This window comes from Ammospiza caudacuta, chromosome 5, assembly GCF_027887145.1.
Source record: "Ammospiza caudacuta isolate bAmmCau1 chromosome 5, bAmmCau1.pri, whole genome shotgun sequence".
Lineage (NCBI taxonomy): Eukaryota > Metazoa > Chordata > Aves > Passeriformes > Passerellidae > Ammospiza > Ammospiza caudacuta.
The window spans coordinates 33,416,565-33,486,834 of record NC_080597.1 but is presented as its reverse complement, the minus strand read 5'-3'; the positions used below and the strand labels follow the sequence as shown (position 1 = coordinate 33,486,834).

The following is a 70,270-nucleotide window of genomic DNA, read 5'->3' as shown; positions in this document are numbered from 1 at the left end:
GGGGATCAGCGGGGTGCTGTGGGAACCGGCCTGCCCTGCAAGCGTCCACCAAGGGCTACCATTCAAGACAGCACCGTGGGTTCATGGCGAGCCAGCGAGCTCGCCTCTAATGTATGCCCTAATGAGTCAGCGGAGGGTGTTCTGCCTGCCTGAATGTCTTTAGTGTGGCAAAGCGGAGTGGACATTCCCATACAATAGTGGGCTTAAATTCAGCCTCTCACCGATGTCTAATTCATGGGCGGAACGGCTTTTGTCGTACCTATAGAAGAGAAGTACAGTAGGTCATTGCTCCAACTAATTGGAGTTGACAATCCCATATCTATCCATATCTCAGAGCCATTTGCACACAGTTGGAAAGGGAGGCATTTCGTCTTCGCTCATGTGGTCAGCCACCGGGAAGGGAAAATAATGTATGGATGGGTTTCTGCTTCAGGCAGCCACAGATTAGCAACAAAAGCTAACATAACCTGGCAATGGCTTTTTCACTTACTTAATGGCAGGTAGAGCAGTAAGGGTTATCTTTCTTACCTTCATTCTCCAGCTTTTAAATGATGCTTCCTTTTCCCTACCCATGCTTTGATATCTCTGCAGGGCACCCTTTCATGACTGTCGGTCGCCCCACAGCACAGAGATCCATCGTGCACAAGTCTTCTGGGTGCCACCATAACCTCAAGGGTGAGAACTGAACACAAAACACCCCTGCTCTGCAAACAGCAGTTTCACAACTTGCTAAAGGCTGCTTGCTGGACCAGTAGTAGGGGTAAGGCTGGTCCCTGACTCCAGAATGATAAAGTCCATCCAAGGTGTGTCGTGTTTGACTCTTTTCGAGCATGGCATGAACTTCTGCTACACTCAACACTTTATCCACTGCCTCGTTCAGACACAGCAGTTGTATTTGAGTGTACACAGAGAGTATTAATGCTTCCAATTTAATCTGGCACAGAATACCTGAAGAAGAAAACTTCCCAGATTCTGTGAGGAAGCCACATGGGCACTTTGGAGTGATGTGGCAGTTACAATTGGATCCTCCTCTTTCTTCAGTAGACCATTTTCTCCTCAAAAGCATCAGCCACAGATCTAGGTCCTGTCCCCTCCCCACCTATGGCAGTGTTTGGGAAGAATTAACAGTGGTTTGAGACAACTTGGGGAATTGAAAAAAAAGAATAAATTTTTTTTTTAGAATAAATGCTTGGATTTGTCCACTTGTCATGGTAAAACCTCCAGACTTGCTCAGTGCAATCCTCAACCCTGTTAACAGTATATGATGAAATAATTTAACTAAATTACTAGCCTTTTCCACTTACTACAGGCTCATTCCACATGGGATCCAAAATGTAGAACATGGTAAAATTGCCTGGTTGGTACTTCATGCTGGGACTGAAAGAGACTGCAACACCACCAGGCTGGAGACAAATAAACTTTACACATCAATCCTCTTGACTTAGAGGTCATTTAGTTGTTCTTGATTTGACATGGAAGTTTTGTAAGACGCTATAGAGCTGGGAAGCAGAATAAAGCCACACAATATATAAAAAAGGATGAGATAAATTGCCACTTTATTTTTCTAAATATGTTCACTAAGGATATTAATTTACTTATGAGGAAAAGTTTTACTATGTTTTTGATTTTAAAAAATAATGATCTGCTGGAAGTGTGGGAAATGTGTTTTAAAAAACCCAGTAAATGGAGCACACGTCAGTAAAGACAGCTCAATTTCGTTACGGTGGTGTGATCACAAAAACATTTTCTACCATGCAACTTTTAATTAGTCTCGCAAAAAATTATTCTGCTTCACTTATACAGAGTACAGTAAATGGCTACATAAATGCATGAGGAATGAAATAAATATGCTTTGTTCAAATGTGGTGAAATAAGATAAGAGAAAGAAGTTTCTTTCTGTTTCCCTTTGTATTTATCATGAGGCAAATCAATGTTTCTCCATGAAATACAGTAATTATGATAAAAAATAAACCAAAGTGAACTTCTTCACTTCACACTTCAACAATCTTCCAGCCATACAGATGCATTCATGCATGTATGGCTGTCATTTCCAATCCAGACAATTTTTGATAAGCTTTAGCTATTCTGAGGTGCTGCCAGTTTGAGTGACAACCTTGATACCTGCAACTAAATGGTTAATCTGTTCACTATTGTGAATGTAATCAGTGCTCTCAGACACAGTGAAGTCCCACATTTTTCTGATGTCTCCAATAAAGTGGTTGTTGGTAAATAATATAGACTATATGTACATATAATGTCCAGCACATAAATACATATTAATATGCATGGTACTGTCTGCACACATTCTGTGGTGTCACATATATGTATACACAGACATAGGAATATTAACAACACAAAATATGAAAAGCAAAACATATTAAAAAAAAAAGGTTTGCCTGTGCTATAAAAAAAAAAAAAAAAAAAGATTAAGTGATGCTTTTCAATACAGCAGCATTTCAGATGTGCAGCTCAGGTCTGAGTCATGTGTGCTCTATGACTGTTTGGTATAATTCAGCATCCAGCTCCCATGGACCTCAGGAGCATTCTGCCCTTGAAAGCACAGTCATTACTTCCATCCTGCTGCTATTTAAACAACTAGAGGATGATGTGTACTTCCAAACGTGAATAAGGCAAAACCAGTGAAGGCAAAGGTTATGTAGGCAAAGGGTATTCAGCTTCCCTCATTGCTAAAGACATTACAGCTCCAAGCAATGTGCTGAGCTTGCACCTTTTAGTCCATTATCTGAGGTTGGAGTCAACTTGGCTCATCAAAAAAGTTGTCTTTTTCATTTGTATAGGCAATTATATATTCATATGTTTGCTCAGCACCAGAAACACTGGTCTGCAGTATTTTCCATCTATACTTAGCTTAGTGACGTTGACTACTCATGGAAAAAAATCCAATTTCATGCAAATTTTCAAAATAAACTCCCTGAAATTCTTACGTGACCCATAAAGAAACCATATTGTATGAATAGTGTTTGAATAGAGGAATGGGGTTTCTTTACACATAGCCTCAAAGCTACCTCACAAAACACAGGTTCTTAAGTCTGGTAAATGTTGCCCTCCAAACACTACAGAGCTTTATAATAAAGATCTTTGCCCACATAGCCTGTGGGAAAGCCCCTCCCCAGGCTGAAATTCAGATAGTTATTAAATGGTGATAAAGTATCATGGCATTCATGTTTCCAGACACTCTTATGGAGGGGTAAAGTGTCTGCCAGGGTGTTCCAGTGGGAGCTGGTGTGCGGATGCCGGGACAGGAGCAGTGTCACCCGTGGCCACAATCACACCTCACCTCAGACAGACCAGTCCAGGGACAGTGGGAATTGCCATCCACTTCACTCTACTGGGAATTATCTGATCAAACACTTAATGTAAAGTCATAGCTCCATTAAAATTCTTGGTGTCTCAACACGGCACTATTGTGAATCAAGCTTAAACAAGACTACTCAGCATTGGACTTTGTGCCTGTTTTTAAATAAATCTTTAATTGTATCATTTAATCCTCCAGATCTCCTTTCCCTGAGATAAAACATGATAAGAGCTTCTTCCTGAGCATTTAAAGTAAAACCCCACAAAACCACAGATGAGCTGATGTGTTTTATGTTCAATGCACAGATGTAAATCCATTAAGTGTCACAGGAATGAGCTAGCCCTTTCCCCCTTATAATTACCTATCTTTTACAGCCTGTCAAAACAAGTACTCACTTGCCTTACGTGAAGTGTCACAGGAAAGGAGCACCAATATCAGTTCATTGCAACCACAACTGATCAAAAAACTTCAAGAATTGTTTCAAAAGTGCATCATTTGCCAGAAAATACTCAACATTGTGTGTAAGGCTATGCTACATTTTTGCTTGCTGTGCAGCAAAATAAAATGGGTACAAAAGTTTAATGTCAAAGCTAGTGTTTATTATACAAAATCCATATCAAATGCATCTGTTTATTAAGTGCAGTTGGCAAAGCTATTATTAAGGTTTCAATGTTTTCCATTTAAGTTCCTCTGTCTTTGCTGCTTATAACTCTTTAATTGTTTGTATAAACATTTACAGGAGGCAGATCTCTAGAAAAGCTTCCCTGGAAGCAGGAAATACCTGCTTCAAGCTGATATGTTTCAAGAAAATTTCAGAAGGTCATTTCCAAGAATGATGCTTGGGAAAAACATAGGTTCCTTTCCCTCTACTTAAAAAAAAAAAAAAAAAAAAAAAAAAAAAAAAAAAAAGGAAAAAAGAAAAAAATGTTTCTTCTGGAAAAAAAGTTTTAGAGCAAAGACAAGTGTTGCAGCAAATAGTCTTTGTTAAGGGTGCACCTTTTGCTGTGCCTGTGAGATGTGGCCATGGTGTAACCCTTGAACATACCCTAATCCTCCAAACCATCCCAGCTTGCACGCAGTGGCTGGAGAGAGCCAGCTCAGACACCACAACAAGTCTGCTGGCAGAGAAGCAGGCTTTTTCCAATTGTTTTCATTACCCAAACCAGCTAAGTGTCTCTATCCTGCATTGCAGTAAACAATGCAATCAGAGCAGGATCTTCCCTTTGCTGACCTGGTCAGCACCTATCGGTGCAAGTGTGCTGCTCACTGCACTCCTGGGCACCAGAGTGGATCCCTGCTGGACACCTCTGGGTCAGTCCTACTGCAAGAACACACTCTGCTTCACCACCTGGGCCTTCCCATTACCTGCAAACAGAGATGACACTGCCCTGGAGAAGGAGGGCACCAAATGGATGTGAATGCCTCTAAGAGACTGGGCTATGCTGCTGAGGCCGCTCACTTGAGGCCAAGTGCAGAAAAGAACCCAAAGAGAGCAGTGTGGCAGTAGGGCCAGGTTATCTGGGGCGTGCAAGGAGCATCAGGAATTGTCAGGGCACTGTTAGAAGCACTAAAATTGCTCACAGTGTCTCTCCAGGCTCTTGGCCCAAGCAGGGAAGCTCAGGGCACATCAGCTGCCTCCTTAGAAACACCTGCTGGGCAAAGGAAAGCCAGCCCTCATCCTCTGTGCACTTTGGAGAAAACCTAACAGTTGTATAATTGATCTCACAGAGCACTCAGCAAAACAAAAGCAGGAATGCCAAACTAAATGACAACTTGCAGCTTTACAGGAAGCAGTTGTGTCAAGGGAACACCAACACATCCATGGACTCCTGATTAAAAAGGAACCAGATAGAGCTGGTCTCTGTGAGCTGTCATTGACATGAGGCAGTGAAAACGTCACTGGCCAAAACTCCAACTTACTGAGCTCTCAGACAACTCTCAAAAAAGGGCATTTCTGTGATTCCACACTGCACCCAGCACATACAGCTGGGCACTGCCCCAACAAGTATGAAAGTCAGGGCAGTGGTAATTTGGGGAGGGTTGGCATGTAACCAGTGTAAACAGCTATGGCCATGGTCTCTCTCCTGGAGTTGTAACAGATGATGTGTGTTGAACCATGGGATTTTGAGTTATGAGCATACTGCAGTCTTTTGTGCTGTCTGCCTTGGCCATTTGGTCCTAATTAAGTGACCATGCTCACAGTTAATTCCTGGTTCCTACACTCCTTCCTTCTCTCTGACCCCAAACTGGCTGCATTAAGGCTTCTCCTCCACTCTGCTCCACGGGGAAGGTTGTACACACACATTTGCCTTTACAGCGGACCCTTGGCAGTCCCTCACCCAGAGAGGCCCTAACAAAGGAACACCAGTTTAGCAGAGAGGCAGAAGCCACTGGAAGCCACTGGTCTCAGATGCAGGGCAGTGAGTGCTGCCTCCAAGATGAGATGTGGCCTTGGGCTCAGGTTCAAGTCAAACACGAACCGCAGACATCACCTCCAGCACATTTCCAGAGCACAGGAGGCTGAGGATTTTGTCTGTCTGCAGATCCTTCCACTCTGGCCCAGCTGCCTAAGGACAGCACTGACTTTCCTGGGAGGGGGCAAATAACCTAGTAGACTTTGCAGAGGCTCCAACTCCAAATCACTCTTCCCTCTGGTTATCAGAAGAGTGGATGTATCTGGCCAAATGAATAGAACCACAGCACACTAAAGCCTCACTAATGGAAGGAGGTCCGGACATATTCATCCCTGCAGCTGCCAGTCAGTCTTGATGACTCAGGATGGTTTCTTTGGGACCTGGGCTCCTATTTCTCTGCCTCATCTCTCCAGAATATTGCTTGGGCTCAGACATAGTTTTCTAACAAATTCAAGAATCCTAGATTTAGCTGGTCCTTTTAACCCAGCATCATTTATGCCTCTGACTTTCTCCTATCCAGCTAGTTTCCTTCTCTCTCTGAAATGGTGAGGGAATCTGTACAATACCAGCAATACTCTGTTGACCTATGTGCCTGTTGCCTAATAACTCCTTTTTCTCCTCCCTCCCCACAAGATTTAGTGTTAAAAATGGCAGCAGATGAGGTCCTCTGTCATGGCAGAGCTTGCCACCTTACACAGAGAGCCTCCAACACCAGCCAGACTTTCTGAGCTCTGATCTGATAGATTTCTCAAAACCCCAACCCTTAAACACACTTTTGTGACTTGGAGCCAGCTATTAATATCTATTAAGATGTTTGTGTGAAAGCTTGGTTTCCAAACTCCTTCTGCACAATACTTGATCTCCTTCTTTCTGACACACACAAGTACACCATTTTATTATTTGTACAGATCACTTTGTTTTCCTCAGTATATAATTTCAGTTCCAATTCATTAATGTCAAAGCATAAAAGAAGCAACCGCACATAAAGCAACAAAAGTTTGCTAAACCCAGAAGATAACAGCTGATAATTAAGGAAGTCCCATTATTTCTTGGCAAAGGAGACTGTGTTTTCAGAGACACATTCTTAAAGGGCCTCTCTTTAGTGTAGCTGCATAATTTGCATGAACACTATTTGCACAGAAAAATAAAGGTATTCAATATGGATAAAAGGAGCCTTCAATGTGCCCATAATTTCTGTACAATACCCATCCCATGCCCCTTCTTGTTGGCACAGCCTGGCCTTGTGACAGGTTCACAGAAGAGCCACTCTGGCAGATCTTTGATGGTGTGGACAAAAAATCTGGGCTTTTGTTAGCACATACCTGCCCCCCATCTCCACCCTTAGTGTCATTTTATACTGATATCATTGCAGAAAAAAGACACTGTACTGATCTGAAACTGTGCATAAATCCTCTACCCAAGAAGAAACCCTTCCTTTCCATCTTCCCAGGCTCACCTCTGCCTCCTGCCCTGGGAGTCCTTCACACCATGGTCTCCTGCTTACTGCGCAAGTCCATCCCAAACAGACTTTTGCATTTTGTTTGTGTTCCCTCACATTAGAGTTGCAGACAGTGCCAGGCATGCAGGGCCAATGGAAAGTGTCCTGCTTTTTGTGGTTCCCCTGTGTCCTTCCCTTTGGCTGTTTCCAAGTGCTGTTCAGCAAGACTGAGCCACAGCCTTACACTGAGATGAAAGTCTGTCAGCATGTGGAAAAAGGCATGTTGCTTGGATGAAGCCTGAAAAAGGCTCGCCAGTTTCTAGTACTTGGATCCTGTATATCCACCCCTGTAGCACAGTGGCTTTGCTTCTGTTGAGACTCTCAGAGAGAAATTACAGCCCCCTGTTCTTCACAAGTCTGATGTCACTACCTCCCAGGTCCCAGTCACAACCTGTGGTGAAGATCTGTGGTGGATGGTCATGGCCTCACATGGAGATTTGATCAAAGATGGTCTAATTCAAGTGACAATCAGAAGAGAGGAAAGGTGTTTCACTGGTAGACATTTCTGAAAAAATACTGCTTGAAGCAAAACTGTTTTACTCTGGCAAAGGCCCATAAAGTCAGGACTGTACCTCACATGAGGTATAGCCCTGCCAACAGTCCACACAATACTGCTACAGCACTTCCCAAGTCACCAAGAGCTGATAAATGACACAAATTTTTCTGCATGTAGAGAATATCTTGCATTACTTATTGAAAAAGATTTTTAGACAAGATACGCTCTACTGACAAATTGTGGGCAAGATCTGATTTTTCATTCCAGTGTGATATCAAATGGAAAATCTTCCATTATGCCTATTCCTGAAGGAAAAATAGATGTTCTTCATGTCAATACATGGCCTGAGTCCTAGGTCCTGTTCATGTTTTACCAACATTACTATAACAGGAAAACTCCCCAAGGGTGCACAGAGCTTCAAAATCCTCCCAGGTGCACAAGAGTCATAACCACTCCATCCCAAGAAGTTAGAGCAGAGAGCTTGTCAGGAATTGGCTACTTAGCCTACTTAACACTGCCAACCCTAGACTGAGGGGTCACCTAACAGGTTCAAGGACCAGACTTGGCCTGGCAGTCTGTCAAGGAGGAAGGAGGGTGGTGTGTCTTGACCTGGGACAGGTTGTATGGGGAGAGCAACAGGATCTTACAGGGCTTTGTCAGTTCTGAACCCAGCAGAAGCAGAAGTTCATCTGCCACAGAGCAGGGCTAATTCCCTGCTGCTACACTGGATCCTTTTTGATGTAAACCTGTCCTTTGAAGGTGCTGTCTTCTGATGGAGCTTCCATTTTGTTAAGTCAGCTTTGCCCATTTGCAGTTCAGGGCTGTGCTTTCATGGCTGCTTTAAGTTCTTTGACTGCAGCTGGTGCCCATGACATGGTGATGGCGAAGCTGATGCTCTTACTGCCCTGTGGACATGACTGTGGGGTATCAGAAGTAGTTTGCCTGATGTGGAATAAGAGTGCAGTGGAGGAAACCCCCACTGACAGTGGCATATCACTGGGAAAATACACTAAATGTACAGCCTAGAAGTGGCACATGGGGCAGCTCTGAAAATTTCCTTAATAAGTGTTTATGGCAGGCAGAAACAGGTTATGGCAGGGAGTTCCGGTCCCAGCAAACCTGGCTGAATCAGGAAGGAGTTCTGGGCTGCTGAGGTTTCTCTCAGCAGTGTGGTGTTACAGGGGCCCTCTCAGCCTGGTTTTATGGCAACACAGTGATGTCAATGAGCAATTGCACCTACACAGACAGCACCATCTAACCAGCCCCTCCACTAGAAACCCTGCTGCCCTTGAATGTCCAGCTGCTTGATGTGTTTCCTTAGGAACACAGAGCAGGCACTTGTGTTAAATTCCCACCCCTGAGCTGTAGGAGAAAATCCTATCCATCCACCCAGGAGCTAAGGTTTGGATTAATCTATTACAACAACTCTTTCCTGTTCATTTCCTGTTGAGGAACAGCCTAAACACCCTGACCCAAAGGCAGAAAAGAATGCAAATTATTGCTTCCCCTATTACATGGGAAATACAAAGAGGACAAAAGGTGAACTTCACCCCTGTGCTGAGGGTCTGAAGATCACCATAAGAAGACTGTCTCTGAGTCAGAATGATTCAGGCAACAAGGTAAACAGCAAATTCCTCATAAGGGCCAAAGAAAAACATCAGCTATTTAATTTCCTGATTATTTGACTTACTCAGTTAACTACATCAGATGCAGACACGCATTCAGTGCTTTCAGTACCTTCCTACCCTACCACTGCACAAAATTGCTGCAGACCCAGTCTCCAGCTGATGAGATCACTGACGTGATTCATGGAACAACTGGGAAAGTCAAGCACTGTCACTCTCTGACTTCTACACTGGGATCCATGACCCTGGGAAATGCTTGTTTTTTGTAACAACAGGGTTAGAATATTTACTCATCTGAACAACAGAGTGTATTAAAAGAGAAATATAAATGCTCCTATTTTTTGGTACACAAAAAGTTTTCCCAACATAGGAGACACTGTGGTCAAAATTGGTTTCATATGTAAAAATAACTACTGCTATTTACAGATAACATACCAAACCTGTTATATCGCCATTCGCAGATATACATGTTTATCTTTGTCAGAACAGTGCAAAAACTGCTCTTACAGTATGATTTTATTTGAGATACTCACTCTAAGCTCATTGCATTCTGCCACATTATACACGGTGTCATGTGAAATCAGCTGTTCTATATTGCAAATGGCATGAAAAATTATATACATATATACCATTTCCCATTGTGTTAATATTTTTCCGTCATAGTCAAAACATTGACTTCCTTACAAAAAAAAATCTTATAAGTTAGTTGCTCTTTCAGCCGGCCTATAGTGAATCCTGCTACCAGAAAAATAATTAGCATTATTTTGCTGTTGTTTGTGTTGTCCATCCACTACACAGTAAAAGAAAATCACACTTATTTCTAATGGCCATGGGAATGCACGTTTAGATATCTTCACGAGAAGTTCCACCTCAATATGAGGAAGAATTTCTTCATGTTGAAGGTGGCAGAGCACTGGAACAGGCTGCCCAGGGAGGTCATGGATTGTCCATTCTGGAGACATTCCAAATCCACCTGGACACGTTCCTGTGTCAGCTGCTGCAGGTGACCCTGCCTTGGCAGGAGGGTGGACTGGATGATCTTCACAGGTCCCTTCCAACCCTCACAGTCCTGTGGTTCTGTGACTGCACTTGTGGTACATGCCAGTGAACAGGAATTACAATTCCATCCACAGCTCCACTCCGACACATTCCTGGTGTGTAAGGACAGTCTGGACCTGGAGGAGATGGCTTGTTGCATCAACAGCTTTAAACGTGCAGATTTGAGGAGGTGAGAATGGTTTTGCCTTCAATACCAGGGCACTAGAGTCACTTGTGGAAGGTGAAGTGCACAAAACCCGTGACAGTTCTGTTACTGAGAGGTCAAGTTTCCTGGATGTGTGTTTCCCACATTCAGCACCCAACACACTGAAGACCAGGGGAATATGCTGTATGCAGGAACAGAAACACACATTGCGGCATGTGAGGAATTTATACATGGAAGAGTAGAAGATATTAGGGAGGATGTGACAAACTGCGAAATGGTACAGGCGGTGGTTCAACATATCTGCCTGTCGAGGGTTAAGACATAAATTAGCACTGATGTGTCACGACCGTCTCTATACCCAAAGAGAAAAAAGACACTGACAGGGAATTCGCACCTAATGTGCTCTATAAACTCTGACATTTTCCATCCTTGCGTGTGGAATCACGGAAAGGGTCTGGATTGTGGATTGTTTTTCGCGGACGGACGGACGGACGGACGTCGCCAGGCTGTGGCCGCCCGCGGGGCTCGCCGCCACTCCGGGAGAGGCTGTCAGAGCGCTGCCGCCGGTGCCACGGCCGCCGGTGCCGGGCGGGCGCTGCCCCCTCGTGGGGACCGGCCCGTAGAGAGCAGGGCGGAGCGGCACGCCGTGCGGGGCGGGCACGGCCAAAGGGGGCGCGCGGCTCTGTCCGCGGCCACGGGCACGGGTACGCGCACCGGGCACGGGGCACAGCGCGCGGGTACGCGCATCGGGCACGCGCACGGCACGCGGGCTCACATCCCCGCACCGCCCGCAGCCGCGCGACCACGGCGCGCCTCGCGGCAACAGCGATCGGTTGCGACGGGGGTGGGGGTAAACTGAGCGGCCAATGAGAGAGGCCCGCGGCACAGGCGAGCCAATGGGCAGCCGCGCCTGAGGTTCGGCGCGTCGGGGCCCGGCAGCCAATGGGAGCGCGGCGCGGGTGAGAGGTCGGAGGTGGGAGCGCGGCGCCCCCGGAACGGGAAGCGGAGCCGGCTCCCAGCGCCTCCCGCTGTCCCGCGCCGCGCACGAGGGGTTCCCGCGCCGCGCACGAGGGGTTCCCGCGCGGGCCCGCGCCGCTCCCGCCATGGTGAGCGGAAGCGAGGAGGGGCGGGAGCCGGGCATCTACCGGCCCCGGGCAGCGGGGCGGCAACCGGGAGGCCCGGGAGCCCAGAGGGGCGGGAACCGGGCGCTGGGAGGGGCGGGAGGCGCTCCGTTACCGGCCCCGGGCGGGGCGGAGCGGGGGGCGGACGGGCGGCGCTGACCGTGTGCTTGCCCCGCCAGAGCCTGCCCCTGAACCCGAAGCCGTTCCTGAACGGGCTGACGGGGAAGCCGGTGATGGTGAAGCTGAAGTGGGGCATGGAGTACAAGGGCTACCTGGTCTCCGTGGACGGCTACATGAACATGCAGGTGAGGGCCCCGGCGCTGGGGGTGCCCGAGCTGGGGGTGCCCATCCCCGGGCCCGGCTGGATGGGGTGGAAGGGGTCGGCGCACCTCTGGGCAGCCCGGGCTGCGGGAGGGGTCGGTGCCGTGGCGGGGCTCGCACTGAGCTGAGGGTGGTGCCCGAGTCGGGACCTTTCCCGCCGCTTTTATTGCTGCCATTCTGACTTTTTTATCATTTTCCTTTCAAGCTTGCAAACACAGAGGAGTACATAGACGGTGCGCTGTCTGGACACCTGGGTGAAGTGTTGATAAGGTAATTGGGATATTTATTTATGGTGGAGGAAGGCTCTAAGTCGCCTCACCACTTGCATGCAAGCTTATACTTGTGGATGTTGTGTTTCTTGCCAAATTAAGATGCCTAGTGTAGCTGTTAGAGGAAGGCAATGAATGTGTCTTATATTAAAGTCCCTTCTGAGAGGAGAAAAAATGAATTTTTGAATATATTTAAAGAAGTATTTACTATCCCCTTTGTGGTGACTGAATACTTTTATTTTCCACATTATTGTATATCTGGGAGTCCTTGGGCGTTGTAAACTAGTGCACTGCAGCTGGAAACTTCTCATATGCTTTGAAGTTAAATTTGACTGTAATTGTTAACCCTAAAGTAAATTTTTTTTTTTGTGCATCATTATCAAACAGTTATTACATTTATGAAGTTGCACAATTAAATGTACTATGTGGAAAAGGTGTACAAGGTCAAGAGCAGCATTTTGTTCTGTAGAATTTGAATGTTGCCGGGCTACTTTCAAGCAGAAAAATGTTTAAAGCATGTTTTATGTGGGGAAAATCATAATGTTTATAGCTAAGGGAACTCTTGGTTCTGTTTACAGATGCAATAACGTTTTGTACATCAGAGGTGTGGAAGAAGAGGAAGAAGATGGAGAAATGAGAGAATAGGTGTTTTGTATTTCTGGAAATAAACCTTGTTTTTCCTTTTCTGTTTTTCATACTTTTGTAGTAAGATGTTTATTTCCATTGTGTTTTGGTATGGGGAAAACAAACCCTTTTAAAGGTCTTTAATGTTTTATTGGTGTCTGAAAAACTAATGCTGGAGGAACAACAGGTAATTGTTTCAATGTAAAGTTGAAAATATTGAAATGAGAAGTGAGTATTTAAAAAATACCAGTTATCTTCCCATCTGAAGTACCGGAAGAATTGGCAGTATCTGCATTTTAGAGTTTGTATGTCATGACTATTTAAATACATTTCGTCTTTAAAACTGTTTATAAAATTTTTTGAATTAGCTGGGAAGATTTCACTGCAAGTGAGGTGTGGAGATCTGTTAGACCCCAGTTTCTCTCAGAAATATTCTCCTGCTTGGAGTCAGGAAGCTTGAAGTGTGGCTGTCTGGTCATTAAGGAAGGACAAACGTGTGTCACCTTAGCAGCCACACAGAAAAAACCTCCTGGCAGCTGCAGAGCTCCACAGACTTGAGTGGCATTACTAGAGCTGGGACAGGACTGCAGAATGGGAGTGTGCTCTGTGAGTCTCTGCTGAGGAATGGAAAGGGTGCTGTGGTCCTCCTCAGCGTGTTGTGGAGAGGAGATGTTCTGTCTAAAAGCTGCACAGGCTGTGGCTGCAGTGGGTGCAGGGGGAGTGCAGCTCTGCAGCCCTGCTGCTGGGATCACACATCTGTCAGACACGGCTGCAGTGGGCAGGGCTGGCTGCCCGGGGCTGTGCTAGGGTAGAACACTGCTTATGAGAACTGTGGCAGGAACACCAGCCTTCATAGATCCTGTCAGCATAGATCCTGCAGAGAAATACCTCCCTGTTTCATGTTGAAGTCATCCCTGGAGCTATCCGTGTGTTCCTTTAATGTTGACATATGTAAGTTTCCATAAAGAGTGAAAAATTATTTTGGATGTACTTGTGCAGGTGTTTCATTGCTCAAACCAGACCCTTTCTGGCAGTGTGGAGGCTTCACAGCTCTGCTGAAGTTCCCTGCAGTCCCATTGGGAAGGGGAAAAAAGCTTTTTAAGCTAAAATCAGTACTATCACAAGGATAATTGAGTACTTCAAAATTGGCAACGAGCCTAGGAAGCCTCAGAACAGCTAGATGTGTTCTGAGTGGTTGCAGGAATGAGACAGAAAAGCATCTCAGCTGGTTTGTGATGCAGCACGTCCTGCTCAGGACTGCATGGTGCGGAATAGTGCCCTTCCCTGTCTGTGCTGCCACTGACAGTCACAGTGCTGCCAGTACTGAGGAGGGACAGCTGTCACTGTCACCTTGCTGTCCAAGTCAGTTCCTTCTTTGCAATGGGCTGGCACTGATCTGAAAGCTGCTCCTCCTCATGGGGGAGTGGGACTGCAGTGAGTTTGTCTTGTGCTGTCTGAGCACTGGATCAGCAGACTGGGCCATCACTGTGGCACCACCAAGCTTCAGTTCTTCTGGGTAACTGGCAAGACCAAGCTTAAGCTGAACCCCTTCTGTGTGCAGAGATGGATGTGATTGTTCCTCAGGTGTATCTGTGGAAGGATGTCTGGAGTTGTGCTGTACAGCCAGAGTGCTTAATTCTTTTCCTGAGGGTAAAGAAAATGTCTTGGCCTTGCAGAGAGAGCTGCCTCCTGTAATCCACAGCACTGCCTCTGATTCCCTTCCTGCAGGGTGAGAATTCATCAATGCAGGACACCAGTGGTAGTTGGTGAAATGCTGATTTTTGTGCTAGGAAGAATCTTCACACAAGGAAAGTCCTGTAGCAGTTTAAAATTAGTAGAAACCTTTGTAAGAAAATGAAAAAACAAGCCAAAGCACAAAAGAAGCAAGGGAGCATTTTTTGCATAATGGCCTTAATGTGGCAGATATTTCCTAACTTAAAAATGAGCTATTGATATTCCAGGACAGACAGCTTGTACCCATCATCAGGAAAGCAGTCACATTGGTTTTGCTGGGAGCTGCTGAGCTGCAAAATTAATAAAAGTAGATAGACACAGCTGGTGAATATCTAGATTTAAAAAAACAAAAAAAAAACCAACCAAAAAACAAACTGAAAATCTCCAGTAAGGTGAATAATAGGAAAGACAAGTGGACTTACATTTTGGAAAAGCAAGAACTCAGAACCAAGAAAGCAAAGATGTTCTCATGTAATGTCTCCCTCTTTCAGACAAATAAGCTGCTTTATTGCTTTATGGAGTCTTGAGTTTTCATCCTCAACAAAAGTGTGATCCATTCATATAGCTCAATATTCTTTTGAGATGCTTTGTTATGCCTGCTTTTTGACAGTTACATTCCTTAGACTTCAAATTCAGACCATTTTACTTTTGCATAGCACCAGGCATCAAACAATTTAACTAAATAATACCTTGGTGGATAAGTTGATAACTAATCTTAGCTAAGCTCCAAAAATGACGGCATCTGTTTCTCTTTGCTACCATCAAGTGTTCCATTCAGTTCAGTGGAAGAACCCATGCAGGTAAAGTCAGACAACAACTTAAACATGTGCTTAACTTAGATCCTTGTCCTAAATGATGTGGAAAGCATTGCAATGCAAGTGAAGATAAGGTGCTCTGAATATGTCAGAGTAATTTGAGCTGGTCCTTACTTGTATGGAGTAAGCCCCATGAATACAGGTTTTTTTCATCTCTAGAGCAAGTCCAAAAGGCAAAAGAACTGGAAACATTCACTTAGGTGTGTATTAAAGACAAAAATAAAAGGGCTTGTGATTTTTACATGTTAAATACAAGGTACATAAAGTAACTAAAAAGAAAAAATTGCTTTCATGTGATTAAGTTGTTCTGATTGTTTATAGGATAAAAGAAATCAGAGATAAAGTAGCAGGACACTCAGGAAAAGACTATGCCCTGCAAAACCACTTATTAAATACGGTGAAAAGCTGGTCAAGAAGAGCCCAGAAACAGTGAGGCATGACACGTACCATGTGTAGTTTCGAGCTTATTTTTGTGTTTCTTATTTGGGTATTAGGTTGTTTGCTGTTTATTTTTTAAGTGGAAACTTTCCCATCCCTAGGAGTATGCAAAAACAAGAGTACACAACCTACCTGAGAAGATGCTGAATCCTTAATATTCCTTAGAGAAATGGTGCTGCACACTCCAGTTCTGTGTTGTGCAGGTCACAACACAGAAAGCTCATCTGAGCAATTGCAATGTTTCCATGGTTTGAGAGATGCAAGGTTCTTCTACACAGAAAAAAAAATAAAACACAGAATTCACTTTTACTTTTGTAAAACTATGCAAGAAGTATTTATAAATGTGATGTTAGCTCAATCCAGCATGAGGGAAGTCAAAGGTATACGTACCTTTGATTTGCAATTTAGTTTGGCTCTATTCCACATTTGCAAGTCACTTTCATCCAAATGATGCATTTTCTGTGTTTGATCTTGAGGGTTTACTGACCTCTGCTGCTTTTGTAAATAGGGAAATATCAATCAGCAAATTTCACTAGTAATTTAACTTGTGTCAAGGCATGCATAGTGTCCCCTTTCAGGACATTTCATCATGCTATCTGTATTATTGGAAAGGTCTGGTTAGTGGATAAAAAAAGCTAATCTACAAATTTAAGGACAATGTAGCCAACATTTGATTTGGACTTATATCTAACTTTGGGGGTTTTGTTTTTAATTACAAGTTGTTTACAAGAACAGCTACATTCTAATGTAACTCTGACAGTGTATTTAAAAATGTGTCCTTGAGGAATAAGCATATAATATTCTCATGTAAATCACCAGCAAGAAGAGATGAAATCTCTCAAATCAATAACCCGATACTCAAATTTTTTTATCTCTACTTTTCCTGGGATTTTTTTCTCCCATTGAAAATGCCCCATTTAAAAATTATTTTCAAAAAGAACTTTCACTGGAACTTTAAGGTGATTTAAAAGCTCTAAATTTAAGAAATGTAGGCAGGGTTCCTTTAGCACTCTAGAGTCCTCTGTTTACATCCAGTGAATTCTGCCAAGATTTTCAAAATACAGCCGAGTATTCAGAATCTGTACTATTTGAATCAAACTAGAATTTCCTGAGGATGCAACCTAAAAACCATTCCTGCACTTACCTGTCTGGGCAGTATTATTAAAAATAGGTGAGGTACAGCATGTCAGAAACCAGACTGCAGTGGATTGACCTTTTTTCATATGCGGATCTATTACAGAGAAAATTCTTCTCCAGAAAAGAACCAGGGCACATAGAAATACACAAGCACATCTGTAAATTTTCTGCAAACAGAATAAAAGTCTTAGAACAAAATACACTCCTAGCTTATGAAGCATAAAATCTTCACAGATTCTCAGGTTTTAAATCAGAATCTGACCTTGAATCTCAGAGAAGCCTAGAGCACAAAACTGATCTTTTCTTTTAAAGTGTAACAGCACAGCTCACAGGTGTGTTGATCTTTCCTTTTTCTCCCCTCCACTGCAGCATGCTGTGTTTCATTCCTGACACAACAGCCCTCAGCCCACCACCCCTGCTTAGGCCTCCCCACCATGGGATGTCCTTCTGTGCTTGTGATGGTGCTGTTGCCAGGTTCCTCTTTGATTTCTGCTTTCAAACGTATTGTGATGCTGCTGGGGAGTGCCACAGTCAGCAGCAGGAACTCCTGGGAGTGGTAAAGCACCCTCTACCAGCTCTCCTGTCAGTCTTCTGCATGCCTACGTGGGAGCTCAGGAGGAAGACAAAGGTTCTGTCGTGTTGCAGCATTACACCAGGGGAGAAGAATCACGAGGTAACACCCAATTTTACTACAGTTTTACTCAATTTTCAGGTTTCATATTAAATACAAGTTACTGTGCTTTAGATGCAAATCTTGCCTCATCTGCAAACAACTTCGCCAGAAAGGTTCATTCCAAGAGCCAACATACCCAACTGTTTCTGCTGGGCAGGAATATGTGTATGCACATAGACGTGTTACCAGCATTTAAAATCTATTCTCTTTCTAAAAGAAAAGAAGGTGTATAAAGAAGATTCCCACCCCAGGAGAAGTGTTTGAGGGCCCTCTTGTTTAGAAAGACACTCCATTTTCCAGCTGGGGAATACTGGATTCCTTAAGACGTTGTGAATATGTGAAGAGAGAAGAAAACCAAAAAATCCGTGTTGGGAGGAAATATTTGCTCCCTGTTTCTCCCATCCCCCGTTCTGCAGGGGGCAGCAGAATCGCACAAACATTTCGTTATTGGAATCGGGTGAATTAATATCTTTCTGGATAAATGAATGTCTGCCTGAACATCTGGCGCGATGGGAGGTGTTGCGGTCCCTCGGGGGTTGTTGCTGGGATGCGGGCAGGGTTGTTGGCGCGGGCAAAACGATGGATTAACTGGAGAGGTGATGGACGCCGGGGAGGGGGCAGGTGGGCAAACAAACGCTCCCAAATCAGAGGCTCCTATTTTCTTGGCAAAGGGAAATCTCCAGGCGGTGCTGTGAGGACTCAGGGACCGGGGAAGCCCCAGCTGGAAAACCCGGAGCTTGGGAGCTGCTCACGAACCAGCGCGATGCACGGGTGCTGTCCGTGTTATCCTGGACCGAATCCCGCAGAGCAGGATGGCAGGGCAGACCGGGCCGGGCAGGGCCGGGGGCGGGAGGGCCGCTCGGCCGCGCCCCCCGGGACTTTGAGCCCGGCAGCCCCGGCGGTGTCACCGGGCGGCCGCGGGCATGGCGGGGCGGCAGCGACACCGGCTGCTGCTGGAGAACGCGGAGCAGCTGGTGCTGGTGTGCGGCCGGCGGGAGCCGTACCTGCGGCGGGACGGCGCCCACACGCTGGCCCTGCTGCGGGCCGCCAGCCTGGTGGTGGGGCTGTGAGTGCTCCCGGGGCTCCGCTGGGAGCGGGGCTGGCGGGAGGGCATCCCCCAGCGCGGTCCGGGATTCACGGGACGGCCTCGACCTCCATGGGAGAGCAGTCCCAAAGGGCTGCGGCTTCCCGGGGCGGGAGCCAGGTGCAGGCGATAGCAGTGGGATTTGAGTGCCCTGCGGATAGACGCTGTGTGCTCGCTGATCCGCAGGAGGAAAGCAGTGTTACCTAGCAGGAATTAGAGCGGAACAGTACCAAGGTGTCATCCAGAGGGATCTAAGGAGAGGACAAGCGTTATGGCAAACAGCTTGAAACGAATGGCATCAGCCCAGTGTTTGCTGTGCGTCTGTAACACGGGCGAACCACCTCCACATGTGCATCTTCAGTGCATCTCCTGAAGGTCCTGCCCCTCTTGTTCCAGGAGCTCTGTCGTCGAGCAGTTGACTTTTGAACAGGCTCACACGCTCTTTGGTCACTGTCTGTGTGTTGCAGGGATGGCTGTATCAAAGCTGTGGGCCAGGCAGATGTCATTCGCAATGAGTTTTCAGAAGCAACGTTTGAAAGGATAATTGACTGCTCTGGGAAGTGCGTGTTGCCAGGTAGGTGTATTTTTGTGATACAAAGAATAGCACTGCCAGCAGGTCAAGGCACATGATCCTGGTACTCAGCGCTGGTGAGACACATCTGGAGTGCTGTGTCCACTTCTGGGCTCCGCAGTACGAGAGAGACATGGAGCTGCTGGAGTGGGTAATCTGCAAAGATTATGAAGGGTTTGAAGCACCTCTCTTACGAGGAGAGACTGAGAGAGTTTGGTCTGTTCAGCCTCAAGAAGAGACAACTGAAAGGGGACCTCATCAAAATCTGTAAGTATCTGAAATGGGGGATGGCCACAGGAGGTTTCCAGGCTCTGCTCGGTGGTGCCAAGCAATAGGACAAGAGGCAATGGGCAGAAACTGATGCACAGGAAGGTCCACCTGAACACGAGGAAAAACTTTACTGTGCAGGTGACTGAGCACTGGAACAGGGTGCCCAGAGAGGTAGTGGAGTCTCCCTCACTGGAGATATTCAAGGGTTCTTTCGGGCTTCATGGTGGAGCTCTGTCTCCTCTTGTTTTGTCTGTAGATCTGTTCCTCTGTATCGTAGATCCCCACAGGTAGCTGACCCACAGAAGGACTCTTCAGATTCACTGCTCTTTTCTGTGCTCTCTTAGCCCATCAGCCATTTGGCCACAGGGTTCAGTCTATCCATCCTGCCTGCAGTTGTGTGAAGGCAAAAGGGATTTAAGTCACAAATTCTGCAGCTTTGCCTGATAAAAAATCCCCAAAAGATGGGCAAGTCTATTGCACATTAAACTCTCCAAGTGGTGTTAGTACATGAGCTGTCAGATCTGTTTCTCTTACAGTGGCCTTGCCATTCAGCAGTGTCAGTTTCAGAGCTTGTAGAAAAGGCTCCCACTGTAACAAATGTTGCTAGACAAAGTCTAGTGTGCTAAGCCCAGCCTAAGCAGTCTGCCTTTTTTTAAAGAGTACAGGCTTAAAGTCTAATGAACTCTTTCAAAGTTTGCTATTAATCCTTTCTTCCACAGTTTGAAAACTTTATCAAAATACCATGACAAACTCAGCAACTGATGCACTTACCTAGAGCCCTTTTGCCTAAGGTGTCAGCCATAAAAAAAAAGAAAGAAAATTAATAGCCTCTGAAGAAAATCCTAGATATTTGGCTGGTTGGATTTTTGCTTCTCTAACCAATAGAGACTTTTTAGGGGAGCTTCTGCTGTCTATTTAATTTGCTTGCATGTTCATAACATTTTCTCTTACACAGTGAAGTAACTCAAGTGTACATTTGCATTGTTTTCTTTAGGCCTGGTAGATGCACATACACATCCAGTGTGGGCTGGTGATAGGGTTCATGAGTTTGCAATGAAGGTAACAGCATAAAATTACACAGATGGATTTTTCTTCCTCTTTTTTTTTTTATTGTATAACTGTTTCTACTTCCTAGTGACTCTCATCTTTCTTTTACAGAAAAATACATAATTTCTGTCAGATAATCTACCTGAGGGAGGAGGGATGATTTTTGAATACTGATAGGCTGAGAGAGGAGTGTACCTGCAGCCTTTGCAGCCACTATTGATATATTTTTACATTAATTGAATCAATACAGGAGTGCCATCTTCTATTACTGTCTATGTCTTGATTTTTGCCTTCCTTTTTCTTTTCCACATAAATGAATTTTGAGCTAGAGATTGGTTTTCCCCTTGGACTTAGGGGAAGGCAAATCTTTGGAATAATTCTTTTTATGCTGCTTTGTGGTGGTGTTCACAGGGGTCCTAGGACGAGGGAAGAGACAAGAATCTTGACTCTGTGTTTCAGAAGGCTGATTTATTATTTTATTATATATATTATGTTAAAGGAAAATTATATATTAAAACTAGAATAGAGAATAGAGAAAGGATTCACCAGAAGGCTAGCAAGGGATAGAAACGAATGGAATGATAATAAAATCTTGTGACTGACCAGAGAGTCCAAGACAGCTGGTCTGCGATTGGCCATTAATTAAAAACAACCACATGAGACTAATCAAAGATGCACTTGTAGCAGGAGATAATTATTGTTTACATTTGTTTCGGAGGCCTCTCAGCTTCTCAAGAGAAAATATCCTAACAAAAGGACTTTTCATAAAATGTGTCTGTGACACCGCTTCTTACAACATTTTTTCACATAAGTGAAAGGGAGAGAGAAGAAAAGGGGGAGGGAGGAAGAATTAAGGGGAATTTTCTTCTCCTCTCTTTGTCTCTCTCACTGCAAAGAGACCTCAAGGCACTTTGCAGTATCTCTTGGATGGAGAACACACTTGTTTGCTGCTAATTGTACGGGGTGGTTTTTGTTTCTTGTCTTTAACCCAAGCTGGCAGGTGCGTCCTACATGGAGATCCACCAGGCTGGGGGCGGGATCCACTTCACGGTGGAGCACACTCGGGAGGCCACGGAGGCCGAGCTGCTGGCGGGGCTGCAGCAGCGCCTGGGCCGCATGCTCCGCGCGGGATCCACGCTGGTGGAGTGCAAGAGCGGCTACGGCCTGGACCTGGGCACCGAGCTCAAAATGCTGCGGGTGATCGAGCGCGCGCGGAGATCCACCGACATCGGCATCTCCTCGACCTACTGCGGAGCCCACGCCGTGCCCAGGTGATGGACTTCTCCTCCTCTTCTCAGGCACTGCTGCTTTGCTCTGGAAACTGGCTTCTTCTGCCTCGCTCCTCAAAAACAACGTGCTTGAAAAACAACAGCCAATGTTTATTTATAGGAATCTCTCCTGGATTTCAGGGCAGCATTATTTAGTGACTCCTAAGTGCCGGCATAGGCTTAGCTCAGAAACCCTGTCTCCAGCTGATGCTCACACTGAACATTACACAGAAAGTTCTTCTGCTTGCATTTGCTGCCATCCTTCAAGCTTGGTCTCTGTCATGAGATTTTATTTTAGCCAAATAACAACAGAAAATACCGTATTTAATCTTTATATAGCTCCATAAATGAAGTTTAATTATGCTTCCATGCAATGAAGACTTGCATGCATCTTATAGCTGTGAGATGAAAATTAAGCTGTGTTTAATCAATTATTCTGATGGTTCAAGTAGACATGTCATAAAAATACTTTCTCACTTCTGATTTTGATTTCACTATGATGAAAATAACATCTTAATGTTATCAGATTTCAGTGTATGAAGGAGCTAATGAGGAGATTTAGCTGGATATTTTGACATACTAAGTGTTAGGCTGCTGCAAGACAAGGCATGTGAGATGGAGGCAGGCTTCTTATGTGGCAGTATTCGAGAGATGTTTGTTAAAAGAAAAAAAAGTGTACTCCAAAAAGAAAAATCCCCAACCTTTTCTAACATTCAAGAAAACATGACCTAGAAAATATTTTTAGCAATCTGATTCTTGTGTGTTTGGAGGAGGATGGTATATTATCTTTTGTCAATCTAACTATGGAAAATGAATCCTGCATCATCTTCAGATTCTTAACTGGGAGATGGTTAAAAATAAAGTAACCAAAATTGGCTGAAGGCAGTAACTGCTTCTTTCAGGAAGTTCTACTAAAATTTAGAGGACTTAATGGTAAAATAAAATAGACCTTCCACCCCAAACTATATCTATATATATTTCTTAGCCCTTTCTCCTTCCCCTAAAAAGCCTTGGCAGAATCTCAGTCAAAAACCTGATAAATAGTCTTTCCCACCAACATGCTTTGAGCATTTCTGTAAACCAATGAAATAATTTCCAGTGTTTTTACAAACATACTAATTCTCATGTGTTAGGAAGACAGTTATGCTTTCTCATTCTTTGCACATTTCTGTCCCCACTGATGCACATCAAGCATAACAAAATGTAGTAGTAGTAAGGATACTGTAATTTAAGTAAGGAGAAAAGGTAGTTGGGAGTTTGAGGAAATTTCCTGAAGGAAATACTGAGTTATCTGTATTTTCCAGTTTAGGAAAAATTTTTTAAACCATCTCTTCTCTTTTCAATCAAATGTTTGTGTCTAGACTATTTTGCTTGAATTTTATGCTAGCCCTCAAACTTAGACTCTGGTTTGGGTTGTCATTTTGACCAGGAGGAAATCTGCAGTTCTTCCTTGGTCCCTCCAGTCATCATTTTGAGTCAAACTCATGATATGGAAATGTCTGATTTTAAAAAATCATTCTTTTTTATTGTGAAGTGATTATTGGGCCATTTTCCACTTTATCAAGAAATTTTCCAAGTGTTTCCCTGAGCAGAATTCTTCTGCATTAAAACAACAGCAGTTTTGTTTTGCGTTTTGGGTCATTATGTCCCTCAAAAAGTGAAACCATTTCTTAGTGTTTCCCTCTGTTTTGGCTTGGCTCTGGCCCTTATCTTTCAGCCCAAATTCCCCCAAAGGCTGGTGAGTAGACAGAGAAAAGGGAGAAGCCTTGGCAGGGTCAGAGGCTGAGCAACCCTGATGCCTGTTATGGCCTTGTTTATAAATTCAGCCAGAATTTGGCTTCTTGAGTTGATTCCATTGCAAGGCTCCCAACTCAGCCTCGTGTGGCACTCCACAGTGCCAGTGTGTGCCTGCCTTGCAGTGCCTGAAGCGAGCATTCAGGTTGTCAGGAATTTAGCTGCTGTACATCCCTTGTCCTTAGACATTAAAATTGGAAAATGCTAACTCACCTGCATGTTTTGGGATTATTTGCTCTTTCTGAGGCATTTAGTGATCTCTCCTGGGTTATTTTTATGTAACAGAGGATTTATAAATGGTTCTGACTTTTGCGAATCAAACCTTGGGAAGCCCCTCTGATTAGAAACAGTTTTCTGTCCATCACTCTGAGTGATATAAAAGGAGGAGAGGTGAATTAAAAATAATGACTTATACTGCATATCCCCTTTGAGCTTTGATATTTGCATAGAAGTATTGTATGAATACCATTTAACCCATTTAAATACTCACATATTTTAAATAGTTATATTTTAGGATACAGTATAAAGAGGTCAGAACATATGAATAGGAAAGCAGAAAAAATTGGTTCAAAGTACCCCATATCTTTGTTAGCATCCAAGATGCCAAACTTTTTAAAAACACTCAGTAATACAATTTCATTTTCTTTGAATGGAAAGTAACTTATGTTGGAGAATACATGAATTACCATGGGGCTTAATTTTTTAATTTGAATTTTTTTGAGGGATTCATATTTACATAATTTCCTAAGTAATTCAGTAATTGCATGTATGGCTAGAGTGTGTGCCAGACTTCAAGGATGTTACTCACAGGGCTCTGTAACATTTTCTTTTTGTTAGAGGGAAAACTGCTGCTGAAGCCACAGATGACATTATCAATAACCACCTTCCCAAACTGAAAGAACTCAAACTAAGTGGTGAAATACATGTTAACAATATAGATGTCTTCTGTGAGAAGGGAGTCTTTGATCTGGAGTCTACAAGGAGAATACTTCAAGCTGGAAAAGATATAGGGTTACAGATTAACTTCCATGGTGACGAACTGCATCCGATGAAATCTGCTGAGGTACGTCTTGCTTAACATTAACATTCATTTTGGCTCCTGTGGGAGCCCAATCTGTGAAGGAATTGGAGTTTTCAAAACTGAGGTTGTGTTTTTTAAGACTTTATGAAATGACCATCTGATAGAAGCAGGTGCCAGGGAGAGCAGTCCATGTGCAGCTTTGCAGGTGAGGACGTGGGAGGAGGCCTTGACCTCTGGGACTAATGTGCACTGGCTAACCAAACATTGACTTTGCTTATCTTCCACATGGGATACACATTGGGAAGGTGGATATCCATGCACCCAAGAATGACAAAAACATGGTTTCTATGCAACTTGAAAAATATTTTCTTGTTAAATGTGATGTTAGAAACAACAAGCCAAATTGCAGTGAGCACACTCAGCGGTCTCATTACTCAGATATCAGTTTATCTGAGCACGCTCAGAGAGGTGGTTTAGTCAAGACTAGGCTCCCAAATATCTTGATAAAGAAAGTCCCTTTGGCACCATGTTTCACCATCATTTAAATATTGACTCCTTCTTCTGAGGTCTGCCCAAGCTGTATATAAAAAAAAACCCAACTAAACCAAACCAAAAACTTGGTTGATCATAAAAGCCTATTTGACTTACCCATTGAAGGCAGCATTCAGTTTTGTGAACTATTTTCTGATGGATCATTTATGAACAGGAGTTGATAATGTTTTCATCCATGGCTCTCAAATAGTTTATGTTTTAGGCTGGTAAAAACACCACTGAAGGTGTGCTTCTACTCTGTGGGTGGATAAAGTGATCAACTTTTCCTGCAGTAAATTAACAAATATTTTGTCTCTGTATTCTGATTGTTTTTCAAGCATTCTTTACTGTGTCTCTTCTGGTATATTTTGCTTTAATAGTGAATTGTCTTTTCCAGTTGTTTAGAAACAGCTTTTTAAACTGAATTAATTGAGAACAGTGAGTAATTTGCTTGAATATTCCCTTAGCTTGGAGCTGAGCTGGGAGCCCGGGCCATCAGCCACCTGGAAGAAGTCAGTGATGAAGGTATTGTGGCAATGGCAAGAGCCAAGTGTGCTGCTGTCCTTCTGCCAACAACAGCCTACATGCTAAGGTAAGGCCTAGAGTGAAGGGAAACTTCTGTAACTGCAAATGCCTGTGTGTGGTTTGAGGGAGTTTTAATCCAAAAGCAGAAGGGTGTTTCTATGCCTTAATACAGGGAGCTGAATGAGCCTCCCTCCTTATGTCTTATTTCTGCTAGAAATCCTCAAAACTCTGTGAGATTGCTGAAAAGTCTCACAGTAGATTCAGAGTGGCTTTATGGCAACTATGGCTAAAAATTCCTACGGAGTGTATTTCCAAGTGCCCCCCTACAAACACCTACACAGATTAATCCAAGGACTGAACAATTTTGAAGTGGCTCTTCCAGATATTGAAGTTATTGGTAATATCTTTTGCATTATAATTGCTAAGTGAAAGGATCTCTAATGTATGCAGACTAAACTCACAGACTCAAAAATTGGGAAGGGGCTATTGCATCGCATGTGCCACTGCTCATATTTTGGAGCCTGTCTTTGAAGCTATAAGAACTAGAAAAAAATATTTTTTAGAAGTGAAGACTTTCATCTTGTAAATTCTTAGATGGCTAAGATCTGGCTAAATACCAGAACTTCAGTGGTCTGGAGCCTGATGGTTGACACTGGCTGGTGCCACATGCAGTTACTGCACAAGCCGTGGCTCACACTTCCCATTTATGTTTTCCATAGGATAATAGGTAGGTATGCAAGAGGAGGATTTGGGCTTTTACCTCCATAAGGATCAGTGTAACTGAATGCATGAATGTAGCCATACTGAGAGATGACTTTTGCCCTTGTAAATCATTGTATGATAACTAAGCAAATTGTACTGATCAGTTTATTTTTCCCACTAGACTGAAGCAACCTCAAGCTAGAAAAATGTTGGAAGAAGGTGTTATAGTTGCTCTTGGCAGTGACTTTAATCCTAATGCATACTGTTTTTCAATGGTAAGATAATCCTAATACTGAAACCATAGAATTATGAAATTTCTTACTAGTACAACTTGTGTGTAGGTCTTGTACACTTTGTGGCTTCATGTGCACAAGGAGAGCTGCCTGCCCCATGCAGACAGCTGTCTGTGTGTGTGTGTATTGGTAGTTTTTGCCAGAAATTCTTGAACCAGAATGGGTTCCATCCTTCATTTGCACTGAGAGGCCTATTTAAAATGCTCTCAAAGCTACTGATTTTAGAGTTCTCATTTTGGATTTGGCAAAATTTATGTTGTACAAAACAGCTCCTTCTGTTGCGCAAGGAAAAAGGAGAGTGCTTAGGGATTTGAAGCATAAACAGCTTTGTGTTGCTGGAAACTCCCATTGTGCCCTTCCTTGCCTAGCCTATGGTGATGCACCTGGCCTGTGTGAACATGAAGATGTCAATGAATGAAGCACTGGCAGCTGCCACCATTAATGCAGCTTATGCTCTGGGCAAATCAGACACACATGGCTCCTTGGAGGTCGGCAAGCAGGGGGATCTTCTTATCATAAACTCATCAAGGTTTGTTCTTCCACTGGCATTAGAAATGTGCTTTAACCTTAGTTATCTTCACTGAATAAAGGGACACTGGTAGCATTTCAGACCCACTTTCATTTTCCTTAATTACTCCAGTGGAAAATAAAGCCTAAGACTTTTGGGCTGTTATTACAAGTAATCCGTGCCTAACTACAAATCACCTAGAGATAATATGTGTTTATTTTGTGGAATAAATTCTCTACTGATAGACTCACTGTATTCATGCAGTAAGAGACAACGTGTAGATATGGAATAGTGTTTTCCCATTTTCAAGCAAACCTTATAAAATTGCTGGGTATGCTGGGCATGTGACCTGCTCTTATGCAAGTTCATATATTCTTAAACATCTTGTCTTTTTAGGTGGGAGCACTTGATTTACCAGTTTGGTGGACATGACTCATTGATCAACTACGTTATAGTTAAAGGAAAAGTCATCTATGAAAATGAGAGGTGTGAGGCAATGGGCAGTTACTGAGAGAAGGCAGTAGTTCAGTGAGCTACTAAAATCAAATTAGGATGGAGTATTTCAAAGCAACAGACAAATCAGATTTGTATTTACTGGTAAATTGTTTGCCTGCTCACCTTACTCTTATTCAAATAAACCTTACTAAGCATTACCCATTTGGTGCATCTCCATGTCCATTGTCCTTCTATCCAGCACACTAAATAATTTCTAATTGTATCCATCTTAAATAAGACAGTTTCAAAATATGTTTTCCTATATAATTAATATATATTATAATATTTGAAAATAACCCAAACAAACTGGCAATGAATAAACAGAGTTTGGATCCAGGTGAGATTTACTGGGGAAGGTGATGCTAAGTAACCTGTGACAGAGGACCAGGGGCTCAGGCATGTACATTTGGGATGGCCCTTGGCTGTGTAGGCAGAAGATCACATGCAGTGTCATACAGATGTTCCAGAAAAGACATAATTTTATTTATTCTAGGTTGAATCTGAAATAACATGAGATCCACTTGTTTGTGGAAGTTTGAATATGATTCTGGTAAATTAAGTATGATAACTTTTACCCAAAGCTGTGTTGAAACTTAGGAGCCTAACTTTTCAAAAGTGCTCTTTCATTTATCTTTCAACTGCTGCTTCCCCCACCCCTGCTTATAACATCATTTAGGAATGCAGTATGTGGAAAAAGGATGATGATACAGCTCTGGATAATTTAAGCTTTTGCAGTATTTAAGCAGAGGATCTGGGGTAGGAGGGTCTCTGAATACCCATGGACTAAGTATTTTCTTCAAATTTTCAAATGGATGGTGGCTGCAGAAGCAAAAGGGATTTACTTTCTGAAGTAAAGAATGAAAGTGCACCTGACAAGCATGAAGAACTTCACATCAAAAATAGTTATTGATATAAGCAAGTGACATAACCTGTGATACAGAGCAGAGTGCTTTAGTAAACCAGACCCTTGAGGAAGGACAATGGTCTCATTCTGATTAGCAGGTATTTGAAACCATCATGAACATGCATGAGCATTATTTTGACCTCCTGATCTCCCCGAGCCTTGGACACATCTGTTAGCACCCAAAATCTGCAAGCCATCCTCTGTAGTGTCTTTCTTCGTGCTTTATTTGATCCAGGCTAGCCAACCAAATCAGATTTTAAAACAATGTAATAGCATTCCTGCCACCTGACGTGTTTTCCTGCAAGCAGATGTTGTACCAGATGTGGATGTGGAACTTTGTTTTTATGAAGCTTGAAAGAACATCCCAAGTATGTGATTGCACAGTCCATTCTGCCCAAGACAACCTTCATAAATAATGTTTATACAGGGATTTGGGAAGGCTATCAGGGAAGGAGCACAGGCATTTCTCAAATGCAGGGTGCAGGCAGAGTGGTGCCTCTCAGCCCTGCACAGGCACAGTGCAAAACCTGAGTCCAGTGTGCTGCAGTGTGTGCCGGGGATCCCTTGGTCCCACAGCCAAAAGCAGGGGTGAGTGGGAAGCAGGGCCCAGAATCTCTTCTCTGAATGCTCAAGGCATTGGCTTGGGCATTTGGCAACCTGCCAGGTTGCCAGCAGGCAGGAGCCCTCTCCTCAGGGCACAGTTACCATGCCAGGTGTCAGATGCTCAAAGGCAGCCCCACAGTGGAGCTTTGGCTGCCCCTTGCAGCACAGCCAACAGCCTGGGGAGGCTTTCAGCTTGTGCTGAATGCCCCTCAGCCACATCAGTACTGCCCTGTCATCACTGCGCCATGAGGTGAAATCCATGTCCTGGTTCTTCCCTTGCAAAACAAAGCCTGTGCCAGAGGTCAGTGTTGTGACACAGAGCACACCGACTTGTGATCCCTCTGTGGGGACAGGGCCCCTGGCAGACAGGCAGAGACCTGGGGAGCCATGGGAGTGTAGGGCTCGGTGCTATTGCCTCAGCACTGGTTCACATGCACTAGTCCTACACCTCCTCTTCTCCCTTTTCTGGCCCCTGTGTCACCTGTCCTACTTCCAAATTAAGCTTTTGCTTTACATTTTCATCATCACACAAGTGACAGGAAAATAGATTGCTACAACTATATGTGAAGCCTCAGTTTATTGATTGCAGGTGTGGGCCCATAGCTCTTGGAAAGCTGCATTAAATGTAGTCCATCACCAGAATATAAAATATTTGTTCTGGAGCAGTGATCTCCATAGCACATTCCTATGCACACAGCTCTCCTGATTTGTGAAGCACCTGCTCTAAAAATGCTCCTGTTGTACAAGAGCCTATACCTCACATATGATCTGCAAAAGAGATTAACTAAGTGTAAAGATAAACTTGCTTGTGGCAAAATGAAGGGGATCACAGCAGTTAACCAAGGGGGGAGAAGAAAGGTAGGAATATCAAACTTAGGCTGTTTGGGATCATTGGCACAGATGGAGAGAAAACAAACAAAATGTTGACAAAACAAATACTGGTTTCATCAGGAGTCTGAATGATTTGTATTCAGAAGTTGATGAAATTCAGTGAAAACCACACTACCATGACAAAGTTGTCTTTTACACATGAGGAAAGCAGAGAGACTTTTCTTTACTATCTATTTGTGCATCTGAGCTCGACAGTCAGGTCCTCTGGGTCGCCTGGAGAAACCACATTGAGCGTGAGTGGAATGGCCATGCTCAGGTGAGGCTCTGGAAGGGATCTGCTCTCTTCCAGGGGATCACAACTCAGAGCTCATTCTGATGCCTGTGGTCATGACTATCATCTGCACTCATTCTCAGGGAGAAAGCTGTAGGTGAAATGGGTCTTGATTCAGGGATGTGTTCCCTCCTGTACTTTTCAATGTAAGGGTAGGCCACTTCCCACACCTGTGGAACAAGAATGTGAAACAGCAGTCAGAGGCAAAGAAAAGGTCAGCTAAGACATCAATGCATGAGTTCAGGAAACTCTGAAGAAAAGTTATTGGGTGGGAAATGCTGTATGGGAGGAGCAGAACCAGAGAGGCAGATAGAGCAAGGCTTAGGGAAGAGCATGTGGAGGGAGCTGACAAGGCATGGGAAAGGATACAGCTCCAAGGGGACAAGGTGAAAGGATTCAAGGCAAAAATACTTTGTCCTTCCTTGTTACCAGGCTAAAGCTCTGTGTGCAATAGTTGGGAGAGGGTCACTGTCACTTGCTACAAAACTACTTGGCCATGAAGAGGGTTGGGCAGCAAAAACAGCAGATGGCATGGACAAAGAAAAAGGGTTCTAGACAGTCCTGCACAGAAGCCAAAAGCCAGCACTCACCTTCTGCTCCACGAGCAGCCTGTGAGCTGCTTCAATGTCTGGGGCCATGAAGCGATCCTTTATCCAGGGCCTGTGAGGAGACATTGGGCAAACATTAACCCCACTGGCAGCAGCTGCTCTCCATGCAGGCAGCCCCTGGGGAACGTGTTTGCCTGCTCTTACCTCACCACGGAGCGCACAAGGTCGTAGACCTTCTCCAATGGCGTGGTGGTTCTCAGAGGGCGGAGGAACTCAATGCCCTGGCAGGCGGCGAGCAGCTCGATGGCCAGGACTGGGAAAGCAGAGCAGCCAAAGGGATGTTGGCAGGCACAGCTCAAGGTGAGGCTTCCTGTCTAAAACTACCCCTGGCCTTTGTGCTCACTCATATGGTTCAGGCAAGGTGAAAAACCAGTGGGTACACACCCCCAGAGAGACAGCCTAGAGCCAGGATCATTCCATGGGTGATGCTGAGGGCAGTGCCAGCCTCAGCAAGCAGATTTTGGGTGCTGTTGTACAGACCTTTCAAGTGTACAGGAACTCCTGGTCACCAGAATCTTAAATCCCTAGGAATCTCTTCCAGGGTAACTGGAATACTCAAATTAATGTTCATCATAAATCAGAAAGCTTCTTTTGCACTGAGAAAAGAGGAGCCTGAGCTTAAAAAAAAAAAAAAGCTCTCTCTCTAAAGCTTGCCAGAGCCCACATGAAAACACCAGGAAAATGACAGCACTTTGGAAGAGAGTCTTCTGTCTGGAAAAGTTTGCATAGTATCTGCCTACCTTACACCTGATCATTATTGGTATTAGCCCCTCATTTTCATGATTCAAGGTCTGTCATGAAATCAGAATTTTAATTTTACCTTGTTCCACATGTTCAATAACTCTCAAGGCTTTTCTTGCAGCCCATCCTCCCATGGACACGTGATCCTCTGTAGCAGCACTGGTTGAGAGAGAATCCACAGAAGAGGGGTGGCACAAGGCTTTGTTCTCAGACACTGCAAAAACCCAGCACAATGAATGAAGGACAGAATAGGCAGGAGACAGCAGAAGCAGTGGACAACACGGACATAAGAGCCTGCCCACCACCTTGGGTCCAACTACTGCTCCTCTTTTGAGGATGCATCAGTATTTTACCTGGACTGAGTAATTTGTAATAACCACCTGGAAAACTACCATTGCCTCTGAAAACACTAACCAACAGCAGTCTTTAGATGCAAATATTAACCAAATACAGAATGACAGCTCACTCTTCACTCCCTTATGTCCAGTTTGAGTTGCTGTGGCTCAAAGGCCTGGAGGAAACTGAAGCAGAAGAGCAGACAGCATAACTGAAACACAAGCCTGGTTCTGCCTGTTGCTCTAGGGCTGTAAAGAGCATTGGCTCCCTCTGGTTTGGTCACAAAGATCACCCCTCCCCTGCTTTCAAGAATACAGCGAGAGATCGGCATCTGGTCTGCTCATTGCAGCTGAGGCACCTTCAGAACTTCCTCTAGAAAGATGGGGAATGCAATATAAACCTTCTCCCTCCCTCACCTCACAAGGCTGCCCACATCCCTGAGGGTGACACACTCCAGCTTTGAAAGCCAGGTGCGAGATCTGGAATAAATTCTCATGCTGCATCCAAAAGCAACAGGCAAATGGCTGCAGAAGAGGCCTTAGGCACCACTCAGTGACAATTTGAGGTTGAGAACCGCTCTTTAAATGAGAAGAAATGCAGTCTGCATTCACAGCACTCTGGCTGCACTCAGCCTTTTCTTTCTGAAGCCCAGCGGGATGCTGTGTAACACTCTTGCCAAATTAGCAGCTTCAGAAAAGCCACAGGAGCAACAGAGAGGCAGTGACACCAACTGCAAATAGGCTGGAGTGACAGTCTAGGACCAGAGCCCAGCTGACACATTCAGGTGATGGCAGGTCCCAGAGAGGCTGCATGTGATCACTTCAAACAGCTCGGTCTGGCAGGCACAGAGCTGCTGGAGCAGGGGCAGACACACACATATCCAGTGGTGTTGCAAAATATCTGCAATTTTTTTCAGATTTATCTATTAACCCTGGGAGTGAAAAACATTAGCTGGTACACAAACAACCCAGAAACTGGCAGAATGATTTGAAAAATATTGGTGATTAAAAAAGTTAAGAAAAATAAAACAAACTCAAACTTCAGATAAAAATTCAGATAAAATCCTGGCTGTTTTGATCAGGATGAGGTGATTTTGACCCATGGACTTCTAGTGTCAGCAGAGGCAGGGCTGTAATTTCATTTCCCACAGCAGAAATCACAAACACCCCAGAATCTGTCAGCCCAGATTGCAGAAGTGTGCAGTGAAACCTGAAGCCATGCAACCAACTGAAGCCTAAATTCTCCCCAGCCAAAGGTAAAGCTTTCAGCCCCTAAACAAGGGGATGAGCATTCAGGCTCCTCTTCCAGACCCACTTCCCAAACCAGCCTCTAGGCAGAGTTCCTTTAGCCCACTGATTTAGTTAATTCATTTGTTTTTCTCCAGAATGTTTACGTACACATTTAACCTGATATCCTCTGTTCCTGTGTTTGTTTTTAACTTTTAAAATCTACTCTCTTCTCACAGCATGTTTATCTTTATATTGGCCCATGTTTCCCTGAACCTCTGAACTGTAGTATGCCAGCAGCCAGCAGGCTTCTTGTTGCCTTAGCCATGAGTACTAGAGGAAAAACTGAAGTGATGTTTCATTTAAGTGTGCTCCCCCAATAGCCAGCCCTGCAAACTCCAGTCTTCTGAGGGCTCTGGGGTCTGATACTGATGTGCCAAATGGAGACAGCCAGAACTGAGGGCATCAGGCCACCTTTGGGACAAGCTTTCCCACCAAAGTCTGCTCAGAGTCTGCATGCCCAAGGGTTGCTGCAGAATAAGGAAGCCTGAAGTGAAATAATTGCAGCCACACCCAATGCTCATACTTTACAAGACAGCACAGAGCACATGGAGAGGACACAGAAAACAGGAGCTAGATACCTTTGTGTCTACTGTTAGATTGCATCTGTCTGAAAAAAATCAGTCTTTCCAGCTTGCTCTCTCTATGGCATTGCTCAAGCACTCACCCAGGGCAGCTGCTGTGCAGTGTGCAATCATGAAGCCCGAGTTCAGACCTCCTTCAGTGACTAAAAATGCAGGCAGTTCACTGAGTGAGGGGTTGCAGAGCCTCTCAATTCTTCTTTCACTAATTGCAGCGAGTTCATGCACACCAATTGCTAAATAGTCCAGAGCCTACAAAAGAAGATCTCATTAAACCAGATGAAAGAAACAAACCAGAAAAAGGTTTTTTTCCTTTCTTCAAATGCTGAATTACCTTTGCAGGATATTCACCATGAAAATTTCCTCCAGAAATGGTCTCTTCTCTTTCAGCAAACACCATCTTTAAGGAGAAGTTAAGGCCCATGTGGGTGAAATACAGTTTACATGAGTGATATACGCCAGTTATTAGAATATCTTAACTGAAGGAATGTTTGTGCCAATAGGCTTTTTTTTGCAAACACATTATATTGCTTCCACACTTCCACTTTTCAGGAAATGAAAACACAATCTCAGTTCTTCAAATGTGTAGGTACAATTTTGACATGTATTTTTTCAAATAAGCTACATAAAGGGATGTCTTTGATCGAGGGTGCAAAAAACCCCAACTGTTCAGATCCTAGCATAGATTTTCAGTTCCTTGATAGATTCTCTCCATGACAGTTACAATTTTGGCACTTAATTAGTCCAAATTTGAATTGGACTACTTCCAATTAGAAGAATTGGATTAGATTCTAATTAAAGATAAAAAGATGTTTATAAGATTAGAAGCAATAATGCTTCTCAGCAATTGATATGATGCTATGTACAGCATCATTATAGTGCTGACAGAAAAGCAGCTGTGCATTACAGAGCTGACAGAAATCCTTCAATGCAGTCATAGGGAAAGGAAGAGAGGTTGCTGTTGCAAACAATGACAGTTATTGACCAAAGCCAGTTATGACTTTTTTGCCTCCAGTGTAACTGTACAGAAGAAAAGAATAAAAAAGGCCAAGCAGAATTTTATATAGTAATAAAGTAATCAAAAAGATACAGGGTTGTCTGTGGCGCTGTTGAGTTCCGTCGTTATTATGTCCTTCACAAAAGCAATTGTATCATTTACAATTCCATGGACCTAGAACAAAAGACATTAGTGACTGAGCTTAGTATCTGTACTCAGTTCACTTTCAGGATGCTGACTGAGCTGCAGGGACCCCCTTTCCCACTATTCCACTTGATTTTCACAGATGGAAGACGGTCTTGGATTTGCTTTTAACATCAGGAGCATCACTGCCAATCCCAGACACTTTAAAGATGGTATTTACTATTATTATGGCCGTTTTGCCAAAAGAGTAATCTGAATATGACATTGTTTACCTATTTGGGTTGGCTTACCTAAATGGAAGGTATTTATTCAGTGGCAGAAGTGTTATGAGGGAAGAAGTAGCCTTACAAAGACTTACAGAAAACAAAACCTCTTATTAATTAAATTTCATTAATTCCACTGATTTAATAGCTTTGCTCCTGTTAAAATGCATAGGATTGAGGAATTCCAATAAATCTGAAATACTACATTCTGTTCTGCTTCTGGAAACACCCAGTTCATGTTACTAACACCAATGCAGAAGAAAATCCCTACAAAATCTGCAAGCACGGAAACCAGCACTTTCCCTCTGCTTCTGACCTCTGGCCTCTTCCAGATATGGACACGGCTTTGTTCAATGCTGCCTGATCTGTACACACATGACAGCAACAAATTGCATGTCTCCATTAACAGTATTCAGGCAAAATAAAGCCACTTCCTCTAACAGTGTCAGACAGCACCTAACTGACTGTATTTCTGAGGTGGAAATTTCACCATCATTTATCTATTGTTACAGAAGGATCTAAAAGTCAGTCTGTCTTTACCTGAGGGCAGCAGCGCATTGTGTATGCGTCCTGAACTCGGTCACAGAATCTGTGGCTCTCTAGAAGACACAAGGAGGGCAAACCCCAAATATTGCTTACATAAAAGCATTGTGTCCTGTTGAAGGACCCAGCCTGTCCTGGTAACCTGAGAGGGTGAAGGTTCAGATTGTTCACCTGCTATTTCTGATGGATGATGGTCAGAATCTAGAAGGGACCTGAACCGAAAGGCCACTTCAGCCTGCCCTCGATGTGGGCGCACTGCATGGATGTCTAGTAAGAGAAGTTAGACTGTCAGGCTGTGCCTCCCTTGTCAGGAGATACTTAGCAAACAGACGGGAAGGGCCCAGTACCCACCAGTGTCAAAGGCCCTCGTTGTACCCTTCAGCACTTCCAGTGTAAGGGCAGCAATGATATCAGCTTGCCTCGCTATAGCTCCGGCCCTTTCCACCGCCTCACACCCCAGCGAGGTGATCATTTGTGTCCCGTTGATGAGCGCCAGACCCTTCCAAGAGAGAGCAGATGTCAAGTGAATTCACTGCAGTTATTTCACACACTGTGACAATTCCCCATGTCTGTGACAATTCTCCTTCTCACATGAAGGAGGTAAAGATCTTTGCCTAGCTTTTTGTACCATCCTGAAATCATAAAATGCACAGCTTGACTGAGCATCTTTGCTGCAATAAAGTGTTTATACTCATGACCCCATTAAGTCTCTGCAGATACCCTTGGAGCACCAGTAGTTCCAAGTAAGTCAGATACCTGCTTCCAGTCAGGCATCTGACCTCCTGTTATGGTCAAAGAGCAGAGAGGTACCTTGAAGGTGCCTCTTAGACAGCTGTTTCAGGATGGCTTTAAGTGCTTTTGAAAGAGACCTGTCTGTCTCCACTGACCACAGAGCCAATCTGAACACCAAGCTTGGGTCTGACATTTCAAGTCAAGTAAGGTGACAGTAGGAGTGGTGACTCCCACTCCTGATAACACTTCATCATTATCCTTCTGAAGTTTGATTTAAAATTATTATTAATTAATGTAATGCTTTTATTGTACCTATAAAGCAAATAGTGATTGACTATGCTCTTTTTCATCAGCTGGCATCATTATACTTTATTACCTCTTTTGGTTTCAAGGTAATTGGTTTCAGTCCATGAGCTTCCAGGACCTGTGAAGGAGTTAAATGCCAAGGCAGTCAATGAAAAATACTTTTCAGTCACCAAAGTCACAAAATTAAGTCACTAAAACTTAAATGTTTCCATGAACAGAAATATTAACAAATGTCTTAAGTGATGGGAGAAAAAGAGCTTTACATCACACATATTTTTTTTCTGCTGGGCTAAATAAAGGGCTTCCAAACTAGCATCTCACTTCCTAGTGCTAATACAAGACGGTAGCAGGAGCACCGAGGCAATATATATGTCACTGTCACAGCCCATTAACATCTACCATGTTCTAGATGATGGGAGAGGGCAATAGGAAAGAGGGCTGGAAACCTCTTGGAAAGGCAGTTCTGCCTACACCCTGCCTCATAGCATTTTGGCTTGGCGTAAATTATTCCTTTTTAAATGATCCCTAATCCTTTCTATAGAAAATCTCTAGTGACAGGAGGAGTCCTATCCAATGTATTCTGTACATTTCTATTCTATAGGGCAATTGCTCCTGCAGGAAATGGAGAAACAGCATAACCTATTTCTCATTTAATCCTCTCATCCTGTCCAATGGAAGAGGTAATGCACCTCAGAAGTGTACAGCTATAACTTCTGGTGTAGAAGGTCCAGGACACACTGGTCTGCTTCTTCCTTACTCCTCTCCCTGTGCAGTCCTCAATCTTTCTCCAGTCTATAGTGATGTACACCTATCAATCCATCAATGGGTCTGGTATTCAAATGTTCATGGGTAGGAGTTATAGGTGTAGCAGAACAAACTACCATGAAAGACTTTGGAGGGGCTGGACTTGGAGATACTTAACACAAGATCAATCTGCTGGTGTTGGTGGCAGAATAACGATGGATTAAAAACTAATTTCATTGTAACATTTCCATTTTGTGAAGGAGAATGATATAAGGGCTCCTTGTAACCCTAGCTAATTTATCAAAAATGAAATATCCAAACCTGTGTATTTACTTAAAGCCACTATAAAATCAGTAGAAATTTTACTGCAAAGATCTTGCCTCCAGTAAATCTCCAGGTATGCTCAGCATTTGAGAGGTGATGTTGGATTTTTTAGAAAAGTATTGATGCTCACGGAGCTGAAGATAGAGCAATAGTTCTTTCATAGTTGGTATCATATCCTCTCCATTTCTCCAGTTCATAAATGATGTCACTGTGGTATCTTGTATAGCAGTACTGTGGCATGATATTTCTTTAGAGGTCAATATCATGCTGCTTATTTATGTCTGCTCCAGTGACATTGTATTCTCCATGGATCCACCTTTCTCAAATTAAAGGATGAGTTGCTAAAGGCAACCTAGTCCCAGTTCAAACTGGGAGAGAAAATGCAAAGACTTGTACATGTTACTAATCTGAGCAAAAGCTCTCTTTCTCTCAAAGCTGCATGCAATTTGAAAAATGAGTCAGTAAGCTAAAAAAAATAAACTATCAGCTGCACAAATCTTACATATTTAGCATCAGCCCAGCCACTCTTCGGGGACCACATCTTTCCCTCTCCAATTAATCCCAGAGCAAGATGAGAGAGAGGGGCCAAGTCTCCGCTGGCTCCAACTGTCCCTTTCTCTGGGATATAAGGAAGGCAGGATGCTAGAAAGAAAACAAAAATCACTCCTTTTAGAGCCTTCCCTTGATACACTCCTTGGAGAACAGAGAAGCCAGCTCACAAGTGTGGCCACAGTAACAGCCTACAATCACGGACAATGGCACCAACAGGAATACTCTTGTTGCAGCTCTAGTCCTGATCTCTCACAACTACCAAGTTGAAAGACCAGCATCTGCATCTTGACCCGCACCCTTTAATAAAACAGTTAAAAGAAAAAAAAAGGGAAAGGAAGATTTTCTTTAAACATCTTTTTACCATTAAACACTTCAATAACTTGCTCGAGGGTTTCTAGGGATATTCCACTGTATCCTTTGGCTAGGACATTGATTCTCAGTGCCAAGAGCATGCGAGTTCTCTCCGGGGTCAAAGGTTTCCCCACACCTGAAACAGTAACAGAACCCCCTCGGTTACTCACCCGCTACCAACAAGCGCAGAAAAGGGAAGCACCAAGCAATCTCTCATTACCTGCAGAATGTGAACGAACCAAGTTCACTTGAAGCTCCCTACAGAAAAAAAGAAAATATGTCAAACCTCAGAAAAAGTCTCATCAGGTTTGATTTTGCACAAAAGAGAAGGAATTTCTGAAGCAGCTCTCTCATTTAACCCCAAATACAGGGTCAAACTGCACCCTCCACTTCCTTTCCTGAAAAGAAAGGACAGGGAAGGCTGCCCACACAACATACCTCAGATTGCTGTTTGGGATTACAGTCCTGGCAAACTTTCCAAAACCCGTGGTGATTCCATAAACAACTGCAAGAAATGTACACTGCTGGTAAAGGAGGGAACCTGATGAAGTCTTCTAAACAATTAGTAGTTAAAAGCAAAAATATTTACCTGTCTGTTCCTTTACGATTCTTTCAATCACTTCTCGTGATTTTTTGACTTTAGTTTCAGCTTCGGGTGTGAGCTAAAACAAGAGTAGTTTAAATATTAGTTTATTTGTCATTATTTAGCTGTGGAAAAATAAACATATAATTTTTAGCTGTATTTGTCCAGAATTTTTACCTTTATCTTGTAGAGTCCCTTTCCTAAATTGACCAAGTCCTCCGTTGTTAAGCTGTTGCCATCTAAAGAAATATACTACACCAAAGAGCCACCTTTTAGTTTGGGACATGGATACATACAAAGTTACTTAATAGTCACTATAAATAAAAAATACAGTCACAACTTGGCAATGACAGGAAGCTTCTTCATGCTTATTCATAAGACAGGAACTCGGGTAACAAAAACATAATAAGCACATTGTAATTTTTGTTTCCTAGACCCAGCCAATCTGATAGCCCCTGCTTTTGTGAAATGCTGGATGAACTCTAAGCATTTTCTGGTGAGTAGCAGGATTTGTTACTGAGTTGTAAAATTATTGGTGATTCTTACCTGTTCTGGTTCTCGGTATTTGCTGTATCTGAAAGTTTTGTAAAGGAAAAAGGGCAGACAGGATTTCACAGGCAGTGACCACTCAATTACAGCTAGCAATGTGTTTTAAGAATGAAGGAACTCTAAAAAATGCAGGAAAACTAGAAAATTATAAATCTATAACTGCAAAACTTCACAAAGCACTCAAAAAGGATACAAATGAACTCCTTCTGGCTGAGATGGTATGAAATCTGGAGACATTATATCTCCTTCTATAACTAGAAGAAATATGCAGAATAAACACATACAGACACATTTATTACAAATTGTAATAAATAGCAAATTAACTTATGTGAATAATGCAATTTAAAAATGTTTAAATTGCATTATTCACATAAGTTAATTTGCTATTTATTACAATTCACAGCAACAAGAATTCTAATTTCCAGTTATCAGCCCTGAACATACTTGCATGCTTCTGGGAAAATAACAAGGAACTATGTATTTATTTAAGATATTCCAAAGGCTAAGGCAGAACAGCTTACACTATATATGACAGCAGATACAAAAGATATATATATTGAATCCTGTACCTTCTAACTTTTATGTAGTTCTGTTCTTAAAAATTAAATTTTCTTAAATTATTGGGCATTATTCCATAAAAGCTTTTTTATTTACAAAATTTACAAAGGTAGACAATCTCTCAGGTGCAATTTTAGATGAATCTAGATAAAGCCACAGTTTGCTGTCTCAGATGACAACACAGACATTCTACAATGCAATGCTTAAGACTTTGCTTACCAACTTCAACAAATTCATTGTCTTCCAGAGCATCCCCCACGGTATCATCAAGATCCAGCAAGCCAAGACCCTTGCACCTTCGAATGTAAAACTTGACTTCTTCCACTGAGGCAAATCCCCCGTTGTCGGGTTTGTTTTTCATGTAGCGTCTCACAGCTTCCTTTCCCAGCCACTCGATGGTGTTTGTGGAGCTCAGGCATGGCACTGCCAGCCACTCTCCTCGGACGTGCACCGTGTACCTCGGCATGCTTGCTCTCCTGAAATTGCTCCTTGACCAAGAAGGGCTGCAGCGTGCAGCAGCCTCACATTTACCGTGTGATGATGGCCTGAAGAGCTGTGCCTATCTAGAGCTCAGTGTTGCAATCGGATAGAAGCAAAAACCCACCCTCAACATCCTCACCTTTGTAAATAAACGAGATCAATGTGTTTGGCTGACTTTGTCCAATCAAACCAAACCCAGGGAACACACCCTTTTCACAGAAATGACACACCTCCCTAGCTATTGCTACAGGAATTTTATTCCAAAGATCACATCAGCAATACAGAAATGAAAAACCAGGAGCTGAAGCTTATGTACCAGGAATGGATAAATTGGACTAAGATGCAGTGCAACTGTTCTAAAAATGTAAGGGTTTAATAAGAGCTAACAGCTATTGCCCAGGAACAAATCACACTAACAAAAACTGAGGGGCAGGGCTGCAAGAGAGGCACCTTAGGAATACGGGTTGCTCATGACTGCTAGGACTGAAAGAAGATTCTATTACACTTTTACAGCTCTATCCAGAGCAGGATAAAAGCAGGTAGTAGAGGCAGCAAGCCTGCTTTAATCAGTCCCATGCTCAAGTTGAAAACATATTTTTTTATTGTAGGTAAGAAAAAGATTAATTAATTTCTACAACCTCTTCCCTTATGCTGGGGAAGATGTTACAAGAACAGTTATCAACAAACACTAGGCCACAGCTGCACACTATCAAGCCTGGTGCTGCTGTGTCATGCTTCCTTTGCAGGCAGATGCAAAGAGAAAAAGATATGGAGATAGCTGTTGAGATGGTTCCAAAAAAAAGTTCAGCAATAACCATGTACACACAGAATTTGAAAATACTTCTGGTTTTAAAGGCAAAATGGTAACAACTCACAGTCTATGCTTCCCACACTAGTGGTCCCAAACAAAGGGACTACCTAGGATTTAATTATTGTAGGGAATGTTATATTGGGATCCATCAGTCAGGGACACTGTCCCTGCAGAGCTACCTAGGACCATGCTAGAGAAAGCCACGCCTGACACAATTTTCTTTTTTCTGATTCTGAAGTCAGAAAGACTCAGCAAGAAACCAGGATTATCTGGCAGCAGGAACTCTAAGTGCCAAAGCACTGTATATGATACACGGGCTTTTACAACACAATGCAAATTACCCCAAAACTAGCGACAGAAGGCATTTATAAACCAAGGACAGTTTTCATTGCAATCTGATAACTCCAACCAGAGCCTGTTAACATCACATATCCCCTCCTGTGACCAGAGCTCATGCTCACATACAGAGCTGGGGGAAGGAGGAAGCAGGGAGACGTTTGGGGTGATGGAATTCATCTCCCCGAGTAACCCGGCTCTCCTAGAGATAGCTGAACACCTGCCTGCCCATGGGAAGCACTGAATGAATTCCTTGTTTGGCTTTGCTTGTGTGCAGCTTTTGCTTTATCTGTTAAACTGTCTTTATCTCAACCCATGAGTTTACTCACTTTTACTCTTTCAATTCTCTCCCCCATCCCATCCCATGAGGGAGAGAGTGAGTGGCTGTGTGGGGATTAGTCACTCCTGGGTTTAAACCACAAGCTGAAAGCTTATACGGATCAAAACTCTGAAGTAAATCAGCTGACAGGCTCCTCTCTCATCCTAAGTGCCAGATTTAAACCGAGCCTTTTGCCAGGATTATACTGCCACTCTTCTCCCCTGAACCAGCACTTTCTGGTTTTGTTCGTCACTCCTTGATATGGGTTATCCCTATGCCAACAGATATAATTTATGCAAACTGTTCTTATCAAACTCGCTGGAAGACTCAGCTTAGAGATGGCAGCATTTGCCACAGCATCATCCAAACCACTGCCTGGAACTGCTGCAATAAATACAGGAAAAACAGAAACATCTCTCCCATTGTTTTTGAACTTATCTCCAGTTGTTATATGAGCACGAGGGGTAGTGCCCAGAACCAGTTAAAAAATCCAAATATTAAAAGACTCAAACTGGGTAAGGAAAGACTTGGGCTTTAGCCCCCTCTACAATAATAAGTTTTGAAAATAAATCATGGGTTGAAAAAACATTTTGGTCTCCATTATCCTCTTGGACTCATAATAAAAATTTCTCCCACAAGAAAGAAAAATAAATAAAACAAAACTATTAAATCAAAACTTTTTGTACAGATCAATACACAGACAAGACGGACAAGTATGGAGTGAAAAGATTTATTTTTTATTCTTTAGGTACTTGAAGTTTCAACCACTGTGCTATGGAAAAGAATGCTGTGCACAAAGAGCCATACCATCCATCTATTAATTTTCCAAGTTCTTCAATTCTGTCACTGACAAATGACCACATCTCAGAACAGTTTTTGTGTATTCTAAAAATTGCCTGTAATCAAAACATTCTCTCAATTCCAGAGATGTAGCAATTTTGCTGCTTTAGTTGGAAATGCAAAATAGAAAGTGTAGTAGAATGGACTGCAAGCAACCTTGCTCCTGATGAATTACAGCAGTGCTAATTATCAAAGAGGAGGAACTGCCTTGCCCTTAATGGGACATGGCTGTGTCCAATGAGGATGGGTGTTATAAAAGAGTAGGTTAGCTGGTCAAGGGGGAGAGGCAGAGAGACAGAAAAGGAAGAGGTTTTTTTTGTTTTTTTTTTTTTGCTGGCCCTGCTGTTGGGGCCTGCTGCAGTCAGAGTCTGCAAGGGAAGCCTGCAGTCAGACTCTGGGAGTAGTTGGAGTCTGCTGGCAGTGCTATCTACTGCAACAGTACTGAACTTGATTTGGAAAATTAATTTTAAGTTGCAGAAGTACCAAAGCAGCAGAGCATTTTAGGGTATAATCAAGCACGCATATCAACAGTTTGGGCAATCAGTCTCTTCTTTCAGCAACACAAAATCTCAAAGAAATAAGTACACTTGTCACTGGTCCTGCTTCAAGTCTTTGCCCACAAGCATTGAAGTGACGGGGTGCATAGAGGCCCTATGCTCCAGAAACGTCTTGACAGCCAGATCCCGACTCTTGTCAAAACCATAAAGGTCCCTGTAAAAGAAGGAGTGGGGGGAGGCACCATTACAAAAATCCAGGCAAATAATACAACAGGGATTTTCCTAAGGTTTTACTTTTCCCTCAAAAGCCTTGCCTTAATGTGCATCCTGGCACTAAGCTCTTTTCTCTGCAAAAAAATGTCAGCAAGTGGAAAGTGCCTCTGAAGATAATCTTGTTCACAGTATACAGAGAATTCTGTGTTATGCCACTTCAACATGTACAATAAATGCATTTAAAGCATTATTCATCCCATTATACTAGAGATGTCAACAGCATGAGCTCCTGTGATTTGGAGATTAGTTTTACCTGAACAATGGTCGAGTAAACTTCATCCTGCCCTGATCTGTTGCCATTTTTAAAGCCAGAGGAATAGCTGCTTCCCACTTGGACCTGATACAGAGGCGCAGCCATCTGGAGGTGGGAGAAGAAGGTTGCACTTATAATTTCATTTGTGGAAGTGTGGTGGTTGGTTATCTAACGATTCTGTTCCCATAAATGCTTTGAGCACTGCTGTGTCATCATGGGAATGAGATTCCAGCTCAACATCAAATATTTAGTGTTTGACTAGCACATTACATACATCAGCTTTTTTGTACAACAGGAAAAGATTGCAGCCAAGTTCCTCCAAAGTGGAGGATTATTTTCTGCAGCTATGTATTTTTTATAATACAATAGTGTCCAGCTGCATCACTCAGAACTGAACTGTACAGCACTTGTTCCATTTGTCCAATGGATAAAACAACCAACCAACGAAATGAAATTGAAACCAGCTATTATTTTGCTTTAAAAAAAAAATTGATCTTGTTACAAGAAGTAGAAACCATACAATATGTTTAACCTTTGTTATCAGGTCATCAGGTTCCTTTGCTAGCATGCCAGATTAAAATAAAGAACAGCTTATCTGCTGTTCACTGAGTTCTTTTACTAGAAGACTGTATTTGCCCAATTCATGAATAACAGGATACCAAGCATGATGCCTGCACATGCATTAACAAAACCACAACAACAAAACCCCAAACCCTGCCCCAGTTCTCTAAAACAGGATGTCGTCTTAGGTGAAGCAGGACAACTTGTTTTATGAAAACATTTAATATTTTAGAAGTGCCCATACTAGAACAAACCTGAATCTTATTTCAGAGTTGTTTATAGCATTGAAGTTATATACTTCCTGCATGCGTTGGACATGTGACAATGGAAGAGGCTCCTGAAAAAGAAATTGCACAGTCAGAAGAAGCCAGAGGAAGACTTCAAGCCAGACATTTCAATAATAAACAGAGTAATTCAGGATGATTGGTGCTACAAAGAAACTCAAGTCCTACCAAGACAAATATTTTATTTGTTCCTTTTATCTTTCCAGTGTATGGAAAGGGGCAAGGAATAAATATTACCTAATTCCCACATTCTGTACTTTTGAAACATTCAAGACAAAGTATTTTTGTTCAATTTTATTTATAGCTTATTTGCTATAATGTTTGATACAGACCAATTCAAACACCTCAGGGTTTTGGTTTTAGCTTTCAATCCAAAACACTTTATGTGTTGTTCAGTAGCTGAAGAGCCAGACATAATAAGAGGGGCAAGGCTGAAGTTTTCAATAACTATGCATGGTAAAAGCAGATTAATTTAGCAAAACCTAAAGAAAAAAGTAGCTTAATTTCAAAGCATGTTAGAGCTTCTATGTCTGCTTTTGTGATACCAGAATCAAGTCATCCCAGGTGTGCATTTACCTCCAGAAGCAACAGTGCCAGGAACTCAATTAACTGATGAGATGACATTTCCTTCAGGTCTGCTGAGCTGAATGAGCCCAAATCACTTTCTTTTGCCTAAAAGAGAACAGTTACTTAATTTTTAATAGGTATTTCAAAATACAATCAGGTGTAATTTTCTGTTTTGATATCCACACTGTTGTGCCATTTCACTTAAATAAGATACCAATCTGTGCAATAAGGGGAAGGGAGGGACTTCAGCTGCTCTCTGATGTTTGTATTCTTCACTTATTTTCTCTCCACTGATCTTTTTATCCCCACTGCCTTTCTGTTAGTTAAGTGAAAAATCAAATCCTTTTTTATAAAAAATAACATTAAGGAAAAGAAAGTTAAAAGATAGGATGCAAGTACAGTGAAAAGCTACAGAGGCAACAAAAGCAGGGTGTGCTGAATTCTCTATTAGTTGTATGACTTTTATGCTTCAAACTAAGAGAAAATTATGTTGTACTAATTAATATACTTCATGTACCAGTTTTTGATGGGAAATACATACTAACCCCAGTATACCATAGAGGAACAACTGCTAATACAATATAATCAGTGATGTAGAGGTACCCTGGCATTTGTTTTTGAATTGAGCCATAATATCAGGGTTTAAAGAGTATTTTCCATTTGGTTACTACATATGTATAACAAGAAGTTGGCTCTGTGCCTTGTTAAAATATGGACTGCACTTCACAGACAGAAGTCACAGCTAATCCCCTGACTCAACATTGAACATCTAGTCTGGGAAATGCAAAATCCCTGGCAGCCATACTGTGACTATAAAAACACACACTCTCAACAAATGAGATTTTAGAAGAGAATGGCTCACTTTGTATAACAAAAAATACTAGCTTTTCAAAATAGAGACACTTCAGCATTCTTTAACCACTCACTTGGATCCATCTTTGGCTCAAAGCAATGCAAGCATTTGATAGTGTCGTATCATACCTGTCAAATATTAAAAACAAAGGTTCACATAATGGAATAACCACAGAATAAAAGACTGAAAACATTAACAGTGACTATTTTTACAGCTATATACACCTACATAGTACTAGGGCATTTTCCAATAAAACATAAGATTTTCACCCTGTTTACAAACAGCTTCATGACTTTTAGGACAATCACATGCAATCTGGAGAAGGAAAAGATGAACTACAGAAGAGTGCAGCTTACGTAGGCTTCACTGGTGGCATTCCTGGAGCATGAAACCATGAGTTCCAGTCAACTTTATCAAGAATATCTACCTACAAAGCAACATAAAATCTTATTAAATTTTAAATCTGATTTCAGAATTTTTTTTGAGAAAACGAAATCTAGTTTCAATCTTATTTGTTTTGATAACACTCCTCCAATTACCCAAAGAATCCTACAAAGATTACTTCAAAACAAAGCACTGCCCTCTACAAAAAGAAAAAAAAAAATAAAAGGCATCTTAATGCAAACCCATCTTCACAAGGTACCAGATTACATCATATTAAGTTCTTGAAATAAAGAAAAGAAATATAAAGAACTGGTATTTAAATAAGTTCTGACCTAAGTCAGAATTTCACATAATTAAAAAGTTTCAAGCAATCAGTTTTAAATGTTACCCAACCTTATCCTTGAAGTAGGAGTACAAGAACTTCTTCCAGTCCTCCGTTACAATGCTCTTATAAGCAAACGTCTGAACATAAGCCTTCAAGAAGCCAATGAAGACATCTAACAAAAAAGAAAACATTTTAGTGTTTGAAATTAAGGTGCAAAACAAAAACATATAAAATCTGACTAATGCTTACCTGGTCCTCCAAGGAGCTGTTCAAGGTAAAAAAGCAAAGCAAAGCCTTTCTCATATGGCACAGATGAATAGGCAACATCAGGATCTACTTCATCCAGGTTAATGACGAGGTTAGTTACAGGATTTTTATCTCCAAGAGTATTTATCTGTGTCAAAGACACAAGAACACATATCAGTCTAGGAAAACTGGTGCTCCTGCAGATCTGTACTAATTCTATTTATAAAGGTATAAACCATCCAAAACTGAGAGAGATTCATTTCAAAGCATTCTCTTTCTTTTTCTGAAGTTCTGAATCTTCACAAATCTTAAGTTACTAAAATTCAGAATCAACCACCCTGTGCTCCAGCTGTCTCAAAGCAGTTACTTACTATCATGTCTGTCATAACCATGAGCACCTATTAGTCTGGCTATATTTATCCCTTATTAACAAACTATTTGAATTACTTTGATTTGAACTACTATCATGTCTGTCATAACCATGAGCACCTATTAGTCTGGCTATATTTATCCCTTATTAACAAACTATTTGAATTACTTTGATTTGAACTATCATTAAGCCTTTGAATTTAAAATCTCTGTTGACATAAGGAGAAGTGCCAGCAAAACTTCAGCTCTGGATATGGGTAGAACAAATTTCAGGCTGCTCAGGAAACTAGTAAGACATCAGACTAGAAATCTGAAAACTAAAAACAAAACACAAAACTAAACAACTCTCTTAGACAGTAAGAAATCAGTTGTTTGCATGAGGCACTGGAAATTCTGATGGTCATGGCTGCAGATAATTTTGATTAACATTCAGCTGCTTACCAGTATGCTAACGGGTAATACTGCAATTTAGTCACAACCAGAACAACCAGAAGAGGCTGGAAAGATGTTTATCCTTACAGAAAAGCTTAAAACAATCCAAAAAGCTTTATGCAATCTGAGTATATGAAGCTATTCCCTTGGGTAGCAATCAAACACCTTGGAATCAAAGTTGTTCATCCTCTAATAAGAAAGCATTAGGAAAGCTGAGAAGACAAATTTTATTTGTGGGAAACACGTATGATGACTTGAAAAGTATTTACCGAGTTCTGCAGTTCTCGCCAACCTCCCAGGGCCTGGAAGTGCCTGAACTGCTCACCAAACAACCGGCCACCGATCCTGCGCTCCAGGTACACAGTGTGACCCTCATTCAGCCTGCAAACACACTGATGAAGTCAGCACTGGCAGGATGGTAAAATGAATTTAGCCAGTGTCTTGACAGATTAAATTTAAAATATGATTTGCACTGCATTGAACATCATACCCACCAAAAATGCTCCCATGTTTTGTTGGTTGCCAAGTTTCCTGTCCAGCTATGAGAGATTTCATGCGCAATAACCTAAAACACAAAAACAGATCCACCATGTAGACTCCTCTCGGAAAAAACATCAGATCCCAATAGAAAATACAAAATGTTGATGGGATCTCATTTGCTATGTTATGTTCACAAAGTCAGTTAGCATTCAGTTCTGTAGACCTATCCATATGAATTTTAAGCAGAGGATCAATGCTACCCTAGCTGACAGAAACAATTTTCAATGTCCAGCCTGCAAGCATAGAGCCATACTGATCAACAGCTTGGTGTAGGTAATTTGTTCATGAAATCACATTTCAGAATACAGAATACCAGGTGATGGACTAGTACTGCTTTCTCACCTAAGCAACTTCTGCTGTGGGAAAGCTAATGATGCATGATACATTAAAAAGTATCCATGTCAAATATTTCAGTATTCTTTGTTTAAGACAATATTTTTTTTTTTTAAGTTTAGCAGTACATCAGTCTAGTAAAAAGACATAGGCAATAAAATTGCATTCAGAGTAATCAACTTTGCAGAAAAAAAAGACACATAGAGGAAAAAGTTATCTCCTAACGATTTTGATGAGGCCAATTCAGTTGAGATTTTTAAGCATATCTGTATGCAGATGTTGTGGTTTAACAGGACAGGAAAAGAGTTATGGAGCAGCTAACCTCAGTCAGCCCCCTGTGTATACAGGCACCCATGTTACTTCCATCTGTTGGTTATACAAAATAGATGCTTTACAGAGTTTACTGAAAATTAACACTCACGTTTGTGAGAGTCCTTGACTTACTGCCTTAACTTTTAATTTCCCCAATGAAAAGAGATCAAGTTTTCAGGTATTTATTATAAAGGAATTCATATACATCTTCAAGTTGTGTTCTACTTGAAGAGATGAATAATTTTGACTTACATTTGATAGAGATCGATCACCTGCCTAAAAAGAAAAGGGAAAGACAAGTTAGTTGTTAGGTTCAAGTCAGCCTCAAAATGGATCACTTCATGCAATTTCTTGTATGATCCCTAACTCCAAAGGAGGCAGGAACATTTACAGGTCTTTCTAGGAAGAAGACTAATCTTCTTCCTAGATTTGTGCATTAATATCCATCACCTAATTGATATGCAAGCCCTAAGGAAAAGCTGACTTTTATTGCTGCTATACTCACCAGTAGCGTTGGAGTTACAAAAGTAAGACAAGGATTCTCCATACCACCATAAGGAAAAGAAGGTGGTAAGACTAACAAATCATACTGTCCCCACACATAAGGTCCTGCCAAATCTTCTGCTGTTTTCAGCATAGCTTCAGCCTGAAAAAAGAATTCACATTAGTTTCTAAGATGATTTTTGACTACAAACACTGAACAAATAATAAGCTTTTGATCCTATTTTTCATTCCCTTTCACCTTGACAAGTCCCACATGTAAAACAAGTATGGGACTGTATCAATATATATTTTCAGTACTAAGTTTGTACTACAATAGAATAATAGCATTTTGTGGGATGGGAGGAAGAGAAAGGAGAACTAAAAATGACCAAAACAGTGAACTGTAGTCTGTTTCTTTTCCAATACTACATGAAATAGTTATCTTACAACACTGTTTTTTGTTGTAGTTAATTACTCACCTCGGAAAATTCATAGGCTGATTTATCCACTAGTTCCTTTTCAGCCCACACCAGTGTCCTTGGGCCAATCTTTCTGTTGAAAGTAAAAAAAAATGCCAATAAGACAGTACGAACCAGAAGTAATTCTATGTGAAACTAATACAGACAGCATACGTGTGACTGTGCTCTTGAGTAACCCACATTGCAGGGGAAACTCATTAGAGAATCTGTGTCTGCTTTTCCTCTCCATTGCTGAAGCAAAGGCTTAGAAAACAAAACAAACAACATGCATGCATTATTCAGCACAAAGGAACAGGAAAACCACTTACAGATTTTTAAACACTATCAAGCCCTAATATAAAAATATTATTGTGGCCTAGATTAACACAACCTTTTGCCAATGAGAAATGAGGCTGAAGCAATACTTTTCTGCCTTTGACAGAAAAGGTTTATCTGTTAACAGACAAGGCTTATCTGTTAACTAGGAAAGAAGATCTATTCCCTGTGCTAAATTTTAACCACAAAGGGCTTTTTCAGGTCCCAACTCTTTATGCTGTTTCTCTAATTTACAGTACAAGTAAAAATTATCCAAGAGCCAATCAACATACATGCACTTTGATACAAATACACAGGTTAACTGAATCTATAAGATCCTTTAAATTGAGGTTATTGATATTTATACATTGTACAGATTCACTCACCTACTTTCTAAGGCTCCAACCACTAAAGCAAACAAATAGCAAGGTATGGGAACCTAGTGGAGAACATAAGAAAAATAAAGAAATCTTATTTGTAATGTCAGTTATCAGACATCAGAAGAAGAATAAAAGTATATAAATAAAGAAGTATTCCTCCAGAGTTTCCTGCCTTAAAGGCAGGCCCTGTTTTTTCAAAAACATTGTTCTTTCCTCCTGAATGATACTCCTTTATCTACAGGATGTACTTGCTTCATGGGTGTTTCAGGCAAAACCCACAAAACTGTAAGTATCATCTCTGTTTGAAAAAATCTGCATACAAAATTCCTGCTGGTTTGGATTCTCTTCAAAAGCAAGTCAGTTTTCCATATTCATTTCAGTTCCATTAAATTTCATGGAAGGAGAAGTCAAGAGATACTGCTCAGATAAAGGGCAGTTTTATCACACAGAAGGATGCAAGAAGAGCTTTAATGAAGTAAACAAGAATATTTATGGATATAAATATATTAAAGACAAAAGGTTCAGGAAAAATCAAAATGTATATATTTGATTTCCATGTTTGGAATTAAAAAAAACTCTAAATATTTTTTATTTCAATGAAAAAAACTCCCAACTCTTTATAGAGTTCTTTATAGAGAACTGCTTTCTCCAAGTGCTCTGGAAAGAAAAGAGGATCATACAGCCACCCCTGTAAAAGTTTCACTTCATCTGAATTTAAACAATGTTAAGTAAGTAAGACTTTAAATCATACTTAGCTGGAGACACAATTTCAGAAAATGTTATTCTACTATTATCCACAAACCATTTAAATATTGTTTATTAAAATACCCATATCATCATCTGTGTTTTAATTTTACCTATTAACCCACAGAACATATTATTGAAAAGAACAAAGTCCCTTGACTTATGTTATAGATGAGTTAAGAAAAAACTATTAATACACCTCCACATTTTGACACCCAACTTGCTAATTTGACATTTTGAAATTCAAATGTCAATGACTGTTGGGTTGTAAACCTGTTTTTACAGAGGTTGCTCTCCACTACCCTTCTTTCCAGCCTGGCTATGCAGGAGCATAAAAAGTAGTTTTAGGTAAGGCTCAGCACATATACATATGCAAGAGCTTGACACTTTCGCCTTTTTCATCTGAGGAAACAGACGCCTAACAAATCACTGTCAGCGTCAGGCGATGTGTGTGTCCTTTTTCATGTCTTCTTTCATTTTGTGCTTAATGTGGGTTTTTTTTTTTAAGAAAAGCATGTTCTTTTAAAAAAAATAAAGGTTTCTGTATGAGAAAGTGTAGCATAATTTCAATTACACTAAATGTTATTTCTTGTATAGGTCTATCATACTTATCAACAGTGTATTCCTAGATAACATTAATCTCTGGATTACACAAACATAGAAGTCTTCTGTACTCGACTGAGAGTGGCAAATGTTTTGGCTCCACAGAGAGGGCAGGGCACTGCCTACTGATGAGCTCACAGATAAGGGAACTCTTTTTTTCCCCTCTCTCAGGTTTCATGCAGCAGCCAAATCAAACCCGACAGCTGCTGCAGCTCAGAGTACTCTGACCCCCTCCTCTCCTCCAGTCACATCAGCCCATTCCTCCTTGCAGTTATTCAGCGTCAACAGCCCAGATCTTACGTTAATTTTATCTGCTTGTTCAGCAAAATGAAGTGGGCTCGCCAGAAGAGCTCATAAACACCAGAACCCAAAAAACTGAGAACAAAAATGCCAGGAGAGTAAATCATGACTGCTGCTTTATGAGCAGTGGAATTGTTAGACTAGCTGCACCACTTACTAAAACTTCCAGAGAACAGTAATTGGCTGGAGATACTTTCTTTCCATAAAAACCAAAGTTTTCACATTCAAAAAAATTTTAAAATTTGTTGTTAGAATTCGCCTAACTTCAAGCTAAAATTTCGTTCTGATGCTGAGTTTCACTGCTTAGATGTTGGTGAGCTTAAAATTTGCAGGGTCTGTTTTCCAAAGCTTCCTCACATATTATTTGCATCTGCACTATTTTCTAAAAATCAGTGCAGACAGAAAGGGCTGTGACAGAACTAGTTTTGAGTATTGAAACATTTTCAAAACTCTAATTTGGCTTTTCTGGGAATGGTTTTCTGGGAATGCCAAAAAAGACCAGTAAACAGCACCAGCACTTACTGGTTGTCTTCTCAGAGCTGGAGTTCCATAATGCCTCCCATTTCTGGAGTGGCAAAACCCCACGTGAGTCACGAGATTTCTCCATGAGCTCAAAACCATGCCTGAGGCAGCTGTGAGCTGCACAGGTCAGCAGTAACACCTCGTGCAGCCCTTGCCCAGCACGGAGCACTTACGTTCTGGCTGAAGCGGTAAACCTTGTGCGCGCTGTCCTCTGGGTCGGGCGCCTCCCCGTCGCGGTTGGCGCTCATCAGAGCCACCAGCTCCTTCGGCACGGAAATCTGAAAGGGCCCCCAAGCACATTGCTCCAGATTGCAAGGCAAGATGTATTCTATTACCATCTGTATGGCAGCTGTCTTTTGTCAAGTGGGCAGTTTGCCTTATCTCTCTCTCTGAGCGACCACAAACACTCCTCCCTCAGGAGGGGAAATTGCTGATAACAGACTATTGAATGTCACTGCATGACTGATGAGAACTACAACATCCCATTGTGAGATGCTCCAGCCAGAGGGGGGAGCCAAGCATTGCTACCCAGATATAATCCTGAGGTTCTTAAACACCAGCACGGCTTCTCCACTGGATTCCCCAGAGGAACAGCAGCTGCCTTTTCTTCCACTGGATCTTCAGAAGAAAAATACACCCTTTTCTAAAGGATCCCCTGCTCCAACAGAACCACACCTGACACTCCAGGAGAACTGCAGACACATTTCCAATTGGACTGCTACCAACACCCTGACTAACAGGGTGTCAGGTTGAGTTCTGACTCTGTCAGTTTTTGTGTACTGCATTGTCTATTTTATTATCCCTATTAAAAAACTGTTATTTCCTGCTTCCATATTTTTTTGCCTGAGAGCCCCTTAATTTAAAATTTATAGCAATTCAGAGGGGTGGGGAGGGTTTATGTTCTCCATTTCAGGGGCTCCTGCCTTCCTTAGCAGACTCCTGTCTTTCAAAACCAAGACACATAAACAACTCAGCTGGCACCCAGCATTACACTCCACACTACAAGCAGCTGATAGCAAAAAGCAGCCTAGATCTATTCTGTTGTTAGGTCATCTCTGTCAAGTAGAACACAAGGCATATGGAAAAGGTTGTCACAAAGACAGGCAATATTGAATTAATCAGAGGAGTACCTTCAACAGAAGTTAAAAGGCTCACTTGTTTCAGACAACTGAATTGTAATGTCACAGTGCACATCTATCCTCCTTTTTGCTTCCTTAAAACTGTTTACACCAGGACTGTCACAGAGACATTTTATGGAAAATCCTTTCCTCAGGATTTTTTCTTATGAGCAGCTGAGAGGCCTCAGAAACAAAATGTAAACAGTGATTATCTGCTGCTGTGGAAAGCAACAGGTGCATCTTTGATTAGTCTCATGTGGTCATTTCTAATTAATGGCCAATCATAGTCCAGCTGTCTTGGACTGTCTTGGTCAGTCACAAGATTTTATCATCATTCCATTATTTTTCTATTCCTTGCAAGCCTTCTGATGAAATCCTTTCCTCTATTCTTTTAGTATAGTTTTAATATAATATATATCATAAAATAATAAATCAAGCCAATCAAGCCTTCCAAAACATGGAGTCAACATTCTCATCTCTTCTCTCCTCCTGGGACCCCTGTGAACACCACCACACAGGACTGCAAATATCCCCTAGCTATATATCAGAATATATTACTTAAAGCATACATGAGAGCCTGTTCAAGTGTTTTTTACTTCACAGCACTCTTTGCTGTCTTACTGTCAGCATTTCCTGATTTTAGAGCATCTTTCTTTCTTACTACTGCATTTTTACTTCCTTTTGCAAATGGATACATACCAATGAAAAAAGAGTTGATATATACAAAGAGGAAATGGCAAAGTTAGAGAACTGCCACAGGGAAGATCAGCTCTTTCCTCTCACATTAAGGTGAAGGTCAATATTTTGGTTTTATATCAGGCCACATGCTGGCTGCTACCAAAAAGCCCTGCCCAATATAAATTCACCCATTGCAGCAGTTGTCTTCAGTTAAGACACATGACTTAGGTTCACCTACCTCTGCATAGTAGGTTAGTTTGACAGCAGGCGTGTCTTGGCATGGAAAAATGGCTCTGCAGTGGATAGCCTAGAGAGGGAAAAAGGAAAAGAAGATAAAACAGAAGTGTCTTTCTAATGCAGAGGACTAGAAATAAATAAATTAATACACTATATGCAAGTCTACACAGCTCCTCCAGAGAATTCATTATCTATAATCCAGTACTTCTATCACTTAGAGCTTACAGGCCTCGTAAAAGGAGCAATACTAGGTAAGGCAGATCAATAGACACAAGTATTGCTTGTAAAGGACCATTTGCTCTTTAACAAGGATACTGGAATGGGTAAAGCACTTCCAGAATTACCAAACTGTAAACATATAATAAAATCTTAACAACATCCTGACTTTAAGTGTTTTCCTTTAGGACCTTTGACACACAGCTAGGAGTTACAGGCTACCGCTCTTCCCTTTTCTAGCCTTTCTCTGCAGTTCATTAGAAACCAAGGGAAATTACAGTGGTATGTCAAGAAGTTTGGAAAAAATGAACTCAACCTGGCACTGGCTGAAGAGAAATGGGTGTTTCTTTCCAGAAGTTTGCTCTGGAGTAAACCACTGGAGAGCTGAAGATTGTGGAGAGCTTTCAAAAGAGATTTCAACAATTGCTTCTTGTCCCCTGTATAATAAAGAACACAGACTGTTTTGACACAAATCCTGATCACACTGAAATTCCTCTGCAAAGATGTCTGAAAAACAGGTCTGCAGCACTGTCTCAAAGCATTAAAAATGAGAACAAGTATCATATTAAAAAGCAATAATTCTCTTTCAATTATGGTATTAAAAATGGCTAGCTGATTTCATTTTTTTACATCCCAAGGCACTTTCATTATTGTCTTTATGAACCAGAAACTTTTCCTCTTCAAGGAGAGCACAGACCTTTTCTTTAAACTATTTGGGCCAGCTACATGAATATAGTTTTGTCACAGCTAAGTAACTTTGTACATCTAAGTGTAAAAAACCCTCTGCAATACACAAAGAAAAAAGTGCAAAACCCTGCATAAGAAGATACATGACTTAATAACATAGAATAAGTATCCTGTACATAAAATTTTAGATTTTTGTGTCTGACATTAATGTTCTGTAAGTATCATCCTTAAGAAGAAAATAACAGCCTGAAAATTATCAGTAATTACAGAATCAATTCCTATTAACAGTAGGGGTTAACAAGAAAAAGAAATCATGTTCAGATTTTATTCAGGGTTTCAGAACTGGTGTCAAGTAAAAACTAACAGTTATGTGTAAGACAGGTATCAGTTTGCTAATGAGAGAACACACACCAACCTGACACTTTCATACTCTTCTTTATTAAAAATGTATCTTAACCATCACTGACACCCAAAGCACATGGAAGCACTTGCTTCTGTTCTCAGAAAGTTCCAGATTATACATGCAACTCTTGGAATAAACAATCCAGCCATAAATCAGAACAAACTTCAGCTAATCAGAGGAGTTGGACACTAGATAAGCTGACCAGGTGTACTCATCTGGATTATAACCAGTATTCCAAAGTACATATTAGACAAGAAAAGAGAAAATAACTGGTATTACCATAAGGCACTTTGCTTTCTGATCAATCAGACTTCCAGCTGTAACTGCCACCCTTTCCTATTGCTGTTTTATTGATAGTTACATGAGGGACTATGTCTCACACTAGATTGTGAATTCTTGTGGTCACACCTCACACCTCCTTCTTGTTTTTTCTTACCAGGAAATTCAGCATTTAAAAAAAAAGGCAGCTGAAAGTCAAATAAAAGAAACAGGCTTATATGTCTGATGTGGCCTGTTTGCTCAAGTACTTAATTTTCAATTATTTGAAATACTTAATGTTCAATTTCGTAAGAAACCAGAAGTGTTTCTCCAGAAGGGACAACTATTTTCTGACATTCCTTTCTCTTCCTCATTATTTGTATTTCTTAACTGCACTAATTCACAGTTCAACATTAAAAAGAAAAAAACTTGGAAACCAGACTAAACTGAAAGGGTTTTTAGAGGTAGCAACGAGTCGTAAAAACCACACAATAATAAGTAAGAAGCAACTTGATATTCAAGTGTATTCAAACAAGGGAACTTCCTTATACAATCACAGCTTTCAGTTTTGGCACCATGGAGGACTGAGATACCACTGAGTTACAGCATACAAAGCAAACTGCCAAAAAACATATTGTAATTTGGCAACAGCTTTTTAATTCATGCACCTTAAGAGGCAGACCACGGTTAGTTCACTCTCCATCATGCTGCCAAAACTCAAGTTCCAGCTTTCAGGGACTTGGACTTAGCATAGCAAACAAAATAAAACTTTGATTATTTGAAAACATGCCCTTATCTAATCATAGTGGTAACCTGAGGTTCTACAGAACTGCAGAACCAACTGCATAAAAGAAGATCCAACGGGGTTGCTGCTCCTAGGGCTCCACACTGTAACAATTCTGAACCAGGCAAGCAGAAACAGTATTACTGATGAGAAGCACTGGGAAAATTGAGATACATTTCACATCATTTTGCTACTCAGTTTAGTAAGTAATTTTGTACATGATCCAAGGTCTGGGGACAGGTACAAACACTCAGAAAGTTTTCACTAATGAAAGCCAAATATGACATTAATCTACAAGATCATACCAAACAAATGCAATACCCTGATTCTAATTTATAAGTCCCTTTGCAAGCTTTACTTAATAATCCTACAGGCAGACAAGCAGCTTATACAGTGCATTTTCAAAACCACCTAGAGGAGCAGGCAAAAGTGTGTACCTTCTTAGTTCATTTGGAAACGTGATTTCTAGAGGGGTCCCCTTGAAACTGTGCTTTTCTCCAAAAGCAAATTGTGCATCCTGTCCATTTACAGTCACTTTAAACACCTGTACGTCTTTTGTATCCAGGACCTGTGATAAAGAACATATTGCATACCAGTTAAATAGCATAAAATAATAAATGCAGCACTATGAAATCTTAAACACAAGTCCCTCTGAAGGAAAAAGCATTTTCTAAGTAAAACCAGAAAAGCTGACTAACTGCATTGACCACCAGGAACCAGCATTTTAAGAGAGCAGCACTGAACTGGGAAAGCTGTAGGGAAAAGAGAAAGAAAACCAACTTCTGACTATAGAAGTGAGTTTATCAAGAAAAACCACACAGGTAACCACTCCACAGTACTGCTATGAAGTGAGGAGAACGGTATAAAAGCCCCTGCTAAGGCTTCAGTCCTGGAACACGCCACTGCCCATCCAGACCTTCATGCAATGGAAGGTGAATCGAATAGTGCAGCACTCATTTTTAGCACGAACGAGGCGTTACACTTTATTACTAATAGGACTGGTCTTTTACCCTACAAAAATAAGCTCCAGCCACAAAAGAATTTTATGGAGTCAGCATGAGAAAAGCCCCGAACTTCGAATATAATGCGAAGTTTAAGAGGTTCACATGCCTATATGGAGAGGTAACAGAGAAAGCAGCTGGCATAACGAAACACACAGGCGAAAAAGCCTAAATCTAGATTTCCAGTGATTTATTCCCATCTTTTCGGCAGCATGCTCTTCGCCGCTTTAAAGGGAAGAGCCAGCCTCGCCCTTCCCTTGCGCACCGCGCCGGCTCTGGGGGGCTAAGCGGAACCGGGGGCTGCGAGGCGCTGTCAGCCTCCAGCCGAGCAGCAGCCAGGGGCGGCGGGTCCGGGGAGGGCCAAGCGGCGGCAGGGAAGGAAGGAAAGGAAGGACCGGGACGACGGCCGAGGGAAAGACGGGGGAGCGGGAAGGACGGGGGAGCGGGAAGGACGGGGGAGCGGGAAGGCGGCACCGGCGCGGGCTCCGAGCTCGCCCCTCACGGTCCGCGGGTCCCCTCGCGCCCCCCGCCCCCGCCGTTACCAGGCAGCGCAGCGCCTCGCGCTCCGCGCGCGCGGTGAGGGCGGCCGTGCCCCGCAGCACCCGCGCGCCGAAGTCCGCGCGGCAGCGCAGGTGGAGGTGCCGCGTGAGGCAGCACGCGGGGGACGCGAAGGAGCTCGGGTCCGCCATCGCTCGCGCGCCGTCTGCCCGCCCTGCCCGGCCGTGCCAACCCGTGCAGCACTGAGCCCGCCGCGGAGACCGGAGGGGAGGCCCCTGGGAGGTGTAGTGCCGCCCTCCGCGCGGAGAGGGCGGGGGAACGGCGTGAGAACTACAAAACCCACAATGCATTGCGAGGGCAAAGATGCGGAGGAGCCCTACAGAACTGAACAGCATGATTGGCTCTCGCAGAATGTGAGAGATCAAACAGAATATGAGCTCTACTGGAGAAGCAAACGCTGTGCCATTCCTCGTTAGTATAGTGGTAAGTATCCCCGCCTGTCACGCGGGAGACCGGGGTTCGATTCCCCGACGGGGAGGTGCGAAATGTTTTTTTCTCTACTTGCCTTAAATGTAAAGGCAAAATCATTTTGGGAAATAAAAGCTGTTCCCAGACAGCTGTAGTAAAACCGTTCCGACTCTGAAAGAGGGAGAACAGAGCAAAACCTATCCGGATCTGGCTGCCTACCTGCTCCAGGGCTGAGGTAGTCAGAGTTTCACAAGATCAGCTGCAGAACTGAGAGCAGGCACAGGAAAAGTATTTTCATATTTTAGTGGCTCAAACAGCTGAACAAAAGAGTTAAACCTTTCAAAAACATTTACCCTTTTTCTTAAACTGGAAAAAACCTGACTCACCCTCACCTGAGTCAGAAACAATGGGAAGGGGACAAGTCAAACAGGCACAGAAGAGGGAACGTGGAAGACCAGAGGCCATGACCTGGCTTGCAGTAACACAGCCTGGCATTTTTGTCCTTAAAGTGAGAATTTCAGCCATTGGAAAGCCCTGAGGCTTCACTGCCCAGAGCACACTTATGTGCACCAGCTAAGAGCAGTTTGCAGAACATCTGTGAGACTCCAGCATCCCTGCTTATCTTTACTTAGTATCACTGAAAATGCTTGTTAGGCATCCCCTCTTTTTTAATCCTTTTGCCAGAAATTTATTTATCTATCTATTTATAATACAGTTTAGCACAAAGGTACTAAGAGAGATCTCCTCCTGTCTGTTGGAGGTTAGCAGATGCAGTAAATTTGATTGCCCAAATTTCTCTTTTTCCAAGTCAGGAAGTAGCTCTATGGCCAATTGCACATAAAAGGAGCAAGGAGTTAGGACCCAAGGCAAAAGGCCAAGACACCCAGCTGTGAGGATGCATGTTACTGGTGTTCAGAGCAGGAGGCTGGCGAGCCCTGCTCTGGCCCTGGCTTTGTGCATTCTGGCAGTTTGAGTAAAACTAATTTGAAGCCCTATCTACTGAAAGTAGATAGTTCTGTACCATGAGCTACCTTGCATCAGCCACCCAACCAGCAGCAGGCACCCAAGGGAGAATATACACAAGAGAAATTTTCTCTGGGTAATAAGAGCTAAGAGACAACTTGGCAGAAAAGTTCAGCAACAAAGAGCAATTACTCTTAACACAGCATTGCTGGAAACCATGGCCATGTAATTTCAGATGCAGAATCTAACCCCTGTCACCCTCAGAAACTGGTTTCCACCCCTTCAGCCCTAGTGTGGACAGCCATGGGAGCAGCACACCAAGAGCTGTGGGGAGCTGAGGGCACAGGAGGAACGCCAGGCTTGATGTACTGTACAAGACCAAGAGATGGTTTCTCTGTGGGCTCACAGCTGATGGCAAAGCCCATGGGCCCCTCAAGAGCATCCCACCACCCCAGCTGTCCCACCTGGATGTGAATCTGAGATGGCAAAGTGAGGAGTACACGAAGAAGAGGGGATGTGAGCACCACCCACAGTGATACCCTGGAGCTTTGTATAAACTCCTAGACTACAGCCACATGCCCAGACAAACTAGGGCAGGACTAAGAAAGAGTTTCAGTAGATCTGTATTATAGAAGGGAGAAAAAATAACCATAAAACTTTCTCTTTCGTGACTTCTGAATTTCCTGCCATACTCACTTCCCATTCTCAAAATCCACATATATATGTCATCAGAAAATCAAGGGAACTTAATTTGTTTAGTAGGCAGTTTATTTCAAAACAGAGGTCAGACCATAAAACAAAATAAGATGCAAGAACCATTTAGTTGTTCACGTGTGTTGGCATCCAGTCAGGCAATTTCAGCTGTCATAAAACAATAAGGGATAAGAAAAGCAATTAATTCAAACCAGAACTCTGCTGACAGTGTTTTTAGTCATAAAAAAAAAGTCTTGTAAGCAATTTCATACCTGCTTAGTCGTGGTTCTTGTTTTCAGATTTAGCTTTCACAGTGCTCAAGCCACTACCCAAGAGGCAAAGTTTTGCTGTAAACCCACAGCTTCTAAAGTCCCAGAAAGGCACTCTCATTGGTGCATGGGCAAAGGTGAAAGGAAGAAGAACAAGGAGCTCAGGGCACTGAGCAGGGTTTTACAAGGTCAGCCTCTCTCCACCTGCAGGGTACTTTGTTCTCACCCAAGTCATCCAGCTCAACCTCTTTCCCTTCTCCTGTGCCACCAAATCCTTCCCCCACACCCGCACGCACGCTCTCCAGCTGGCAGCGTGGAGCCAGGACAGCTGGAATGCCAGCACCGTGCTGTTGGTCCCCAGCTGGGGCCAGGACAGCTGGAATGCCAGCACCGTGCTGTTGGTCCCCAGCTGGGGCCAGGACAGCTGGAATGCCAGCACCGTGCTGTTGGTCCCCAGCTGGCATCATGGAGCCAGGACAGCTGGAATGCCAGCAAGCCCAGACACAGCTCCCCACAGGTTTCAGACCTTCCTGAGAATGTGAGTGCAGTTCAGGATGGCTTCCTTGTGGGCTGTGTCCACAGGAGGCACAAGGTGAGGGATCCCTTGGATGGAAGACTTTCACAGTTGTTTGCAGGAACACAATTTGAATGAGCACTAGTGAAATCTGGAGGAGCAAACAATTCAGTATTGAGAGTAAAATTCTTTCTCTGATGCCTCTTTCATTATCTACACACAGCTTTAACCTTCATCTCTTTTGATGCTTCTAATCCTCCCACTTACCTGCCATTGTGTATGTGTTGAGGATTTATCACCCTCAATTTATCCAAAGCTCATGGAGAGCCAGTATTATGGCTGGTCAGTGGCCAAACCAGCAAGACAAGAGCAAGTTGGAGAGCAAATTACCAGTTCCAGCCTTGCCAAATTCATAGGCTGGTAGCAAAACAACACTATGGGGAGGTGTGGGCTGGAGTGTCAGCAAAAGCATGATAATGGCATCTTGCTAAAGCATCTGTTTGAAATGTGTTCAAGCCCTGGGGACGGTGTAATTTCTAGCATTTTGTCCTCTGAGGGTTGTATTCACAGGTGCATTTAACTAAGTGCATTTTATATACCCTTAACTCTGCCAAATATTTCAATTAACCTTTTTCAAGGTGATTTTTTGAAAAGTAAAATATTGCTTGCAAATGTTAAAAGACCACTTTATGTCATTAGTAATGATGAAACAAAAACTTAGGAGAACTGAGTATCTTGGAAGTTTTATATTGGTGATTACTCTAAGGACAAGGAAAAGAAGATAAGACCCTTTCTCAAACTTAATGACTTATGTTAATTGCATATCACTTGTAAGTAAACTAATTGGTAAGTAGGGAGATAAGGAAGAACAGATCAGAAAATGTCACTATAAATGCTCATCAAGAGGTAATAGCAGGAACAGACAATGACAAATTGTTTGCAAGCTTTTTTGCAGGTCAGGACATCCAATGTAAAGTTGATGAGCTGGCCATTTAGGAGGATATAAGCCCTTTACTCCACCTTGGTTCTTCTACAGAGACTCCCAGTGCTAAACCTTCTAGCTACTAAGAGAAGAGGGGAATCTTGGCCCTTCAGAAGGTGCTGAAACACTTTGCAACAGTAGCTGCTGCACAGGGTGAACCAAGGGATCATATAAATAAGATAAGCAATGTAAAAGAATTTAATCTTCATTTGAAAAGTTTTGGCTTGTCATCATTAGTATCCACAAACTGTTGGCCCCAAGAACCCCAGTTTGCTCTGCAGTCTTCTCTCTCCACTGAGGAGTCTGGCTCTGGCCAGCTCTGTGATGGTGCCGGCCTGGGATCAGCTTCTGGGAAAAGAGCTGTGTGAGGATGACAGCTGGGCCATGGCTGTCCCCAGGCTCTGCTGCCAGCCCTGCCCCCTCACCACGTGCAGGTGCTGAGGTCTGTGCCCTTGCTGGTGGCAGCCTGGCCCCAGTGCCCCCAGTGCCCACTCCTGCAGCTCCTGGCACACAAACAATCACAGAGCAGCATGTGGGGCTGTGAACACAGAATGCCACCAAGGAGCTGGCACTTGAGCCCTCTCATTGAGAATTTCCAGTGTCTTCACGCAGGTCTGGGCATTCAGGTGCTGCATGTTCCTGCAGCTCCTCTTGGGTCACTGGAACAACAACAATATAAACTGGGTGGGATGCTGATCCACCTAAAATATACCCAGGCCACCATCAGGCATTCCACTCCAATGCATTGTGGTTTCATGGCTCCACCAGACTACCTGGCATTTTTCCATTTCTTCATTTGCTTGCAAGAAGGGCACATTAGATGCCCAGTTTTTCTCCAGTAGCTCTTAACATTTGAGCATAAGGATGTACAAGGAGCTGTTCTGTTTTTTACGTGAATGACCATTAATGGATCCAGTTTCCTGGGACATATAGATGGAAAATACTTTAAAGCAATATTTTAGTAGTAATTTATTCTCCATTTATTTATTTTTTACACTGCTTGAGAATGTCCATTCTAGTTCTTTTATTTTTCCTGAGCAAGACAGTTCCTCAGTGCTGTCTTCTTTGTAGAAGTGATTGAACACTACATACAGTTCTATCTTTACCTGTCAGGTGGTCTGTTGAATATAATTTCCATGTTGCTAGATATGCATGCAGATTATGCCACCAGAAAAATTAGTCTCTGCTATTAGGCTATGTTTTCTAGGATATGGTTAAGGTACTAGAGAGATCTGATGTGCAGATTCACTCATTGTTTCAAAAGAAAGCATCCAAAAATCACAATACTCATTTGATAACATTAACCTACAACTTTGAAAAACACTATTAAGTAACTAACTTTAAAATTGTTACATGAACTGACTATATTTATATTTCTAAGATCTGGCAGCCTCAGGATGTCATCACGACTGCCTCAGGAAAGGATAATTCCTGCCCCAAAGCCTAAAATCTAGATGATGCATAGTTAACTCTTCTGCTAATTTGATGCTAAATGTCTGTTATGCTATTCTGCCTATTCAGGACTTTGCTTTGTTTCATATTTTTCTTTGCTAAATATTTTGAAATACCATGGATGACAACACTTCCTCTTTCTGGTGAAGTTACTTGCATGTAGCAGCAGTGGGTTACAGTATCCTTCTCTATCTGAAAACCCCAGTGTGTACAAAAGTTTTTATACAGACAGAATTGTGGTATATGAAGAAATCATATGTTTTTCTATAGCTGTTACTATCTTCACAATATTCTCAGTCATCAGTTTTAAAAACTTCTGCTTCTGGATGATTGGGTCCTTTCTGTTCCATGAGGTACCAAACAAGCTCATACTAACTTTCAAGCATCCAAGATCTAACACTGAAACAAAAGAGATGGTATATAGGTTTCACACAAAGTATGCTCCTTTAAGTAGTTTGCAGATGCTCATCTTCATGCAGAATAAACTCAATGATCACAAAAAGGATGTATTTTTTCTGTTGTTTAATATCTAAAGCTTTCCAAGAGGAGATTTCATGCTTCTTTACTGAGGATTCATCTTTGAGAGACCTTTACTCTGGAGATGAATACAAACTGGCCTCTGGATAAATTTGGGATATTGTTTTAGAGTTGGAAGCATTGAAAGATACTAATTGTTGATAATTTTATTACTTATTTTGCTAGTACCTGGTATTGAGCTGTGTTTTGTTTTTAGTAGGAGAAGAATATTGATAACACACTGATATTTTGGTTGTTGCTACGTAATGTGTGTCCTAAGTGTAGAACTTTTCTGTTTCTCATGCTCTGACAGCAAGCAGATGCCCCACAAATATAAACCACAAGATAAAGAGGCTACATCTCTCAGCAGAAGCCACAACTTGACAATATAAGAGCAGTGAATGGCCTGCCTGTGTGGACACAGAGAAAAAATCCAGTAAGGTGTTAGAAGACCCTAAAACAAAAATTACAATTGGACCAGGAAAAGCATGTGACAAGCATAGGGGGACATGGGGTTGTCTCTAAAAGCATCCAGCTCAAGCTGATCTGCTGCTATGCCACTCTGTGAAATTGTTTATTTTTATAAATTCTGATGGCTGAGACTCTCCCTTGAGAAATCTAGGATCCAGCCCAAGGAGGAGGAAGTGTATCTGAGAGTGGGGGGACGTGTGAGCGGTGAGTTGAAGGGGACACCCAATGCTCATGGAACTGCTCACTGTCACGGGACTCCAGTCCCAGGAGTCACAACATCAGTGATGTGTGCAGCTCCTGGAAAGGTGTGAGAGTGCTCAGGCAGTGCCTTCTCCTTTAACAGGAGTGCTATGGAATTGCACCTAGGTCTGGTGCTGACTTTCACCAGCAGATGCGCAAAAGGCATCCATCACTCCATCCATCACCTCCTGCTCCTGCACCAGGCCATGCCATCTGGTCTCTGTGACACACAGCAACTGGGCTGCTCATTGTCAGGCCTTCAATGATACTTCAGTATCTTGGACTTCTCTTAACTACCTTTGATATTTTTTTGCCTTTGGATTGACTTCTTGGAATCCTTCTTTGGTTTTTCAGGGAAACAGTGCAAGTAATTATTTGGATATTTGTCCCTCATATCCATAATCAGAGCAGGAATGCAAACCAGAGCAAAAACACAAGTAGAAACAAAAGAATTGTGCAGAAAAATACTTCATTACTCAAAGACTTAATCAAAAAACATAAGTGTTACACATCTCAATTATAGACATATTTATTCAAGAGTGGGAGCAGAGAAGAAATATGTACTAAACAGCAAAAGCTTCTATTACAATTTTGTATGAAAAGTTCAGTCATGTGCTTTTCTCTTTTCAGTTAGGGCAATAGTATCTCTGTAACTTTTGAGGTTGCAGAGGTGTTGCTTATTTCTTCTGCCTGGTTTACTACAATCACACCCTCTGCAGCATTCTGCTGTTGCTGCAGCACCAACCAATGGAAATTTTTGCAAATCATTTGATATTATATTTCTGCCCCTTCTTATGCATAGACTTGGAGTGCGAGTGCAACTACTCATTAGAGCAAGTTTATATTACCATTTCCTTATGTAATGTTGTCAGTCTCTCCAAATTTCAAAAGCTCTGTGTCAGATACATAAGAATGTAATATTTTTAAGCTTGAAATTCCCTCTGTGACTTTTCTGCTAGGTTTTGCCTGGCAGCAGCACTGGCTTCAGTTTGTAGAGTTACAGCAGTATGCCAGTACTTAGCAAACTGCTTTTTCACAATAGGCAATGAAAGAAGTTTGATCAAACAATATTATAGAGGAGAAGAAAGAAAAAAAAAAAAAAAAAAGAAAAGAAAGGAAGCAAAAGAATCATCAAAAGAATCAAAGACAAATGCTTTCTCCAAAATCAGTGAATGAAAATGGGAATGTTTATGACTCCTCAGTGAAGCACTGTAAGGGTGTGAACAGCAGCTGCTTGTTCACAGTTTGTTGTCTTCCATTTCTCAAACCCAGGCAAGCCTTTCCTTATCCTCATTTCAGTTGCTGTCAATAAATACCACTGTTTACTCTGCATGAGCTGCTCCTTGCAATGCTCTTCATTTGTTGTCTCTGCTTTTTCTTTGCTCCGGATGTCTCAGCTCCTCTGCAGAAATACCCACAAAGCCCCCAGTGTTCTGGCCATAAAGTGAAGTGTCCCTAAATAGATGTACTAGTAGACTTCCCCCTTTGTCTGTATGTGGGTGCCCCAAGTCTGAGAACAACTGGAGACCCTTACCACAGGCACAGCCAGCTGTTCACAACAGAGGAAGTAATTTCCATACTTCTTGCATAGCTATTTTTTGGCCATGGTTATTTCACAAGGCAAAAATATCTTCCTACTTCTTCCACAATTTATTGCATAACATGGAATATAATACATGAACTGATTAAATGTGCTATTCAGGAGCAAGTCTCTCCCCTGAAAACCTCTAAAACATCCCACAGATCTAGGTTTCCACACACGTGGTAGTCTCAGTAGAGGCATTGATCTACTCTTTTTGGCCCACTGTGCATAACCTCAGCTGTGTGACATTGCTACTGCACGATGCCTGCAGCCCTTTCTGTGCACAGAGAGCTCCAGACTGGGAAGCAGGACCTTCTTGGGAAAGGCCTCAGACCAAGAGGAAAGGTCCTGTGCAGGTTTCATGCAGGACCATGAATTGCAGACCTTTCCACTTCTCCCCCTTTCTGCTGAAATAGGTGGGGGATATCCCCAGCACAAGGGAAAACCTTGGGGCTGCATCCTTACTCCCCAAGTCTGACTGAGTTTAGATAACCAGGGGTGAATCTTTCACTTTACTCATCACATCACCTCAAGGGAACTCTTTGCTGAGCTGTCCAAGGCCACCTTCAGCAGAGACAAAGGTTCAAGAGAGCCCAGGAGGCCAGAGTTGAAAAGTCTGCCTGAACAAGTCACAGGCAGTCCTCGGGCATGTCGAGAAATACTCCCTGTAACTGCTGGGATTCGCAGAGGGGTGGGATCCTCTCATCCTGAACACACACCAGGGTGCTTGGGCAAACACTGTGCAGCCTGGACTGAAGAAATAGCATAGGTAGCTCTCTTTGGCAGGAGCTGAAGTAATTTTGGCTCAAATCTCATTAAGGGGAAATAAAAAGTCTGAAAGGCTTCAGCAGAAGACATGTTCAAATACATTTATTTGGCAAGAGCCTGACCTCTGCAGGTTTCTGGCTGAAGTCCCAGGGAGCACATTTAGCTGTCTGGGATCTGTTTTCAGGCACTTGGTGGTGGCCAAGGGGGCTGCATCCCCTTTGTAGTTCTGGGAATTAGCATTTGCCAGGATCAGTGGTGAGACCTTCCTTCAGCCATGCCCTCTGTGAGCCAGGAGAGCCAACACTCAGGGATGAAGGATTTGTGATTTTGAGGAACATAGCAACCCAGCTTCCCAGACTGACCCCTTTCATCCTCTTGCTCCCATTAGCCAGGGCTGGGCTGTCAGGAGTACTGTGCAAGGCTGATGGGATAACCCAGCCACTTTCCAAGGAGCCCATGGACCCACTGAGTCTTGGCCATCCTCACCAACATGGTTCTGAGAAGCAGTGCAGACAGACCACATGTGGTCTGGTGCAGGTATAGCAGCTTAAATCTTCGCAACATCCCTCCTCTCCTGCTTTTCACAAAGCGCAGCATAAAGCCTTCTCAACATCACTCCACTCATAGAATATGAAAAGCACCATTTCTACCAGGAATCAATAGATTTCTCTCTTCAGTTATGGAGTATTTCTTTATTTTTTTTAACTTTTGTTTCCTGTCTGATTGCCCTCATTAATTTACCAGCATCTCCTGGCAGCAAATTTTACACCAGTGTGTGGGCTGCCAGACGGAGGCTAAAAGTGTGCCAGGCACCTCAAAGAAATGAAAAAACAAGTGAGGACAGATGTGCTGGGCAGTCTCTCTTTCCACTAGGGCAGTAGTGGAACATGCCGAATGGAATGGAAAGGGAAAGGGAAAGGGAAAGGGAAGGGAAAGGGAAAGGGAAAGGGAAAGGGAAAGGGAAAGGGAAAGGGAAAGGGAAAGGGAAAGGGAAGGGAAGGGAAGGGAAGGGAAGGGAAGGGAAGGGAAGGGAAGGGAAGGGAAGGGAAGGGAAGGGAAGGGAAGGGAAGGGAAGGGAAGGGAAGGGAAGGGAAGGGAAGGGAAGGGAAGGGAAGGGAAGGGAAGGGAAGGGAAGGGAAGGGAAGGGAAGGGAAGGGAAGGGAAGGGAAGGGAAGGGAAGGGAAGGGAAGGGAAGGGAAGGGAAGGGAAGGGAAAGGGAAAGGGGAAGGGAAGGGAAGGGAAAGGGAAAGGGGAAGGGAAAGGAAGGGAAAGGGGAAGGGAAGGGAAGGGAAGGGAAGGGAAGGGAAGGGAAGGGAAGGGAAGGGAAGGGAAGGGAAGGGAAGGGAAGGGAAGGGAAGGGAAGGGAAGGGAAGGGAAGGGAAGGGAAGGGAAGGGAAGGGAAGGGAAGGGAAGGGAAGGGAAGGGAAGGGAAGGGAAGGGAAGGGAAAGGGAAAGGGGAAGGGAAAGGAAGGGAAAGGGGAAGGAAAGGAAAGGAAAGGAAAGGAAAGGAAAGGAAAGGAAAGGAAAGGAAAGGAAAGGAAAGGAAAGGAAAGGAAAGGAAAGGAAAGGAAAGGAAAGGAAAGGAAAGGAAAGGAAAGGAAAGGAAATCCTGTATAACCTTTCACACTGCTCAAACTCTCTCTCAAAATTTGTTAGAAGAAAGCAGCTACACCTGGTTTTGACTTGTGCTTGCATTTAATGCGTAACTGCACCACATTCATATCCCCAGCAGACAGCAAACCTCAAACCTTGGGATGAATCCCCATGCACACAAAGAGATGCTGGCAGTTGAGTCACCCTTTGGGGACTGGTGCCCACTGACAGGTAATATTTTTCAGCCATCAGTCCAGCTCATGGGAACTGCAGTGCTTGCCCTTCTTCCACTGCCAGCATCCAGTGGGATTCCCCCCCGTCCCCCAAGTTTTCCTCCAGTTGATCTTTGGAGGACCCTTGAGTGTCTGAGACAGTCCAATGAAGAAAGTATTTGTCCA

At 42.6% G+C, this 70,270-nt stretch overlaps 4 protein-coding genes and 1 non-coding gene across 5 annotated transcripts; 3 read left to right on the top strand and 2 right to left on the bottom strand.

Annotated features, from left to right (window-relative positions):
• Positions 1-11,509: 11,509 nt before the first annotated feature.
• SNRPF (small nuclear ribonucleoprotein polypeptide F) lies at positions 11,510-12,961 on the top strand. Its single transcript, XM_058805744.1, has 4 exons — positions 11,510-11,659; positions 11,854-11,979; positions 12,201-12,265; positions 12,843-12,961. Exons 1-4 carry the CDS (start codon positions 11,657-11,659, stop codon positions 12,907-12,909), a joined length of 261 nt encoding a protein of 86 aa, XP_058661727.1. The 5' UTR covers positions 11,510-11,656; the 3' UTR covers positions 12,910-12,961.
• A 5,630-nt stretch (positions 12,962-18,591) lies between these two features.
• AMDHD1 (amidohydrolase domain containing 1) lies at positions 18,592-27,949 on the top strand. The gene is made up of 9 exons (XM_058805783.1): positions 18,592-18,751; positions 19,237-19,343; positions 20,605-20,669; positions 21,651-21,928; positions 24,557-24,782; positions 25,739-25,863; positions 26,680-26,773; positions 27,160-27,320; positions 27,696-27,949. The coding sequence occupies exons 1-9, from the start codon at positions 18,609-18,611 to the stop codon at positions 27,808-27,810; spliced, it is 1,314 nt and encodes a 437-aa protein (XP_058661766.1). The 5' UTR covers positions 18,592-18,608; the 3' UTR covers positions 27,811-27,949.
• A 1,583-nt stretch (positions 27,950-29,532) lies between these two features.
• HAL (histidine ammonia-lyase) lies at positions 29,533-41,181 on the bottom strand. Its single transcript, XM_058805402.1, has 20 exons — positions 40,881-41,181; positions 40,297-40,357; positions 40,101-40,128; positions 39,732-39,806; positions 39,561-39,633; positions 39,410-39,476; positions 39,192-39,229; positions 38,982-39,107; positions 38,571-38,710; positions 37,071-37,118; positions 36,314-36,461; positions 36,134-36,229; positions 35,960-36,018; positions 35,106-35,186; positions 34,350-34,415; positions 34,102-34,267; positions 31,892-32,026; positions 31,216-31,324; positions 31,054-31,123; positions 29,533-30,633 (listed from the first exon to the last, which is right to left on the bottom strand). The coding sequence occupies exons 1-20, from the start codon at positions 41,125-41,127 to the stop codon at positions 30,493-30,495; spliced, it is 1,974 nt and encodes a 657-aa protein (XP_058661385.1). The 5' UTR covers positions 41,128-41,181; the 3' UTR covers positions 29,533-30,492.
• Positions 41,182-43,335: 2,154 nt separating this feature from the next.
• Positions 43,336-59,558, bottom strand: LTA4H (leukotriene A4 hydrolase). Its single transcript, XM_058804930.1, has 19 exons — positions 59,406-59,558; positions 58,300-58,430; positions 56,047-56,167; positions 55,516-55,584; positions 53,655-53,759; positions 51,319-51,371; positions 50,639-50,711; positions 50,182-50,322; positions 49,929-49,952; positions 48,986-49,056; positions 48,761-48,872; positions 47,694-47,838; positions 47,513-47,616; positions 47,092-47,162; positions 46,809-46,863; positions 45,892-45,987; positions 45,286-45,368; positions 44,471-44,575; positions 43,336-44,158 (listed from the first exon to the last, which is right to left on the bottom strand). The coding sequence occupies exons 1-19, from the start codon at positions 59,550-59,552 to the stop codon at positions 44,038-44,040; spliced, it is 1,827 nt and encodes a 608-aa protein (XP_058660913.1). The 5' UTR covers positions 59,553-59,558; the 3' UTR covers positions 43,336-44,037.
• Positions 59,559-59,827: 269 nt separating this feature from the next.
• On the top strand, positions 59,828-59,899 carry TRNAD-GUC (transfer RNA aspartic acid (anticodon GUC)). Its single transcript has one exon. It is a non-coding gene; the product is annotated as a tRNA-Asp (tRNA).
• The last annotated feature ends 10,371 nt before the right edge of the window (positions 59,900-70,270 follow it).

Excerpts from the sequence above, each read along its gene's own strand:
- SNRPF (XM_058805744.1), top strand. Across the intron at positions 11,980-12,200 it reads ACGGCTACATGAACATGCAG|CTTGCAAACACAGAGGAGTA; the intron begins GTGAGGGCCCCG and ends TTTCCTTTCAAG. Across the intron at positions 12,266-12,842 it reads CTGGGTGAAGTGTTGATAAG|ATGCAATAACGTTTTGTACA; the intron begins GTAATTGGGATA and ends TTCTGTTTACAG.
- AMDHD1 (XM_058805783.1), top strand. The coding sequence starts at position 18,609 with ATGGCGGGGCGGCAGCGACACCGGCTGCTGCTGGAGAACGCGGAGCAG. Across the intron at positions 19,344-20,604 it reads TGGGAAGTGCGTGTTGCCAG|GCCTGGTAGATGCACATACA; the intron begins GTAGGTGTATTT and ends TGTTTTCTTTAG. Across the intron at positions 27,321-27,695 it reads CTTATCATAAACTCATCAAG|GTGGGAGCACTTGATTTACC; the intron begins GTTTGTTCTTCC and ends TTGTCTTTTTAG.
- HAL (XM_058805402.1), bottom strand. The coding sequence starts at position 41,127 with ATGCCGAGGTACACGGTGCACGTCCGAGGAGAGTGGCTGGCAGTGCCA. Across the intron at positions 39,807-40,100 it reads AATACCGAGAACCAGAACAG|TATATTTCTTTAGATGGCAA; the intron begins GTAAGAATCACC and ends TCTTTGGTGTAG. Across the intron at positions 37,119-38,570 it reads GCTGGGCTGATGCTAAATAT|GTCCTGGAAGCTCATGGACT; the intron begins GTAAGATTTGTG and ends ACTCCTTCACAG.
- LTA4H (XM_058804930.1), bottom strand. The coding sequence starts at position 59,552 with ATGGCGGACCCGAGCTCCTTCGCGTCCCCCGCGTGCTGCCTCACGCGG. Across the intron at positions 49,953-50,181 it reads TTGTAACTCCAACGCTACTG|GCAGGTGATCGATCTCTATC; the intron begins GTGAGTATAGCA and ends TTTTCTTTTTAG. Across the intron at positions 48,873-48,985 it reads AAAACATGGGAGCATTTTTG|GCTGAATGAGGGTCACACTG; the intron begins GTGGGTATGATG and ends GTGTGTTTGCAG.